Raw genomic sequence first — 72,089 nt, forward strand, 5'->3', positions numbered from 1 at the left:
GGGGCGTCAACACCTCGAATTCAAATTTCTTAAGGAACTATCCGGCTTTAACTCCCAAACCGGGAACCCAATTCGAGCCGTGTCTTCTCCCAAAACTCTATTGTGTTTAGGCGGTCATGTGTGCCAAGTTTCGTGCCAAACTGACGACGTTTGGTATTTCGGGGCGTCCACACCTGGAATTCAATTTTCATAAGGAACTACTTTTGCCTAGAGCGAAATCCGGCTCTAACTCCAAAATCGGGAACCCAATTGGAGTCCTGTCATCTCCTACAAGTTTCTCGTGCTTAGGCGGTCTTGTGCGCCAGGTTTCGGGCGAAACAGACGCCTTTTGGCAATTTCGAGGCGTCAACACCTCGAATTCAAGTTTCTTAAGGAACTAGTTTGCCTAGAGTGAAATCTGTCTCTAACTCCCAAACCGGGAACCCCATTGGAGTACCGTTTTCTCCCACAAGTCTCTCATGCCTAGGTGGTCGTGTGTGTTAACTTTCATGTCAAACCGACGCCGTTTGTTAATTTTGGGGCGTCAACACCTTAAATTCAAATTTCTTAAGGAACTAGCTTGCCTAGACCGAAATCCGGCTGTAACTCCCAAACCGAGAACCCAATTCGAGCCCCGTCTTCTCCCACAAACCGGGAACCCGATTGGAGCCGTGTCTTCTCCCAAAACTCTATCGTGTTTAGGCGGTCATGTGTGCCAAGTTTCATGCCAAACCGACGGCGTTTGGTATTTCGGGGCGTCCACACCTCGAATTCAATTTTCATAAGGAACTCCAAAATCGGGAACCGAATTGGAGTCCTGTCATCTCCTACAAGTTTCTCGTGCTTAGGCAGTCTTGTGCGTCAGGTTTCGGGCGAAACAGACGCCTTGTGGCGATTTCGGGGCGTCAACACCTCAAATTCAAATTTATTAACGAACTAATTTGCCTATAGTGAAATCTAGCTCTAACTCCCAAACCGGGAACCTGATTGGAGCCCCGTCTTCTCCCACAAGTTTCACGTGCCTAGGCGGTCGTGTGTGCCAAGTTTCGTGCGAAACCGACGCCTTTTGGCGATTTTGGGACGTCAACACCTCGAATTTAAGTTTCTTAAGGAAGTAGCTTGCCTAGAGTGAAATCCGTCTCTAACTCCCAAACCGGGAACCCGATTGGAGTACCGTCTTCTCCCACAAGTCTCTCGTGCCTAGGCGGTCTTGTGTGTCAACTTTCGTGTCAAACCGATGCCGTTTGGTAATTTTGGGGCGTCAACACCTCGAATTCAAATTTCTTAAGGAACTAGCTTGCCTAGACCGAAATCCGGCTCTAACTCCCAAACCGAGAACCCAATTCGAGCCCCGTCTAGTCCCACAAGTCTCTCGTGCTTAGGAAGTCGTGTGTGCCAAGTTTTGTGCCAAACCGACGCCGTTTGGCGATTTTGGGGCGTCAACACCTCGTATTTAAATTTTTTAAGGGACCAAATTGTCTAGACTGAAATCTGGCTCTTACTCCCAAACCGGGAACCCGATTCGAGCCCCGTCTTCTCCCATAAGTCTCTCGTTCCTAGGCGGTCGTGTGTGCCAGGTTCGTGCCAATCGAACCCTGTTTGGTGATTTTAAGGTGTCAAAACCTCGAATTCAAATTTCTTAATGACCTAGGTTGCCTAGAGTGAAATCTAGCTCTAACTCCCAAATCGGGAGCCCGACTAGAGCCCCGTCTTCTCCCACAAGTCTCTCGTGTTTAGGCGGTCATGTGTGCCAAGTTTTGTGCCAAACCGATGGCGTTTGGTATTTTGGGGCATCAACACCTCGAATTCAAATTTCTTAAGGAACTACTTTTGCCTAGAGTGAAATCCGGTTTTAACATTTCTCATAGATTAGCTTAGGGCCTTAATTAGGGATCAAGTTAAATAGAGCTTATGACTAATTAATCAAGGCTTAATTTAATTGATTTAATCTAATTAATTTAATCTGAATCAAATTTTAATCAAACTTCTCGTTACGCTCTAAAAAATTATACCATTCATAATAAACTAGCCAATTTCGGTTTCTAACGTCATTAAGGCCTTCAATTTCAAATTATAACAGAAATCACAACAGATATTCCTACGGTTAATAGATATGAACCTAAAAATCATATTAAACACATAATAAGCATTCAAATTCACACAAAGCACTTAAATAACATTCAAAACCAATGATTAACAGGGTTGTCACAGGATCAATATTGCTTACCAACAACAAAATGTTTACTGGATTTTATAAATCAGAATGGGAAAAATGGATAATCAAATTAAGTCACACACAGCTCCATAAAAGACAACTTTGAGGGTAGAACTTAATTTATATGACACAAAATACAACAATTATTTCGTTGCGGTGATAAAAAAACATACACAAGAATGGTAAAGAGAATCAAGTTCTACAGATATAAGTTGAGAATTCAAACAACTAAATTTGGCACAATTAATATGTATATATCTAAATATATAGCACATATTATGTATGTAAAATTACTAACCTTGTCAATTGTGGCGAAAATGGACATGTTCTTGAAATCCCTGGACCCGAGCCGTGACCTCCCAATCCCCAGCCGCCGAATCAGCGCAGACGACATCACTCACATGGTACAATGATGTTGGAACCAACAATAAGGCTCATTAAGGGTGATGACAGCGCCAACACCAAGCTGCTTCAACTGCAGAACATCCTTAGGGAATGGAACCGCCCCCAGCAGAAGATACTGTTTAAAAATCAACATAGAAATAAAAACTCAAATCAATAAATCATGATCCCTTTAATTTAAGCTCACATTCCATCTGTGCACCAAGAACACCAAGAAAATGAAATGTAAAGTAGTTGCATTGGTCAAAGTTTCACGAAGCTCTTCATTTTCTCCAATTCAGATAATCAGAATTCTAAGAATAACAGGCCCCATTATCCCATCTTTTTCCTACATTTTCTCCAGTAACTTAAATGCAAAGGAATTCTATTTTCTCAACAACCAAATGAATCATGAAGAACAATTTTAAAGCTCTACTGAACTACTTCACTTTTCAATTTTTTTTGTTTTGTTTTGTTTTTGTTTTTGTTTTTTTTTTTTTTCCAGCAGCAAACAAATCAAAGAAAAACAACTCCAGATACTATTACATACAGTGACAGTCATACAAGGTCTTTATTTTCTCTAGTAACCGAAATACATAGGAATTCTATTTTCTCAACAACCAAATGGATCAAGAAGAACAATTCCAAAAAGCTACTAAACTACCACCCATTAAAACAACACAAAAAATCCTTCTTTTTCTTTGTAGTCCTCCATTTTCCCAGCAACCAAACAGATCAAACAAAAACAACTCCAGAAATTAAAACATACAGTGATATAAACACAAGACCAAAGAAAACACAAAAAACAGATACAACAACATACACAAATATACATACATATATATATGAAGGAACTTAGAACCAAAACCTGATCAATTTGGTCCCACCATCTGAACTCAGCTTGAATCTTGTTCCGGAAAACATTGTACAGAAGGGTCGGGTAGAACAGGATCCGAGCCCCAGCTCCGACTAGCGCTCTCTTCGCACCGACCCGAACAATCATTCTTCCAGAAACATGGTCGTCACTGTGATTGTAACTCCTTCCATCAGATTCAACCTCATCCAACTCTTCGATCTTCATGTCACCGATCGTAACAGAAATTCAACCAAAACCACAACACTAACTCCGATTCTGATCAAGACAACCGCGAAACCTCTAAAACCTAATGATTCGATAATTGGGGATGGAATTTGAGTGGTCGAAAAACCCTAAATCGAATTGGGTGAAAAATACATTGATCGGAATCGGAAAAAAGTGGATTCGAGTGTGAGGAGACGGAAGAATTGCATGCGGATGTGAGCTTAATCGTAATGAGGAGAGAGGAGGATAGAAAGATGTAAGAGGAACATTTGTCTCCGTTGCAATTTTGTGAGAGAAATGTACCGTTGGGCGGGGGCGGGGGCGGTGGTGAATATAGCCGTTGTTGGGTTGGGAGAATACAAAACAGTAACAATTAGGGCGTTAGGATCCTCCACAGTGATTTCTAGAGTGAATGCGATGATCCGGCACGTGTCTCACTAATGGAATGAAAAGGTGATATTAATTCTCTTCAAAATGACATCGTTTTGGTTGGAAAAAATTATAAAAAAAGAATAATGAAAAAAAAAATGTGAATAGAATGAGAAAGAAGCTTCAAACAGTATCATCATCATGGATTTTGATTTATGAGATCTAAATAAATAAAAAAGAAGATTAAATCGATTCGTTAATAAGATTGTTTCAGATCTGTATCATCACCATCATCTTCAATCTTTGAAGAAAAAATGTGAACAGAATGGGAAAGAGGCTTCAAACTGTATCATTATCATGGATTTTGATTTGTGAAATCTAAATAAATAAAAAAGAAGATTAAATCGATTCAATAATAAAATTGATTCAGATATGTATCATCATCATCAAAAGATTGAAGAAAACCCGTGAAAAAAATAAGAAAGAGGCTTTAAAAGATTAAATTGATTCGTTGATAATAAGATTGATTCAGATTTGTATCATCATCATCATCATCAAATGATTGATCTAGATATGTATTTCTATATGCATATATATATATATATATATATTTACAGACCCCGCGAAGAAGATTAAATCGATTCGATAATAAAATTGATTCAAATCTTAATCATCATCATCATAAAAAGATTGATTCAGATATGTATTTCTAAATGCATATATGTATATTTACAAACCCCATAGTGCAAGCACCAAAGATTGATTCAGATTTGTATCATCATCATCATCAAAATCAAAGTGAGCAACAAAATCAGCAGATCCGATCAAAGGACATGAAGATCGGCGGAGGAAATCGGTGACAGAAGGTCTTCCATAGCTGACTTGAACAAGAGATGTTCATCATCATCATCAAGGGCTGATTTGTGAAGCACTAGTGTATAGATCAAGAATAAGAACCACTCACTATCCACTTGAATCAAAAGATTTCTAAAATGAAGTAGAGTCTCAACTCAAAATCAAAGCTCTGTCCCTTCTCTTGCTCTGGTCCATTCTCTCTCTCTCTCAAACTCTCCCACGAACTAGTGAAAGCGAACCCAGAAAGCTGATTTCTATTTGTTGTTGTTGTTGTTTTTTTTTTTTTTTTAATTACTAAGCAAAACGACGTCGTTTTGGCTAGTTTTATTTTGAACCGTTGGATCACTCACTTCAGGGATCACTTCCAGGAATCTCACTCCACAATTAGGCGCCTTTCATATGTTCGTACTCACTGGCAACTTAATGCTGACTACAACCCAATAAAATAAGGCAGAATTACTTAATCGTAGACTTTGAAAAAAGTTATTAACACTCACTGATTTTTTTCTAACAACGGTAAAGAGTACAAAAATTATACAAGAAAATGACATTTTTTGTATTGATTTCGGTTGCATGTGGTTTACTTTTGGAATTGTGATTCTAATAAATAAGAATAATATTATATGTATTAATTAATATACCAATTGATGATGTGATATAATTTAATTTAAGATATTTTTAGTATTTGTAATGTTATTAATGAGTGGAGGGTCAATAATAATATCATAACTAGTGTTGGTATACTAGTTAGTACACTAATTGGTACATATAACACTACCGAATAAAAAAAAAATTCAAAATTCTTTTCCAAATGTGTAACCAAACATACAAATCACAATTTAATTCAAAATTCTTTTCAAAACTCACAATCAAACTCTTTTCAAAATTTTATTTAAAGAAAAATTTTAAAAGATATTTTTTTTATTTTATTTTTTAAAATCATGATTTGAGTGTAGAGTTGTATTTTTAATTATGAATTTTGAGTTGAGTTTTGAAAAGAGAAAATTTTGTTTGGTTATGAATTTTGAAAAGAGTTTTGAGTTGTATGTTTTTAATGTGCACTGTATTTTTTTAAATATATAATTTTTATTTTTTTATTTCAAATATTTTATTTTATTTAAAAAATATTTTTTTAATATTTTAATATTTTTTAACTTTTTTTAAATATTTAATTTTTTTTTAATTTCAAAAAAAATTCGATCGCCATATATATCTAAACCATAACAAATTATTTGGCCAATACTTTAAAAAATAACAAAAATTATTTTTCAAAAAAAAATAAAAACAATATTTTGATTAAAAAGTTTGTTAATTGAATTTTGAATTATGTGTTTAGTTATGAGTTTTAAAAATAATTTTTGAATTGAATATTGAGTTATGTGTTTGCTTCTAATTTGAGTGTGGAGTTATGTTCTGAATTTAAAATATTTACAAAATGGAAATAAAATATTTAAAATAAAAAATAAAATTTTCTTAAACATTAATTTCAAAATACAACTCAAAATTCAAAAACTTAAAACTCAAAATACAACTTAAAACTCTTTTCAAAACTCAAAATTCTTTTCAAAGCTCATAACCAAACAAATTTTTATTTTTTCAAAACTCAACTCATAACTTCACACTTAAAATCACAATTTCACATTTAAATCATAATTATAAAATTAAACTAAACAGATTTTACCCTTAACTCTTACACTCACTAATACACCTTGCACATACTCACACCTCTTCTCTCTCTCTTTCTCTCTCTCTCTCATACAGAGACGAAATTAAAATTTTATTACTACAGGAGTTAAAAGATAAACAATATTTTTTTACCGTATAGACAAATACACATATATGTACAGCATAATATATAAATTATATATATACACATAAAAAAAATTAAATATCATATAAACAATCTCTAATAGAATGAATAAATTTTTTTTAGAAAAATAACAGAGGATAAAAGATGAGAAAATAATGGGATATATATCTTTTATACTAAGATACTATTTTATTTATAAAATAATATATATATATATATATATATTGCCGATCAAAAATATATATACATATATATATTTAGAAGTACTATGGCAAATAAAATTTTCACAGTGACAGAGAGGTCATGACCCCTCATAATCTTCTTCTAGTTATATCTATCACACATACACTCACCTCATTCTTTTAATAAAAAAAACAAAAATAAAATAAAATTTATCTTTATATTTTTAAATTTATTTTATTTTATTAAAATATATTTAATATTTAATATACAAATTCTATTTTTATAAAATTGATATTGTTCTAAAAATATATTTAAAATTTTAAAATGCAACTAATATTTCACATATTTAATAAAAATTTAAATTAATAATCTAAAATATATAAAAATTTATAGAATTAAAATAATTTGTATGATTTAAGTTAATATAAATAATAAAATTACTTTTCTAATTAATATATATATAGATATATATTGGTAGGAGAAAACTTGGAGAATTTTTTTTAAGGTCCCTAATAATAGTAATTTAGAGGATAAAAGATAAAAAAAAAAAAAAAAAAAAATAGTCATGCATAAGGTCCTTGAACAACATGGCGCGCATTTTTAATTATTTCGTGGACCAAAATACCCTTCACAAAATCAACAAAAAGACTAAATTGATTCCGACGACTGAGTTCCATTCAAAGTATCCAACCATCTTCACGAACAAGAGAACTGCAGAACTAGGGTTTCAATATCGTCTCCACCATCGACATTAGAGATTCGTTATCTTCTGCAAAAATCATTCCCATTCCTTCCTCACAAATTTCTCTGACCCCGTTTTCACTGTTCATCGTCATCTCAGTTCATCTTCGTCACGTCGCATCTTTATCTCAGGATATATCAGCTCGCCATTAAAGTTTCATCCTAACTCTGGTAAGTTTTTCTACAATACAATTAGATTTTCTCTAGAAACACAGTTAATTGCATTTTATATTAACCTTCCATAAATTAGGGTTTCAATTTCGTAATAAAAAGCTACATGAATTTGAAAAAATTTATTTCTGTGTGTTTTGAACTTATTCTTAAACATGTTTGTGTGATTTTATTTGTAAATTTCTCTGGCATTTGAATTTCTCTGATTTTTGCTTGATGTATGTTTCTTCTTTCAATTTTCTCTGGCATGTTTATTTTGAAAAACGCTATTTCTCTCTGTTTTCATCTTATCTTTGAACATGTTTCTGTGATTTTGTCTATAAATTTCTCTGCTTTGTAAATTTCTCTGTAATATGTATTTTTAATTGGAATGTCTATCTTTCTCTGGAATGTCTATTACTCTCTTGTCTCTGTCTAAGTTTCTCTGGTATTTATAATTTCTCTAACCACATCACTTTCCTCCCTTGTGTGTCTCTATCATGTTTAATTTTCTCTGGTTGTGTATGTAAATTTCTCTGACATTTTAATATTATGGACTATGTTTCTTCTTTGAATTTTCTTTGGCATATTTAATTTGAAAAAAAGTTATTTCTTTATTCTTGAACATGTTTATGTGATTTTGTCTATAAATTTCTCTGCTTTGTAAATTTCTTTGGAATATGTATTTGTCTCTGGAATGTTTATTACTCTCTTGCCTGTGTCTAAGTTATAATTTTCTCTGGCCACATCACTTTTCTCCCTTGTGTGTCTCTATCATGTTTAATTTTCTCTACTTGTGTATGTAAATTTCTCTGGCATTTTAATATTATGGACTTAAAATTTTCTCTGGAATGGAAATTTTCTCAAGAATGTGTAATTTTCTCCAGAATGTGTAATTTTCCCTGGTATGTTTATTTTGTTCAATTCTTGGTTTCAATGTGGTATAACTTTTAGTGGCATGTTTACATTACTTTGTTTATTTTATCTTGCTAATTGTGGAATGGAAATTTTCTTTCGCTTGCAATGTTTACTTTTCTTTGTCATTCATTTTATGTGCTTGCTAGATATATGTTTCTTTTTTCAATTTTCTCTAGATATATTTTACTTCTATATGTAATTTTAACAATTATTGAAAATTTTTCTGCCATGTTTATGATGCTTTGTTGATTTTCTCTAACAATGGAAATTTTCTGTGGCTAGATGTATTCCACAGGAAAACAATTAGCCACCTTAGTTTTCTCCCTTATGTGTAATTTTCTCTGACATGTCCAATTTTCTCTGGCATGTTCAATTTTCTCTGGGATTTAATGTTGACATCTTTATGTTTTCATCATTGTCTAGAAATAGCAAAACATAAAAACAGCAAAACAGCAAAACACCAAGCAAGAAACATAAATTCTCTCAGTCTTCTTATGATCTAAGATAAAAAACTAGCAGCAAAACACCGGAAACACCAAGCAAGAAACAGAAACTCTCTCGATCTTCTTATGATCTAAGATCAAAAGCCAGCAGCAAAACACCACACACTCCTTGCTAAAACACACAAGTCCAAGGTGATGAAGCAACTAGCATCAAGATGAGTATCCCAACTTCAACAGACTCAAGCTCAAGGGGGAAAAAACCTGTTAAACTCTAAAGAAAGAGAGCTCACTACAGCATTCAATACCGATCCAACCTCTCATCTGTTGTCTCCTTTTTTCGAACACTTAAATTCAATTCAAACCAAGTTGTAGAGCTTCAAAAGAAACCATTCTGGTATTTGATCCAAGCTCTAACCACTAGAAGGATGGATCTAAGGAAATCTAGGAAATTTGATGATGATGTAGTTGCAATAATCTAATGTTACAATGAAAAAACAAAAGCATTCACAGTTGGTAAAAAGAACTTGACCTTTACAACCAATGACATGACCTTAATTTTTGGTTTGCAAGGACCATGTCATTAAGATACTCTAAAACGCCAAAATCTGCATTCCTAAGGAGAAGATTCCAAAAAGACACCAGGCTCACTGACTTCAATGATGTAGCAATCATTATTACATGTACTTGTGTCTCACCCTATTTTTTTACAACAAGTGGAATTCAATAGGGTGGTTTTTTATAAAGTATGTGGAACCTCTTGAATCAATGAAACAGTATGATTGGCCAGAAGTAATCACATCAACATTGATTGACTCTATCATAGCATTGCACAAAACTCTAGAAGAAGTTATGGGGTGTGTCATTGCACTGCTGGTAAGTATAATATCCATTCAAATTTGCAGTTGTCATACTTATAAATTTGTGTGTTTAGCAAAATTTAATTACTTTAATTTTCATCACAGTATTGGCTATGTGAACATGCAAATATCATTGATTTGGAAGATAATAACACAACTGACTTCCCAAGATGTGCCAAGTGGAACCTGCAAACCTTGACGAAACAGCTGCAGAAGACACCAGTCTACTCTCTTGCACCTCGATAGGTTAGATTTCTATCACCACTGAAATCTCAGTGAAATTCCAAAATTTCTCTGACCACTGGTTTGTTTCCCTCTTTGTGCCTTGATTGATTGAGATCAATTTTCTCTGGACTATCAATTTATGTTTCTTCTTTGGTTACCATTGGTTTATTTCTGCCATGGTAATCAATTTTCTCTGCAATCCAAATTTCTCTGACCACAATTGTAACACATTAACATATATGCCCTGATTGATTTTCTGTGATATTTGAATTATGTTGGTTGTTTCATAATTTTCTCTGGCCCAAAAAATTGTTTCTCCTTGTGTGTAATTTTCTCTGGCCCATAACTTATGTGCCTTGCATCTTTGATTAACACTGTTTATTTCTACCCTTCTAATGAATTTTCTCTGGAATCCAAATTTGTCTGACACAATTATAGTAAAACATTAACTTATATGCCTTGATTGATTTTCTTTGATATCTAAATTATATTGCTTGTTTCATAATTTTCTCTGCCTTATAAAATTAACTCATTGTCTGTAATTTTCTCTAGCCCATACAATTTTCTCTGAAGTTTGTTTCCCATTAGTGTCATTTAGATGAATTTTATTTTCCTTATTTGAATTTTTTCTCTCAGTGAATTTTGTAACATTTCTCTAATAAAAGAGTCTCCTATTACAAATAGATAACAAGGAGCTAGTCAAAAATCCATCAGAGGAGTTCTATCTTAGTAAAAAGACGAAGAAAGAATCAAAAAAGGCAATTGTCAAATTCAAGGAAACATTACAAGATTCATTTGAAGAATGAGGGAATGAAGAAGCAGAAGGCAACATAGAAGAACATGAAGCCATCAATGGACAAGAAGATCAAGCAAGTAGTGGAGAAGCAGAAGCCAGAGAAGAAAGTGAAGAGATAGAAGCAAAAGACAAAGAAGAAAATGAACAGAAAGAAGAAAACAGTGAAGAAGAAGATGAAGAAGGCACTCAATCTAAACAGCATGAAGAAAACAATGAGGAAAGTGATGAAGAAGAACATAATGAGCCAATGGACCAACATCGTGATAGCATTTGTGGCTCAACAATGCATCAGCCTCAAGAATCTGAGGAATCAAAGGATGCCCAAATTGCTGATCTACGTCAAAGACTAAAGGCACTTTCTAAATCTAAAATAGAAGAAGAGAGAAATTGGAATGAATTACTTGCCAAAAAGGATATTGCAATAAGAACCTTGGCATCACTTAACTCAGAACTTCAAGAAAGAGACAGCACAATCCAAATGAAACTAAGAATGTTGGAGGTTCAAAAAGAAGATGATACAAAAACAATCCAACAATTGAGGTATTCAATTTTGGAGCTTGAAAATGAATATGCTAAATTGCATGAACAAGTTCAAAAACTATCTGTCTAACTAGCAACACAACTATACCGAACACCAACACAAGTTCAACCACAAGGTCAGTGAAAATCTTGAGCCACAAAAAGTTATGTCCTTGTGTCAATGGTAATTTTCTCTAAACACATTAGTTTCTGCTGCTTATTTCTATTGATTTCTACTGCTTATTTGATTTTCTCTATCTATTTTCTTATTCGATTTTTGGAGCTTGTTTGATTTTCACTGTGTATAGTTGGAATGCAAGTGGAACAACAAGTTGCAAAGCAAACTGAGCAAACCACGAAAGACAAAGAAGTACTTGATGCTGATGCGTACGTCTTGCCTCAACCAATAAGCATCAGAAAATCTTGCGTTTTTCCACAAACTCTACCGATTTCAAGATTGATAAAAGATCATGTAAAAGACATCTTGTAGCACATATCAAATGTGTTTGGACTTGAGTAAGTACAACAAATAAAATAGAAGATAACAAACAACAATTTACAAACTTATATAGCATTAACAACTATTAAATCCTTTCTTTGTCTTCTTGTAGGGCTTTAATCTGGACAAGTGAGTTGAATCTCATTACCTTCGAAGACATTGGAAACCTAATAAAGCAAAAAGAAATTGCCAACAATGTAAGTCTTTCATCAAAATTTCTCTGTAATGTTCCATCAGCCTTTATAAACCAATATTACAATTATAAATTATATTTTTCAGGCCATTGATGGCTATGGAGAGATCCTTTTTACTGACCAAATGAGAGAAAGACAACAGCCAACTTCATTTTTTTTTCACATCCATGATCTTAGTATGTTATTACTCTTTTATTTGATTTTCTCTGGAATTTACTTACTACTTTCTCTTGTTAAGATACTTCTTGAAGCCAGTTGTGTCATTAGTCTAATTTTCTCTGGCTAGTTGTGTGCATTTAAAATTTCTCTATCTGTATATTTCTTAAATTCCTGCCATTTCAACTTTCTCATAACATAACCATTTTTTGATTTTCTCTGACCACAGAATTTCATCAAAATGATGGAAAATCAAACTTTTCGAGTCTCATTATTTGACAAGCCTATTGAAACAGCATGGAGGAACTACAGATTCCTCTATTTCCCAATAAATATTGGGGTAATAAGAAGTCAACACATGGAAATCACTGGACCTTGCTTTTCCTCGACAAACAAGACAATTTATGAAGGTTCTACAACTCACTAAGGCCAAGGAGGGATGATGCAGAAGACAAATATGTCAAAGATGCAAAACAATCGAGTGCAAATTTCTCTGATCCCATCATAATGTTTATGTGATGATATTTTTCATAGAATCCCATTGCTTTGTCCGTAAATTTCTCTGTTACTTAAAAATTATTTTTTCACAGCAAGATTATGTGGAGAATTTTTTGAAAGCTTGCCTTGAAAGAGAGGCACAATCACAAACCCTTTTTCGAATTGATAAACTCACAAAACACAAATTACAACTTTGAGTATGTCAACAATGCTCCACAACAAGACAGTGATTCGTAAGTTTCATACAACATCTATAAATAAGATAATATGATTTGAATGTTTCTTAAAACTAACTATACCTATAATTTGTATGCAGTATGAATTGTGGCCTCTTTGTGTGCTATATAATGAGACAATATAGCAAGCATGAACCTATCAGCTCGAAATTGTCCACACAAGACATAAGATTGATAAGGGCAGAAATCATAGAGAGATTTGTGACCAAAGTTGGCCGGTCATGGACAGAACCAATTCAAATACCTCCAGAAGAAGAACCAAAAATGTAATAGTGAAACTAGTGCAAGGAAGACAATGTACACAATATAATTAGCATTAACCATTCAATTTATTTTTTCATACATTGAAGGAATAATGATGCTTGACATATATGTATATATCCTTTTTTGACTAATGTAAATCTCATACCTATCAATGGTTAAATATATATATTTTTTTTTGTTGTGATTGTCAACACAATCCACATAGAGAAAATTGTCTGCAGAAATTTCCCTAGTATGATGTTACCAGAAATTCACAGAGAAATTTAACTCGTATTTTCCCAAGGGGATGCCTATGTGATCATATAATCTGTAATGCTTTGTTTTGGTACAAAACAATCATCAAATTCAAAAAACACAAAGCGCACAGTAATTTTCTCTGCTATTAGCAAATTTCACTGCATGAATTTGATGCTTCAAAACACAATGCTCAAATAATTTTTTCTACTAGTGAAAAATTTCTTTGGATGAAATTGACGGGTATTATAAACAGACTACCCATAGTATGTTTCAACAAATACAATTCACACTGTAATTTTCAATGCTATTGGCAAATTTCTCTGGATGAATTGAACCTCACAAAACACAATGCAAATTTCAACAAACATAATGCCCACAGTAAATTTATCTTCTATTGGCAAACTTCTATGGATGAATTTGACTGGTATGAAGTTACCAGAAATTCACAGAGAAATTTAACTCGTACCGTGCCGAAGAGGGTGCCTATATGATCATGCAATCTGTAATGCACTGTGTTAGTACAAAACAATTATCAAATTCAAAAAACACAATGCACACAGTACTTTTCTCTACTATTGGCAAATTTCTCTAGATGAATTTGAAGCTTCAAAAACACAATGCACAAAGAATTTTCTCTACCATAGGCAAATTTCTCTGGATGAATTTAACTGGTATTACAAACCCACTGCATGGACTCCCAGTTTGAAAACTAAGTCAAAAAATGTACTTCCTAAACACCTAAGTTTGAAAAATAGGCCATCGGGGGCCAAAAATCCTGTAACAGTCCCGAGAAGGCCCGTAGAACACCTCCAACACCTCGGGAGAAACCAATGTAAGTTGTGGAAACTTACGGAACAGGCACGGGACTTCCGGTTTGAAAACTAGGTCGAAAAAGACACTTTTTTCACACTTAAGCTTGAAAATAGGCCTCGGCGGGCCGAAATCGTGTAACAATCACGAGAAGGCCCGGGGAACACCTTAAACATCTCAGGAGGGACAGTCGCAAGAAAGGCCGGAAACACCTCAAACATCTTGGGAGTGACCAACGTGAGTTGTGAAAACTTACGGAACTAGCACGGGACTTCCGATTTGAAAACTAAGTTGGAAAAAGACTTTCTTCACACTTAGGCTTGGAAATAGGACATCGGGGGGCCAAAATCGTGTAACAGTCACGAGAATGACCGGGAGATGCCCCAAACACCTCGGGGGGGTCCAAGGTAAGTTGTGAAGACTTACGGAACTAGCACGAGACTCTCGGTTTGGGAATTAAATCGAAAAATGCACTTTTTTCACATTTAAGCTCGAAAATAAGCCTTTGGGGGCCAAAATCGTGTAACAGTCACGAGAAGGCCCGGGGAACACATCAAACACCTCGGGAGGGACCAATGTAAGTTGTGAGAACTTACAGAACTAACACAAGACTCCCGGTTTGAAAACTAAGTCCGAAACGACACTTTTCTCGCACTTAAGCTTGAAAATATTCCATCGGGGGGCCAAACTCATGTAACAGTCAAGAGAAGGTCCGGGGAACACCTCAAACACCTATGGAGGGACCAACGTGAGTTGTGAAAACTTGCGGAACTTGCATGGGACTCCCGGTTTGAAAACTAAGTCAAAAAATACACTTCCTAAACACCTAAGCTTGAAAATAGGCCATCCGGGGCCAAAAATCCTGCAACAGTCCCGAGAAGGCCCATGGAACACCTCCACACCTCGGGAGAAACCAATGTAAGTTGTGGAAACTTACGGAACTAGCGCGGGACTTCCGATTTGAAAACTAGGACGAAAAAGGCACTTTTTTCACACTTAAGCTTGAAAATAGGCCTCGGCGGGCCGAAATCATGTAACAATCACGAGAAGGTCCGAGGAACACCTCAAACATCTCAGGAGGGACCAATTGGAGTTGTGAAAACTTAACAAACAGGCACGGGACTCCCAGTTTGAAAACTAGGGTAAAAAATACACTTTTCTAACACTTAAGCTTGAAAGTACGCCATTGGGGGCCAAAATCATGTAACAGTCGCAAGAAGGGCCGGAAACACCTCAAACACCTCGGGAGTGACCAATGTGAGTTGTGAAAACTTACGGAACTAGCACGGGACTTCCGATTTGAAAACTAAGTTGGAAAAAGACACCTTTTTCACACTTAAGCTTGGAAATAGGACATCGGGGGGCCAAAACTGTGTAACAATCACGAGAAGGACCGGGAGATGCCCCAAACACCTTGGGAGGGTCCAAGGTAAGTTGTGGAGACTTACGGAACTAGCACGGGACCCTCGGTTTGGGAACTAAATCAAAAAATGCACTTTTTTCACACTTAAGCTTGAAAATAAGTCGTCGAGGGCTAAAATCATATAACAGTCACGAGAAGGCCCGGGGAACACATCAAACACCTCGGGAGAGACCAATGTAAGTTGTGAAAACTTACGGAACTAGCACGTGACTCCCAGTTTGAAAACTAAGTCCGAAACGGCACTTTTCTCGCACTTAAGCTTGAAAATAGTCTATCGGGGGGCCAAAATCGTGTAACAGTCAAAAGAAGGCCCGGGGAACACCTCAAACACCTAGGGAGGGACCAACGTGATTTGTGGAAACTTACGGAACTTGCATGGGACTCCCGGTTTGAAAACTAAGTAAAAAAATGCACTTCCTAAACACCTAAGTTTGAAAATAGGCCATCGGGGGCCAAAAATCTTGTAACAGTGCTGTGAAGGCCCATGGAACATCTCCAACACCTCGGGAGAAACCAATGTAAGTTGTGGAAACTTACAGAACTAGCGAGGGACTTCCGGTTTGAAAACTAGGTCGAAAAAGGCACTTTTTTCACACTTAAGCTTGAAAATAGGCCTCGACGGGCCGAAATCATGTAACAATCACGAGAAGGCTCGGGAAACACCTCAAACATCTCAAGAGGGACCAATTTGAGTTGTGAGAGAGAGAGAGAGCATCAACATCAACAACAACACATCATCATCATCATCATCATCTTCCTGTATCTGTTCTTGCTCTGTTTTTTTTTTCTTTTCTTCTTCCATAACTTAGAATAGAGAGAGAGAAAGAGAGAGAGAGAGAGATACAGAGAGAGAGAGAGAGGGGTACACAAATCTATGTATACACACAGATGATGGTGGTGTTGGTGATAGCGGCGCTGGTGATGGGTTCTCTCTCTCTTCTCTTTTCCTCTCTCTTCTCTTTCTTTCTCTTTCTTTTTCTCATCCTCTTCTTCCCTCTTCTCTCTCTTCCTCCCTCTATTTCAGCGATATAAGAGGGAAAGAAAAAGAAAAAAAAAATTGGAGCCCTTTCGGGCCAAGTTTTTTTTGAGCTAGGAAGGATTATTCGTGTGGAAAATTACTGGCTACCCAGCCTACCCTAATAGCCAATATTTTTTTTTTTTGGTTGCTGATTGCACCTGTAGTCCAGAATTTTGTCCTTTTATGTCATTTTAATGCTCACAGTTAGTCCAATTGTATTTTTTTTTTTTGGTTTCTAATTGCGCCCATAGTCCGGAATTCTGTCCCTTTATGTCATTTAATGCTCACAATTAGTCCAATTGACATCACCAGTTTGGGATTTTGATAGAAAATAGTCACTAAATTAATTGAAGTTAGTTTATAGAGTTAATCAAATTTACAATTTTACTCCTAAAAGCATGACACGTCACTCATATGTTCATTTTTTATTTAAAAAAACACCAACAATTGTAAATTATAAATGACTCAAATGACACAATTGTAAATTATAAACCAACCTGAGACAATCATAAATTCATAATTAAAATTGAATCAATTGAATTTTATTTATTTATTTATTATTTTAATTTTATTTGCAGAAATTAATGATTAATTGTTAGAATAACACTTAAAGAGAATTGATCTCATCCCTTCTACTACAGATCACTTTTTAGTCTTACCTCTCCATTTCACTTCCAAGATAACAAGCAAGAGCTAATTGAAATTATAAATGACTCAAACGACAATGGCCAAAATAAAGTCAAAAATTTGGTCAAAACTCTTTTATAATAAAATTTTAATGCATTAAGAACAAATATAAAAAGTTTTCTTTAAAAATTCTAACACATACTACTGTTATCAAAATATTCTTAGCGACTAATTTAGTATTTTAATTTTTAATAAAATTAATATTTTTACTCTATTTCACAATAACATTTTACTGACTATCAAAGTAACACTTTACTGTCTTCTTAAATAGGACAGTAACAAAAAAAAAAAACAGAATATGAAACAACAACCGATCACAGTGATGATGGGAAGAAGGTCACAGCTTCGATAGCAACATCAACTACAGCAAATATGATCTGTTTGCTCAATTTGCTGCTCTCAAGACGTCTCTTCTTCCCTTTTCTTTTTCTTCTGATCCTCGACTGCGTCCCAATAAGTAACGGAACAATTGCAAGTGATGATGGAGTGGATGAAGATGGAGTGCAGAAACTGGTCCAATGGGCCATCGACACTGCTCGACTTGATCCTTCTCCTCCCACTGGTTCTGATAATGATGATAACGACAGCAACAACGATAATGACATTGACATTGATATTGACGATCATCAGAAAGAAAAAGAAGAAGAAGAAGAAGAAGAAGAAGAAGAAGAAGAGATCATGTTTGTTTGTGCAGAAATGTTTACTGAATTCAACTAAAAAGGTAAATTTGTCAATAAAAATGCACCTGTACAATATTGGTGTCTTTGAAAGAAAAATCTATCTTAATGGACTTTACACAATAAAAATTGTTTTAGTGTTCCTTTCAACAAAGAATGGCTCAAGGGAGGGATTTTGGACAATTTTTTCCTAATAAAGCGACTACTGGTGTGCTTTGCACTTTGATTTTTTCTTTATTTAAATTAAGGAATCAAATTCACAAAGCCAAAAAAATCCAACTCACCCGTCCAGCTGGTTCGAAACTGCCATCTTCAACCAACTGCCAAGTTTCAAGATTGGCAGTTTGAGGGCTGCTGAATCAACCTGGCACAATACAACTACTACTAGCCAGCATATCTCACCAACACTACTAGCTTTGCCGCGTTCAAAAGGTAGATGTCTCTTGAACCTTTATGATCAATCTTAGGTGGCAATTTTCTTTGTAATAATGACATATATTGTTATTGTGACTCATTAGTATGTAATACATTATAATAATAAAATAAAATATAAATCTTCGGCAGCCCATGAACCTCCATTATCTTAAAAGGAAAAAGCAGCCTCTGGCAACGAGAATTTGAGTCATCATGGACAAAGATTCAACTACTTAAAAAATCAATCTGAACAATGTTGTTTCAACATAACTTCAGGACCATGTATTTTGAGGGCAAATTGTATACAAGAAGGCGATCGTGAGCAGTACTTGTTCTATGCCAAACCAAAACCCCTTGAATTCTATAAATTATTGTTAGACAGCATTTTGAGAAAAGTAGTCTATGAGATCCGAAAATACTCGCAATTGTCCTCTTTCTATTTCTTACAACATATAAAGCCAATTGGCATTAGTGAATGAAAATAAAACTCACAGCAGACTGGAATAGTCTGTGCAGTTGTATTGGAAACATCTTGGGTAGTTCCTTGGCACAATGCAGATGAAAGCAGAAGAGAGAAACATGACTGAATGGTGTTTCACAACAAACTGTAGGTCAGTAGGCCAACCTGAAATGTCGCGCCAAATTTGGTACATATTCCACTTGTCATTTATTATGTAATTCTGTCTTTGGAAGTATATCAGCTCTTCTCACTCTGAACTTGAACCGTGCTCCTACAACAAGAAGAACAACCATCAAAATATGTCAGTGTATCAAGATGGTTATAATCTTTTGATTATTGTGGACATAGAACACTCAAAGCGGGCATCAGAAATCTCATCCCATGTAAGACAACCTATCCTCCCAAGGGTGAAATTAATATAATCTAATTCCCAATAGAAGTAGCTTGATATGAGGCAAAATATATTTGAACAGGATTAGCTATTAGACTATTATGGCGGGGCTGTCTGTAGGTTATAAATTGTGGTCTGTGATGGTTTGCATGGCAATGGGTTATGGACAGAGATAGACACACACACACACACACAGATGGGTCTACTTTAGAGATGGTTGATTGGGTGGTAGCTAAGAAGTGTTGACACGGACACAGACACGAATGCGGAAACGGACATGGACACAGACACGGGACACGGCAATTTCAAAATTATGAGAACACGGACACGACAGTAAAATATGTTTTCATATATATATGTATTTGTTATCTAGATTAATATTATATTCACAATCAATCAACATTAAGAAAAACAAACACTAACTCTTTTTTTTTTAAAAGCACTTTTAAATTAACATTTACAGTTTATATTTTTTATGGATGATCTATTAAGTATTTAAATCTAAGAAAAAAATAATAAACATTCAATATTCATCACAAGCATTAAATTAAATGGGGAAAAAGACAATTTAGCAAGTCCCCAAAGTATCCCCTAAAAATAAATTAATTAAATAAGGTGACACGCCATGTGGTGTGTCCCATACCTGTCCCCAAAGTGTCTATGTGTCCGACACGGATACGGCACTTATTTTGAAGTGTCGGTGCTTCATAGGGTGGTAGTCATCGGCAATGACTATTAGAGGTGATCACTATTAATGGGGTTAGGATAGAGTAACTTGATGACTCAATGTGAGTTAGGATTGGAATAACATTCCATTTGTTTTGGCAGAGAATATTTTTCGTATTTTCTAGAGTTTGATACTACAGAAAGCGAAAGCAACATAAAATGTTTTGTGGCGGTCAATGGAAAACAAGCTTATTTGGGAAAAAAATATTTTCCAATTTCAAAAGATAGAAAACGTTTTCCGAACTAAAGTCTTACCAACGCAACCACACTATTACCATCATCACCACCTCCAAAAACCCGACCATCATCTCCACTACCACCACCACTATCGCCAACATTACCTTCACCACCTCCGCCGCCAAAACCTCCACCTCACCCTACTACCACCCCACCACCACCAACACCAACTGCCCCACCTCCTCCTACCACTACCACTAACACTAATACAACAACTAATACATTAGTTTCAAAGTCGCAACTAGACATAGGAAAACATTTTATGAAAAAAAAAAAAAATTCATAAAAATATTTTAATTACAAAATGCTTTCCTCAAACAAAGTAAGAATTACTATGAATAATAAAATATGTAAATTTTCTGTTGCAATCGTCATCACAACGGAAAATTGTTTTTTCAGAAACATAAGAGGGTGTTGTGATTGTTAGAAACCTAAGGGGTGTAGTCTATGTTACATGGAATTGGATATGAGTGTCGGGTGCAGGTGTCTGTCCAAAAGTTGGACATTCACAACCATTAATCTTAGGATATCGAGATGTGTCCAAAAGTTACATATGGAGACACATCATGGACACACACACACACACACACACATATATATAACATATCATATAATATAATATACTTAGATAAGATGTTTTAAATTATGTAGAAATGTACATGAAATTAAATATGATTAAGAGACGTGATATTTCTCTCTAACCCATGTGTGAGGTCAGAAATGTGTCTTTAATAGCAAATGTAAGTTTCATTTTTTTTCAAGCATCATAAAAAATTAGAAGATTCAAGTGTCTAAATTTACAGGTGTTGGACATGTTGGACACATGGCACTCTTACCTTTATTATATTCCATGGGCACGGTCGGGGAAAATAAAAGAGTCCATAACACACATGTAAGTACAATTTACACAAAAGCATGTGAATAATAATAATAATAATAAAATTGGAAAAAAAATAATTAAGATGACCTCACCACTTGTATTTCTTGAGAAGAACTTCAGTATCTCGTCAATTATAATAACCTATGCCAGGTTGACAATATCGTAAGTAATGTCAAATAAGAAAGAGATCCAAATATGAAACAGAAAGTGATGCAGTGTATTATATTTAAATCAGAAACAATTAAACAAAATAGTCTACATATAAGATATTACTTGCTACTGTAGGTTTCACTAAGCTATTCAGGAAAAGAAAAGGGGTGAAAATTATCAGTTGAAGACATCATTAAAGCTATTCTGAGTAATGGAAGAGAAGCTACCATGACACGGTGACAACTAGAAAAGAAACAAAGAAAAGTAATTACACAGAATCAAAATGAGATTTTATCCATAAAACAAAGTGTGATTTGAAAATTTAACTAAGCCACCACCATATTTGAGGCCCATTGAAGAAATTCCCTATTTATTAACTCTCACAACCCATTCAGCAAGTAAATAGAATTTGGCGTTAATGTCTGGGTACTAAATGTAAAGATGTTGCTAATTCCAATCATAGAGCAAGGCATCCTTCAATGCCAGTCTTTTAAATGTAAACACTACAATGGAACTATAAACAGAAATTCAACCCAACTATTTGACTTAGAGATTGTTGTTGATGATTTTCATTTTTAAATTTTCTAAGACAAGTGTCGAATGAGTTATTTAGATCCAAAGGCATGTCTAATAAATAAGTAAATAACAAGATTGCTTCTCCATAATAATGTGGTATATACATCCCCTACATTTCAATTATGGATGGGAAAGTAAGATATTAGCTGTCCATCAGTTTTACTACATAGGGGCCGTTTTTAGATTATTAGATTATAGCTTTAAACAGAAGTTGTTTGCTTGTTTGGTGTAGATGTTAGCTTGTTTGGTGTAGTTGTTAGCTTGTTTGGTGTAGCTGTCCATCATTTCATTGTGTAATTATCATTTTGCCCTTCTAAGAAATGCAAAAATTGTGAAAAATATTTTTTTTTTTCAAAATTTCATTTTCAGAACTATTTTCATAATTTTTTTACACACAGGAAGACTGCAATCTGGATATGTGGGTAAGCTATGGAGGAAAGCTTTCCTTCCAAAGAACATGTCTCACAGTAAGATTATATTTTGCCAAATAATGGGATGTTTCTTTACAATTTGTACTGTGATACCCCTGTTCCGTATTATGCTAATTGATCTTCCTTATGCATATGATTATGTGTTTGATATGATTTTGAGTGCCATTTATATGAATATATGTGGTTTTGAATTTCTATCTGTTCACCGTAGGAATATCTGTTTGATTATCTGCTTTGGAATTTAAATTAAAGGCCTTATCGGCCACAGAACCTGAAATTGATTGCGCCATCGCGATTGGCATAATTTTTAGAGCCTACGGTGAAATTTGATTGAAAATTGATTCGGATCAAAATAATTAGATTCAGAACGATTAATTAAGTGCCAAATTATTTAATATTAATAATTTTAACTAGATTAATTAAGTGCGTTGTGCCCATAAGAGGGCACAACGCACTCAATTCCTCTCTTTTATCCATTTGGGCTGAGATTTCTCTAGAGAGGGAGAGAGAGGGCCAGTTCTAGAGAGAGAGGAGGAGGAGTTATGCATTTTGATCCAAGATTGTGAAATTGGAAGTTAAAACTCAAAGAACATTGAGTGTTTGAAGCTCCTAGGTGAGTAATCAATTCTTGATTTATGAATTGAGTATGTAATTTTGTGAAATCAAGTAGTATGGTAGCTCATGGCTAAGATTGAGCTGAATTTGAAGTTAAAATGAACACGCATGTGCATAATTGTTACAATTTTGGGTGTTCTAGCATGTAGCATGTTAAATATGAAGAATGGAGCATCAAACCTTACATGCATGAGTAGTTCTGTGTAGCTTCATGATTTGGAGCATCATTTGTACCATTTGTAACAGAAATGAATTGGTTTTGTTGAATTGAAAGTCATAGAACACATGCATGTAAGGAATTGCTATAAATTTTCATGTTTGAGCACAATGTGTATGATCCATGTTGAATTTTTGGTTTAAGTCCATGTATTTGATCATCTCTTCACCAATTAAGTTGAGAATAATGAGTATCCTCCACATGCAAGTACAAACCATGGAGGTATTGGTCTTGAATGTTTAAAGTTAATGTGTTGGTGATGAGTTTGGGTCAATTTGAGCCATGCATGTGATTAATTTATGAAATTGAGCTCCATTGTGTTGTAATTTGGTGTTGGTACCATGTTAGTATATGATTATGTGAAGTTTGAGCCAAAAGCATGCATCTAGAACCATTGAATGTCAAGTTGGAGCTGAAGAACATGTTCTGGAAAACCCAGAAAATTTGATGTCCGCTCGAGCGGGGAAACCGCCGCTCGAGCGTGAATTTCGTGTTCCTAGTATTTTTGCAGACTTGGATGTCCGCTTGAGCGGGGAAGTTCACGCTCGAGCGAGGAGCTATGTAGACAGACCTTTAGCTCGAGCGCTAGACTTCACGCTCGTGCGTAATTTTGATGCATCCAACACTTTTGCAGACCTCATGGGTCCGCTCGAGCGGGGAAGTCCACGCTCGAGCGGGGACCCTCTTTTTTGAAATTTTGAAAAGACATTCTGAGTTTCGTTTTCCATTCTCTTTCACTTCTAAGTACTCTTAGGCATGCATTGAGCATTGTAATTGAGTTAGAAGAATAAGAATAAAGCCTAGAGAGGAATATGTGAATTAAAGAACGGATTGAATCGGTTGTGACCCATATGTGTTATGTGATGTGTAGGGTCAAGCTCCAGGCCAAATCAACCAGCCGATCACTGTGAGTAATATCTTAACAAAGATATCTGAAATATGTTATTGTCCAATTGCTTACGTCCATGTAAGTTTTATAAGATTCGTTGATTCGATTGGTGGACAATGTTTGCCATACCAAATGAATGGGCCAAAGGCCGTTCTGACAGGAATAAATGGATGGGCCAGAGGCCGTTTGACAAGAACGAATGGATGGGCCAGAGGCCGTTCTGACAAGAATAAATGGATGGGCCAGAGGCCGTTTTGACAAGAGCGAATGGATGGGCCAGAGGCCGTTCTAACAAGAATTAATTGATGGGCTAGAGGCCGTTTTGACAAGAACGAATGGATGGGCCAGAGGCCGTTTTGACAAGAACGAATGGATGGGCCAGAGGCCGTTCTGACAAGAATGAATGAATGGGCCAGAGGCCGTTTCGACATGAATAAATGAACGGGCCAGAGACCGTTTCGACATGAATAAATGAATGGGCCAAAGGCCAGTTTGACACGAATGATAGTTTGACACGAATAACAGTTTGACATGAATGTATGAATGGGCCAAAGGCCAGTTTGACCTGAATGATACTAATGAATTGGGCCCGAGGCCGTATGATGTGTTTGGAACCGCAGTTACCTAACTTACATATGTCTATGTATGTGTGTATTAGTTAGAAATATAAACTGGGCCCAAGGCCGTTTGAGGTATATTATTCCAATGTATATTCTTTATTTGATATTGTTCACTGGGCTTTCGCTCACGCTCATTCATGTGTTTGTAAGTGAGCCAAGAGAGGTCCAGACCCAGCCTCAGTGAAGTCTGTATGGAACAACCAAAGTTTTGAAGAGTCAGCCCTTGCGTCTCACGCACGAGACACGTCTTCGCCCTTTTGCCATTCTGTGTATTTTAGTCATGTTGGCGAGGACTTTGGTATACGTCTGTGTATAGTTTTGGTTGGCTGACTTAGATTTGAATGATGCTGTCTGTACAGAATCTTATGCTACTATACTTTCTATTGTGAGTTATTAACATATGTAAATGTGGAATGTTATGATGTGCATATAAGCACGACTCTATGGATAAAGTTTTAAATTTGCTTCCGTTTGGCACCTTTACTCTGATGAGTTTTGTCTTATTTGGTTTGTGGCCGTAGGTAATCTCGTGATTACTGGCCGGTTATGGCCTTAACCCATAGGGGCGGGTTCGGGTCGTGACATGTATTATACATGTACGCAATGGTTTTTGGGTTTGATTTAACATCGATTGAATTCCCGTTGTTCCATGACTAGAGCATCATGAACTGCACAAAACCCTAATCCGTAAATTGGATTTTTTTCTTCTCAAAATCATTACAAAAACCCTAAATTGTGGATTGGATTCTTCCATAAATTGCTACAGATTAACAACCACCATCGTAGAAAGCAAAGTACAAATCAAAATTGAAATCTATTTGGTGGTTGTGATCCAAAATCATCAAACCCAAATCTGTAGCAAAGGGATCAAAGATAGTAAAGAACTGAACCAAAATCATCAACAAGTTCAGGTGCTTGTCATCTAGGCAACGAGTTGCCTTCGTTACACATATCTGATTGTCGTCACCCATCTTCAGAAGTTGTCGGCCGATCATTACCCATCTTCGGTAGTTGTCAGCAGGTCATGTTGCCAAGTCGAAAGAATCAAAGAAAATGAGTAGAGAGAGAGAGAGAGAGAGAGAGAGAGAGAGAGTCATGAGGGAGAGAAGCAGTGAAATGAATGGTTGGGGTATTCATATAGTGGCATAGCTGTAATTCTTGCAAAATCCAAGGGATGTTTAAATAATTTCACCCATTAACACAGCTTTCTGCATAAACTATAAGCTGAGAAGCACCTCTTTCGGTGGTTGCAATAAACAGCTTATTTGGGGCCAAAATAGGCTGTGTTAAGCCATAAGTCGATCCCATTAAGCTACACCAAATACTCATTTTTAACTTAATATAAGTTAAAAGGTGATAAAAGCAGCTTATAAGCTACACCAATCACCTACATTCCAAGGGAAACTAACCCACAATAGTGAAATGCAATAATCAGGTACACATGTGCAACACATTTGACAGGGGCAGAGAATACCACTCTCTATCAATAACAAGAAAAAAGTAGCAATTCATGTCATTTGTCTATTAATTTTAACAATATCATAAAGAAGCAGAAAATGTACCAACATGGCAAGATAATAAGCGCCGATACTCAAAGAGAGAATATGAACATCAGCAAACAAGGAATGTAATCAAACTACTTACAGGAAATGAAAGATACAAAACAACAATCCACTCAGCCCAAGACAATGGCGTCACCTGCAACACAAAATTCAAATATTTTAATTAACAACCTCATGTAAGGGGGCAAAAAAGTCGAATCATAAAAAAGAAATTGCAGTAAATAGATAGAAGTAGAAGATAAATCACTTACGGAAAAAAGAATAGACAGAGGTCGCACGTACAAGATAAGAATATGAAGGAGCATGGTCAGTACAATTGAACCAACAAGCCACAGATTACTCCAGGGCGGGATAACACTAAAAATAAAGTACAGGTTAGTGGTATTTATTTATTTTCTTTTTCAAACAACATCTACAACTGAGAATGAAAGACAAAAATATGACTTTCACTTATAATAGTAGCTTGAAATTATAAAAGATGGTTAACATAGCTGACTCTGAACCTATCATTGGTCAACAAATACAGCAGGAATTTTAAAGAAAGCCTTGATCTCTGCACCTTCTATCTATAAATATATAGTACAAAGAACAAACAGAATTCCAACAATAAACTTCCCGATTTGAAGAAAATTGTTTACATTTGGAAGGGAGTCTGAGGATTTCAGCATCTCAACTGCATTAAAATAGGCCAATTGAAAGGATGGAAGTTTTGGCATTGTATGTGTGCAGAGTCTTCAGACTTGCAAGTGTGAATGTGCTTGGTTGTGGAAACATTGGGTCAAATGAACAGTTGAGATTTTATTTTATTTTTGTTTATTTAAATATATATATATATATATATATTTAGGAGAAACAGAACAACCAAATTTACAAGTGGTCAATTCTGTTCTTTCAAAGCCTTTAAACTACACTTTGCTTTGCAAACACTATTTTCAATGGTATTCTTCATGCAGTTTAGTTTGCTGCACTTCTGAGAAGCCAAGAAGTAGTATCTTAATGAAAAGCAGTATTCCAAATCTATCACCTTTAAAAGTGTTTCATGGCCACTTGTATTAGTGAAAAATTAAAAATCTTTATTCTTCCCTAATTTGATTTTATACAGTACCTTATGGGAAGAAGATGGAAATCCAAGAAACTAGCTATAACCATGTTTTTACATGTCACACATTCAGCATTCAAATGAATCGATTTGGGGACAGAGACAGTATCAAAGTTGAGATGAAGTTTGAGGTTCAAGTGAATACTTGCAGGAGAGATTGATTTTCACTGAGATTATTCAATGCATTGAACATCTCAACAACAACAAGCACTGTCATTGACACAGTTGATGGGTGCCGATCATTGAATATACTACATGGATAACTTGTATCCCTTGTGAACAAGTGTCAAAATTCATCTGAGATAGTGTAGTACAAAATGTTAGTGTAGAAAAAGGATAATTTAGGGGCATGCACAACTAATAATTTTGTTGAACAGAAAATCAAACCATTGTCAATGCAGATCATGGGATCAACAATAAAATGCCGAATGCTTATTGTTGAAAAAAAGACATATGAAGTGTTAGCAGAGTCCTTTTAAAAATAATAATAATAATAATTAAGTTCAAACCAAATTTAAAATTTCCATTTAATTCCATCATGTAAAAGACTAAATGATACATTCTTTAGAACAAACCATTTTTTAAACTTGCAGAATCGAAAATTCTATTTATATTACTCTGTATCTATGCAACATGGGTATTTCGACAAACATATTGTACATGTACCATGTATCTCTTCAATATATCTTCATAGTTTGGCGAAAATGACGTCGTTTCATGCATTATGTAAACAAAAATAAAAATAGAACTGAATCGTAGTGAATCAAAATGAATCATAGTGAATCGTAAATTGAATCGTACGATTCAATCAATTTCTGATTCAACAGCACAATTCGAATCTTTTTTTTTTTTGAAACTTGTATCTAATCGTATGAATCGAATCGTGAATCATATGATTCTGTCAACCATGGGTATTTGTACTTCGTATGGTACTTCTTCATGCATATTGTACACGAAAAATGTACCAAATTTTTTTTTCTTAGTTTTTGCTGTACCCCAGACACACCTAGTATGTACTGAAGCCATACCATACCTTAATCAAAACAATATTTTGTTCTATATAGAAGTAAAATTAGTTTCATTAGACATTATTTATTTGTTCTTTTTTTAAGCTTAGCATGATTTTAAAACTAAGTTATGACTTGTAAGTTATTTAATATAATGACATGTAATTTTTGTTTATACCTTTACTTTTTGCCATTAAATTGTAAGTTGGTTCTTCTTAACAAACTAAAGCATTAAACTAATTTTTGTATTACATTACTCAAAATCAAAAATAAAAATATGTTTTTACAAACGGACCTAACTGTACTTGTACCCTACCTTTTTTAGATTTTACCATATCGACTCTCACCGGTATCGTACCAATACACATACCCGTACACACGCTTCGTAGCTCTACATAGCTGCTTATTGTATAATTTGGTTCTGAATAGAAACTGAAAGACACACAGCCCAGACGACAGCTAGAATATTTTCACAGCTAGATGTAAAGTCATAGCAATTTGAAAGATCAAATACAAATATATTGACAATTAGAAATGGGCAAATTACATATACCCCCTCGAGGTTTAGCAAAATTATAGATACCCCCTGAGGTTTGAAAAATTACAGATACCCCCCTGAAGGTACTATTTGCATAACAAATTATGGGGTAAATTGTTATGAAAATATAAACCTCAGGGAGCAATTTGTTATGAAAATATAAACCTCAGGGGGGTATCTGTAATTTTTGAAACCTGAGAGGGGTATCTATAATTTAGGTAAACCTCGATGGAGGTATATGTAATTTGCCCATTAGAAATTATATAAAGGGAAGCCAAAAAGAAGAAAGTGAAGCAATTCCATTTACTATTGTCAAGCCAAGTGTGAACATAAACTTGTCCTCAAATTTGTAGACCATCGCTTTAATATGTTATAACCGATAAATCAACTCATAATAGGGACACTGATGCAAGGTTAACCACATTTTTTCAGTCAGCCTGTAACAAATTTGGAGACATCTAGCTCAAAATTAATTAATTATAGGTGAAGAAACCTCTAGGCCACATGAACCAAGCTTGGACGGCTTAGAGAAGCAACGTGGGACAAGTCTCTAACATAGCCAATTTTGAAAATCAATCCTAATCTGATATTTCCTGAATTTCCAACTTCATGGATTAAAGTGGGAATTAAATTCTTAAATATCTAGAGCTGAATTTTCTATTGGATTTAGCCTGAATTTAAATTAGAATAAAATAAAACTCAAGACATTTCTGTCTAAATTCTAAGTCTGGATTTTCTGAAATTTGGTCAAATATTTCACTATTCTTCCAAAATGTATTTCTTTGAATTTGGATCTGTTTATATTAAGACATCTAATGTGCAAGGGTGGAACCAGGATTTATATTGGGAGGGGCCAAATTGACGTACCCTTCAACCCCTTCCCCTTCCTCAACCCAACCATTCAGCCAAACCCTTTGAAACAGAGTAGCATGTGTGTATATATATGTATTGTATTAATAGTTTATATCCATAAAAACATAGAGAAGATAGAGAAAGGCACAAATCATAATTAACCAATGTAGGTAGTTATTAATTAGGAAACCCAATGATAATTTCAAAATTTATCAACACAAAAAATAGAATCAGTGGAGCACCTACAAGATATAAGGGACTGGAAGAGGCCACTAAACAAATTTTGTTAAAAAATTAAAAAACACGAGAGGCCAATAATGGAAAACAACGTATTTCTCATCTTTCATGTATGTACAGAAATATATATGTGGGTGAAATTAGTGAACTCAAGGGTGCCATCGCCTCGTTTTGCCTGTATGTAGTTCTATCCACACTAATCTGAAGTCAAATTTTGTTGAGTTTATAAAGTTGGCGACTTTCAAAAGCATGGTCTGATGTCAGACAAAACCAAAAACAAACGCAGCAAATATCACACAGTAGTCTAATATGAGATACAACTTACCAATTCAACATATGGTAATTTAGGCCCACTATCAGCAAAAACAAACCACCATATGAATCCCGCAATGGTGGCAAGTCCAACATAAGCTACAAAAACCAAATAATTCAGTCATACAACAGTTCAAAAAATTGAACTAAAATCAACCTCCTGCTATTGATCTTTGCAAAACTTGAATAGTGAACATGTGAAATACTCGTCCAAATTTCTCTCATGGGTATGCTGTAAGAAGCATTCTGCAAATTGGACCACAAGGTGAAAAACAAAGAAGTGCTAACAGACTATACCTCCAATAACTAGATAACGAAAGAATAGCCAACCACTGACAACAGCTTCATTAACCTGCACATTCAAACAAACAAAAAAGTAAAATCATAGAAATAAGAAAGTTTTTCCCTTTCTAAGAAAAAAAAAAACACTTGAACGCACTACTAGATTCACAATTCAATGAATTATACAAGAAACAAAGAACCATCATTATGGAATTGTGGAAACTGTAATATTATTTTGAGGGGAGATTAGTGCGTTTAATTATTGTTTCCTAATTAGTATTTAATTCTTGGTATATATATTTAGAGCTTGTAATCGTTGTTTATGGAGATAATACACATATTGTTTGTAAATTCACATGGCATCAGAGCACATACCATACCCTAGCAGCAGTCGCCATGAACCCTACTGCCCAGAAAATGGCCCACTATTAAGAAAAAATTTAACACAAAACTTTTCGTACCCTCACATATCCTTTTAAACAAATGGAGGCTGGGGGTATCAAACCCACCCCACCTCCCACCCCCTCTTCTTTTCTTTTCTTCCTATTTTTGAGGGTTAGAGCAGATCCACCGAGTTCGTATACAGAAGAAGAATGCACCAAGAATAAAAATATAAAAAGATAAATTTCAGAACTTTTTAGTATGCAACAAGTTTTCAACCGTACTAATGCATATATTATACAAAGTGCAACCTCTTGTGTGGCACGAGTTCACATCTTAAATTTGTGGAAGAACTTGATACGAGTATGTATTCCAACACTAATATGCTACAACATATTTCTTAAGACAATCCACTAGAAGGTACCATCAACAAATAAATTTACTCTTCAATTAGATTTTAGTTAATAGAGGTGACTTTACAAGTGTAATTTTTGTAAAAGACATGAAAATAGGATGGTTTTAGACTTTACCAGGAAATAATTTAAGGTATTCAACTTCTCAACTCAAACACTTAGGAACTGCAATCATGTCAAAGCTCTTCCATGCTCAAAACAGAATTGGGAAAATCTTTCACAATTAAAATGCACCCCACCAGCTTCTAGCTGAAACAGCTATAACACATTTCCTTTATTATTATTATTATTATTTTTTTAAAGTTAAGGTGATAGGCTAAATACTTTTAACTCTTATGACCTAAGAGCATGGACACTCGTAATAAAATGATGGACGTCGGACATCAACACTCATTGCATACTCCCCGATACATGTGAGCCACTCATCCAAACCTGTCCTACATATTTTTTATCCAAACCTGTCCAACATATTTTTTTTTTTTTAAACCAAACACACTTCGAACATTTGGGAGACACACATGTCCATTGCTTAGACACACACAAAACACACTGCAAGTTTGAAGAAAATTACTTGGGATCCAATAATAAAATAAAAACAATGTGGATATATAACTTAATCCCCCTCTTTCAAATTTTTTAAATTTTAGGAACAAAGCCTTCCAATTTTTTTGTGAATTGAACATTCTAAAATAGATATTTGAACTTTTTGTTCGCACTTCTTTTCTAATATGTAGAATGTGAAAAGTGGTTTTTATTGTTTAGCTAACAAAAGATATATGTATTTCAGTATAAAAAATGAAAGAAATTTTTATTTTTTTTCAATATATATTTATTTTTTGTTGCGTCCTTGGTAGTGTTGTATGCTATTTCTTGGAAAATTATCATGGTGTTGTCTTTGTATCATGTCATATCTGTGTCTCGCATCCGTATCATATTTCCTACCATATGAAATTTATAAATCATTTCTACAATTCCATGTTGACCTTGATAAAGTCAACCTAGATAAAGAGTTAGTTTCTCCACAAGAAATTTTCAACTTTTTGTAAATTTAACTTCCTCTATTCTCCATGTCAAAAAGAACATTGAGCGCATTTAAGGTTGTTCATCTAAATAGAGGAAAACCAAGTGAGTCATTTCAGCTATTTTACATGTACAAGGATACCTATAGGCATGATTGGTTGTGTTCGTTTGTTGCTATCAGTTTACATTTTCCAAGAAACAAAGAAAAATTGGCAAACTATTTTCCAGGAAAATTTTCTAAAAGCAACCCAGTTTTTAGGAAACAACATGAAAACTGTTTTCACCAAAAAATCAAAACAATATGAAAACGACGTATAAACAATATGGATGTTTTCACAAAACCACAACTAAACACATGTGAGTGCAAATCTAATAGTATAATCTTTCTAATTCAAAAGCTTGGGATACGAGGACAATATTGGGATACAAGGACAAAGTTAAGTGTCAGCCTGTTCAGATTTGGTGTTAGTATTACAGACTCACTTAATGGTGGCTGAGAAGTCATAAGCATATATAATATTAGAGGTTATTTTGCTATATAAACAATAAATTATATTATTTAAAAACATAGAAAACTCGAGCTTTTGTTTGTAAATTTTGCCAATAAATTATTTATAGTTCAAACATTTTCTTATAGCTGCACCTGTATGGAGAAGTCTAGATCACCATCACAACTATGATTGCCTTTGGCAACCTATTCAACCTAGGTTTCCAGCTCCAAAAATGATAAATTCCAACCATGTAATGAAATTTTCTCTTTGACCATGTTTCATTCTGTTCCCCTCTTCTTCCATTGGTAACAGTAGCAGTGTCCACACTTTGGCCTATACTATATCATCTTTCATGGTCCGAACACGGGGGTAATGTGACAAGCCCCTGTAACACAATTCTTGATACCAAACACAATGGAAGGTCCAATACTAGCATTAACCAAAAGTTTTGTTTTGTTTATGATGCATAATAGACAGATGCTTACAGTGTCTATTTTTCACTTTTCAAAAATAAATAAATCAATCACATCTCTTAACATTGCAGGAACAGTTCACAAAAAATAGAAAAATAAAAATAAAAACTTTCCACAAGTGCTATCTAAAATCAAACAATTTCCTTCAAAGACCAACAATCATACAATTCTATAAAATTTTGAATTTTTTAAAAACAATAGATAGCATAAACCATTGAAACATAGGTCTAAATAAAATTATCTATTGTAAAACCCTATTATCATCGGGACATATTCTGCCATCTTGAAGCACCAATGGATTTTACATAATTCGTAAACGAAGAAAAATTAATCAAACTCTAAGAGGCACCGACATGGTGGGTACACACATGTCCATGTGTATGGATTTTACACAATTCGTAAACGAAGAAAAATTAATCAAACTCTAAGAGGCACCGACATGGTGGGTACACACATGTCCATGTGTCTGACACACCATGTAGCGTGTTAATGTTTTTAATTATTACTTTTTCTGTAGGATACGTTGGAGATACTTCATGGACACATGCCCTGTGATTGGATACTCAGAACACCTTTGTAGATTTTTCTTATAATTTTAGAAAGCTGATTTGAGGAGAAAAGTAGAAAAAAAATAAAAATACGCCCACATATACATCGATATCTCTCAAATCTATGTATCCTAAACTTATATTTTTATACATAGTGAATAAAAATGTATAAAAATATCTTTTTCCCATATTTTCTGTGTCCGTATCCTAAATTTTTAGAATCCCTGCATCCTGTCTCCGTATCCATGCTTCTTAGATCAAACTTATGCTTCATCAAGTTACCAAGGAGAGAAAAGCAACAAAGGTTCAGACTCTTACAACATCCTTTTCTAATTCAAATGGTTGTAAGGTTTCAACTCCCTATTTTTTTTTGTGCCTTTTACAAGCACCACACATTAGCAGCCACATAGTGATCAAATTAATTTAACAAAAACAAATATCATAGTTCAGTTGTAAATTGTATTATACGGAATGGTTAAAAGTGACTAAAAGTAATCAAATAGCAGAAGACCACAAAGTTATAAAGGACATAGATTTGATTACCTTACGAGGTTTAGCCTTCATCACATCACAGTCTGGCTTATTAAAACCAATAGCAGAGGCAGGCAATCCGTCAGTAACTAAATTTACCCAGAGCAGCTGGACCTGGAAGAGAAAAATCAATCACTCAACTTTACTTCGCTATGGCATCAAGGAAACATAAAAATATCCAATAAAATAACATATTTGAAAATAGAATGAGGACATAGCTTTTAAGTATATGGATGAATTTATTTTATTTATGTCACAGTTAGTGTTCTAAAAATAGGTCGTAATCGTTACGTAATGCTATTCCCTAACTGTATGGGCAGTTACCACTACTCATTATGGCTGCTATAGAGGTATTATTGAATTTCACGGCCGTTACTATTGTTACATAACAATGGCCAACACATTTTTGCGCATTTTCTCTTCTATCAGCTTCTGTTTTTTATTTATTGAACATTATTTTTGTATGTAGTTCTAACTTGTAAGTTTTATAAGTTGAGGGAAAATAGATTAAGATGGTTAGGTCATATACAACGGAAACCAACAAAGGCAGTAGTAAAGAGTTGCGATACAATGATGGTAGATGGAAGTGTTAGGGGAAGAAGCAGACCGATGGTTTGGTCATATACAACAGCGACCAATAGAGGCAGTAGTAAAGAGATGAGATACAGTGACGGTAGATGGAAGTGCTAGGGGAAGAAGCAGACCTAGATTGACGTGAGCTAGTGTAGTAAATAGAGATATGAATCTCCTTAATTTGACTAACTATATGGCCTTGGATAAAGTCGAATGGAAAAAAAAAATTCATGTAACTGACTCCATTTATTGGAATTTAAGACTTGGTTTGGCTTGGTTTACTTATATAACTTGAAAAATATGAATCATATGATTTTATTAATTGTATTCATATTTATTTATTAAACATATGTAACCTGCAAATTTGAAACACAACATAATATCACTAGTCTAAAACTATTAATAACAAAACAAATAACAGTAAAGTGGTGCATTATAAATGTATCACGGATGAAATCATTAAATGCTGAGTGAAAAATGTGAACTTTCTTCGCAGAGACTCTAAAAAAAAGTACAAAATTCAGTGCATACATTGGATAAAAACTATACTAAAGTCTTGAACACCTAATCAATTAATGGGTGAGGTTAGTGTCCCGTGGATACTTTAATAATATAAACCTCTCATTTTGTTGGTTTTTACGTGTATATTATTGATGGAAAAAAAATAAAAAGATTGATATGATAATTATAGCTATATAATTTTTTTTTATATTTCTCTTAAAAAATGAACAATAAAATAATTGAACCAATTTGTTCATTTTTTTAAGACAAAATAATAAAATTATATTGTTATAATTATCAAATTAATTTGATTTTAGTGTGTGTGTGAATGATTTAGGTATAAAACCCGACAAAATAAACTATTCATATCATCAAAATGAATTCCATTTGAAATTTCATATAACTCAATAACACTCTCCAGTCCACATAGTAAAATGTGTCTCTTCCTTATAGTGTAATGTATATAAATTTAAAAATTAATAAAATATTTAAATAATAAATACATTTATATGGCCGGCCATTCCTTCTTCTTCAAACTCTTCTCTACATTATTGTAAATAAATATATATATATATATATATATATAAAATACTCTTCTCTAAAGCTTTCGAGTGATTCGTAAATTACATGTTAGTATTAATTTTCATCATTTATAATTAATCCCGAGCAGTTAGATTTTTAAATTTTTTTTTATCAAAATAATATTTTATAAAATTTAATTAAATTATGTATGTGTCTTATATAGGATAAATTACATTGATCTCTCTTGAGATTTGACAAAATTGCAAAAACATTCCTTCAGATTTTTGAAAGAGTGAATTACATTAACGGTCATTGTAGTTTGGAACTTATGTCATTTTGATTCCTGACTTTTCAATTGTAATGTATTTAATCTTGAATTTTGAATCCAATTCTAAATAAAGACAATTGAAGATATTGTTGCTCTATTTCAAGGGTAAAGTTATTTGATAAAATATAAACTAGTTTGACAAAAAATAAATGTCAAAAAATTATTTTTAAATTTTAAAAAATTATTTCTATCCACCAAAGATAAAATTATATAAAAATGATAAATTTTTTATATTTTTATATTTTTATCAAATTAATTTTTAATATATATTTGGATGATGATCATTTTTATTGACATTTTTTGATAGTTATCATGCACAACTGGCTATATTTGTTATCAACAGATTTTTTTTTTTTTTTTTTTTTTTTTTTATGGTTATCATGTAATGGATGGTTATTAAGCTGTTAATCTATAATCAATATGTTTAATATATGAAATATTTTAGTTTTGAATTTTTTGATTTAATAAATTGGTTTAATAATGATATCAAAGTTGTCGCCATAGTTGACTTTTGAAAAAATAAAAACTAATTTAACGAAAATAAATATCAAAAATTTATTTTATAAAATTATTTCTACCCTCCCAAAAGATAAAATTATATAAAAATGATTTTTAAATTTTTTTTCACCAATTTAATTTTAATTTCTTAGAAAAAAAATGAAAGTTAGATTTTAAAAACCAAACCAAACAGAATTTTATAACAAAAAAAGTTCTAATATTATTCATTAAAAGAAAGACCATTATATTCCAAACAACATATAAGTTAACTAACACAAAATAAATTGTATAAGAGTAACAATTCAAAATTTAGAATTAAATGTATCACAATTATAAGGTCAGTAAACAAAGTGATACAAATCTCATACTATGTTGGTGTAATTTGCCCTTTTTGAAATGACTTGAACCTCTTTTAAGGTTCAGTTTTCAATTGCACTAGCCTCTCCTAAGGTTTAATGAAATTGTAGAAATCTTTCTTAAAATTTCTAAAGTTACCTTATTTGAGGTTTAGTGTTTTTTATTATAGATTATTTTTTCTATTACTTCATCACAAAAAATGCTGATATCATTAAATAATTTAATTATATTTTTTAATTTATCCTTAAAATTGTGTCCAATTACAAATGAATAAAAATTTTATAAATTTTCTATTTTTCCTTTATTTATTATGCCTGCAATTAATGTTGATTATGTGTGCCTCCTTAAAAATAAAAAAAAATAAAAAAAAGACTCCTTAGCATCGAAAAAAAAAAGAAAAGAAAAGAAACTGTTGACATCATTAAATAATTTAATTACATTTCTAGTTTTACCCTTTAAAATTATGTTCAATTACATAAACAAAATACAATTCATATTTTCTCTCTGTTATGCTTGTAGTTACTGTTGATAATGTATGTCTCTTTTATCCAAAATCCCAATAGGAATTATATATATATATATATATTATTTCTTTGTAATCAGACACAATTTTAAAAGGTAAATTACAAATATAAATTAAATTATTTAATAATGTCAACATTTTCTGTTATTTTTTTTTATCACAAAGTAATAGAAAAAAGAATTTATAATTAAAAAAAAATTGAATCTCAAGGGAGTTTCTGTCATTTTAAAAACTTTAGGGGAGGTTTTACAATTTTATTAAACTTTAGGAAAGGTTAGTATAATTAAAATTAAATCTCAAAAGGGATTTCTGTCGTTTCAGAAACTTTAGGAGAGATTTCTACATTTCATTAAACCCTAGGAGAGGTTAGTGCAATTGAAAATTATACCTCAAGCGAGGTTTAATTCATTTTAGAAACTTCATAAGATGTTTTTGCTATATGTTATGATGTATAAGTTTAATAGATGTTATAATCTATAAGTTTAATAATATGTTATTCTCTATGTTGAAACCCATAATTTTTTGTGTGTTTTCACTTTGTTCAAAATTAGAAACATTTGTTGTGACATAACAACAAACACAGTAAAATTTGATGAATTTTTTTCTTCAGAATTTCATATTATTCATAAATCTTGTTTGAAAGATCTTGTCAATAAAATTCTAAAAATATACATTTTACGAAAAATGAAAATGTAAATCAAAAGTCATGAAATTTTAAAGTTATGAAATAATTTAAACGATGTAAAAGAAAACTAACTGTAGTGGAATATTTTTGTCCAAAATGATTAATCATGTTTGTTGGAAAACTTCAACTACTCCTAGAAAATTGTTTGTTCTTATTCTTCTAAATTAATATTAGTAGGGATCTCAAATCTTTAAAAAAAAAAAAATATTAGTATAAATCTAAAAATAAAAACCCCATGCAATAAACATTCATTTTCATTTTAGAAATAATAGTTAAATTAAAAGAAAAATTAATAACATAAAATTAAAAATAATTCTAATTATTTAATTTTTTTTATTTTTTTTTATTTTTATTCGTTTGGAAACGGAAGAAGCATAAGGAAACAGAAGAAGCATTGACTACTCCAATGAAAAGCAAACGAAAATATAAGCAATACATCAGGTTCTGAATAATGAATGCAGCAATACATCATTTGGTAAAGTTGAACAATGAGCTACAACCATACTTATCAAAATCTTGATCTGAATCTTACTATTTAGACACAATCGATCTGGATCGTGGAAAAAATCTTTTACGGGTAGGATCATTTGATACTGATAATTGGATCCTATAGGATCGTGGAATCCCGATCCGAATTCGATCCTATCCGATCTAATTTGTAAGCCTGTTTTGTATTATATAGCTTATTTTATGGGATACTTATGTATAGGTCATAATAAGTGAAGTTGAACAATGAGCTACAACCATAGTTATCAGAATCTTGATCTGAATCTTACTATTTAGACACAATCGATCTGGATCGTTGAAAAAATCTCTTACGGGTAGGATCATTTGATACTGATAATTGGATCCTATAGGGTCGTGGAATCCCGATCCGAATTCGATCCTATCCGATCTAATTTGTAAGCCTGTTTTGTATTATATGGCTTATTTTATGAGATACTTATGTATAGGTCATAATAAGTGGACTTATTGTCTAATAGGTCTTATGAATTTTTTTTAATATTTGTTGTCTAAATACCAATTTATGTGGTCTAAATGAATATATATATATATATATATAAAGAAAAAAAGAAGTAGAATTGAATCAAATAAATTAAGAAAAACAAACTAGAAAACAAATATTTAAATATTTCAGTAATTTATTTAAGAAAACTAAGTAGTCGAAAAAACAAAGTATGAGGAGGGTAAGATGATTGTAACTTTATTCCAATTTTCGGAGAGACAATTTTCGTGTCTCGAACTTACTAAAGATGCTAATGAGCAATCTTATCATTCGGTTAAACCGCATTTTTGAGTTTTGAATCTATTTTTATATTTAACTTTGTTAAATATGTTTTTCTTCATTGTTTTATACATTATTGTAGATTACAAAGTATTATGTTATAGAATTCTTCTTCTTCTTCACTGTCTTTTTTGATGAAATTTAAAACTTTTGCCATGAGTTTTCTATTGTACAAAATTATATTTACATTTTACATAAAATATTATATTTTTCACAATATCTTCACTTCTTTTTAATAAAATATAGGCTTATTTTGTATATTCTTTTTAAGCAATATTCATTTAAATTAAATTACTACATAATTTATCTTTTTCGGTAGAATCTTACAATCCTTGATCCGGTTCTACGATCCGATCCTGTAAACACCTCCAACGATTTATTGTAAGATCCCAATTTTAATAACAATGGCTACAACTGTGAGGAGGGGAAAATGGTTCACATAGGTAATCCATACGAAAAAAATCCTCACCCATTAAAATTGTCAAGTCTTTAAGTTCTTTTGGTCAATGTAAACAAAAGAAATATAGCAACATAATACAGAAAAACCTAAATCTTTTTCCTATTATTTTTGGTAAATTCCTTTGTTTTGTAAGATGAACAAGATGGGGCAAAAACCAAATATTTTCAAAATTTTCATTTCACTTATAGTTTTTAGAAATATAATTGCTTAAATATAAGCTAGTACTAACGCGTGTCCTGTCTAAACCTGTTAGCCCATCTCCAACGCTTCACCAAAATTCTCATCTAATCTGATTCCAAATTTGAGCAAAAAAATTTATTTGATATGAACTACTCCAATCTTTTCATCAAAATCTTTTTAAAATTTCCTCTCTTATCCCCAATTTCCCTAAATTTTATTTATAAAAAATAAATAAATAAATAAATAAATTCATCTCCAATGCTTATCTTTTTAAATCTTCATCAAATTTGATAAATGATTTGATGAGTTCTCAATTTGATAAAAAAAAAAATTGACTCTCCCTTGATTTGATGAACATTGATGAAAGAAAAAGATGAAGGATTGGAGATGATTAGTATATAAACACACAATCATATTCTCATATGAAACATTCTTATATAGTAATGCATGTATATGACTTCTAGCTAACTAAAACAACATTGCATGTAACAATGAAGAGAATTACTTGACACAAAATGGGTTGAAATCTAAAACAACCTTCAATGGAGGACCAAGGTTTCGAAGTAGAGATCACCGAACAAGTATTTGACACCATCGATCTGGTTGGACCCATTTCTAGTAGGCTTGGAGATTGTTGTACAGGTTACACATGCATATCCGGTAAGGTCTTGACATCATCATCGTGAGGCTTTGATCTCACCGTTATTTAGATCGTCATCTAAATGTATCGTAGAGAGAGAGAGAGAGAGAGAGAGAGAGAGAGACAAGAGGACTTAGAGAGAGGAAGAGAGACGCAAGCATGGAATGAAAGTTGGAGTCAAAAAGTAAAGGCCCTAAGCAAAACATTGTACAAACTTGATGACAAATGGAAGGGTAAATCGCCCCGGATTTACACGGTCCAGCCCACGTAAACAACTCTCATACATTCCTAGATCTAACAATTTAAGTCGAATGGATGTTCTGAACTAAAACATGCAAAGGTGTTATTTATTAAATTGAAATGCCCAAAGGCTTACATTAAATACAAGGGTGTAACCCTTACAAAAATGACACACGGCTAATAAATAACATGAATGGCCCATGGCCTACAAATAAAAGAACCACCCTACATAGTTCCAACACAACTTCATGTCTCACTCCACATCCACACATGTATACTTGAAAAACATTTTCAACTACATAGGATGAGCAAAAAGCCCAGTAGAGAATATTTCAAAAGCTAAATATGCTCCACTAGTATAAATGATCATGATGCAATACATACATACAATAAGCCCAAATGCGTTTTCCAAATCCACTTTCTTTCTCAACAAAATCCTTTCTTTCCAGTTACCAAAACCTTACATTTATTCAAAATGTTTCTCGAGTTTGCAACATCTTTTTGAAACAAAAGAGAAATTTCCAAAAACAAATCCTGGTATCTCAATACCAATGAGCAAATACATTACCAAATCAAATGAGAACACATCTCTAAACAACCACAATTACATTGCTAAAACCATTTCCAAAACATTTCTTTTTAAAATCAAAGCGATAATAAATAAAATGGGTAAATCTCCAGGGCTAGTGTTTATAATAATAACTATACAAGTTACTATGTCATTTTTACCGGTATTAATCGGAAGGCTCGACACCTATCGTGCGGGTTTAAGTCTTACATTAAGGACACACAGGCCAACTTAATTCTGCTTTAACATCCCCTTACAGCTTTTCCATTTTAATTACCATTTTTCGATAACACAATACACAAGATCCAAAGCATAATTTTCAAAATGAAACAAATGTTCTTAATACATGACACGAGAATTTCCAAAATAGCCTTTTACAAAATACATAGTTCCAGTTCCAAAATCCCTTTCAAAATCCATGATATGCACGATTCATAAACAATTTAGTTTGCCTTGTCTACATATAGTTTTAAAACACGACAATGCTATCCTCCACCGACAACCAAAATAGTTATCTCTAATACAATAAATAAAAAGACAACAATCTGAATATACAAATCCAAAAATATTAAAGTCATGATTCCAAAGAATTTCCAAAAGAGTATCCAACTCTCGGTATTTTCCAAATCTCATAACACCTTTTTCCAATCAAGTCATTTTTTCGAAAATCCAATAATTTCCAAAAGATTATCTTTTAAGTTTTTCTCAAATCAAGGCTTTTTACTTCTAAAAACACATATGCATCTTTGTAAATGGAAAATAGATTTTTTTTGTAGACAAACTATAGCTCAACAACCCCATTTGGAACAAACCCTCAATTCATAAAACAAATTTCCAAAATCAACCCCAAAATAATGAAATCTACATATTAAAATACACTACCAAACTCACGTCGAGTTTAAGAAATAAACCCTACCTCTTGAAGCAAGAAGGAAACAAGCTGAAAAAATTGTCGGTGACGAAAATACAATTTGCGCAGATTAAATGGAAGCCCTCACCGAGCTCTACGTTTTGATATCAGGGACTAGGGGTAGAAAGTGACTAGAGGTAGATGAAACCAAGCTTGGAAGCTTGAAAAAGGAAAAAAATGGTGGACTAGAAAAGAGTGAGGGGAAAAAGAGATCAAAAACAGATATTTTTGAGCGCGAACTAAAAGACAGCAGGATCAACTTGCCTAGGTAGCATGGTCACAGGCGTGAGCGGCATGGTTGCGAGTGCGACCTGCCTTACCCAGAAACACTGGGCTATTGCCCAACAACTAACCCGGACCACTCCCAAGGTCCACAACCACCAAACAAGACTGAAAACGCTGGACATCAACGTGTCCCAACCAGAAACTAAATTGGTAGAGGGCTTTCTCAACCCAGGCCACTACAATCTCCCCCATTTAGGACATTTCGTCCTTGAAATGAAATAATGTGGGTGTTTGGGAAGTGGCTATTTTTAGCTTTTTTTGGCTATTTTAGTAGGTTATTTTAGTTTGTGTTTGGGAAGATATGATGGATTTTTATTTGAGTTGTTGTATTGAAAAATGTGTTTGAAATGATGTTTGATGCTGAAACGACAAATTTGTCCTTAACCTCACTTTTTCCAAAATTGGTCTAAAGGGGGCAAAATTGTCATTTCAGCCTGTGGGACTAGGCTGTCACAACACTGTGCCTACATTGTCAACGTGGCAGTGTAGGCTGCCCCACTACCAGTTGTTTTTTTTTTTTTTTAATAATATAAATAATTGCTTTAGGATACTATTTAAGGCTATTTGGCTTCTTTAGTGTTTGAACTTGGGTTCCCAAACACCCCCAATATCATAACACCCTCTCACACAACACAAAATCAACACCAAAACCAAAGCACCACAACCCGCCCAACTATGACCACCTCCTTCTTAATACTAACGCGATAAAATAAAAGGAACTCGAGCCATAACCACGCAAAGGAAGGAAAGAAATGACATGTGTGATACAATAACACGTGACAATGTACAAGTAAAATCTCAAGCAAGGAAATTCTAACACACATCACACGCGGTCACTTTGAATTCAAAATCATATCAACCCACATAACTCGTTGTGGTCTACAAGACAAGAAATCTCCACCATAGCAACAACAACTCTCGAACTCAACAATGCCAGCCACGTTCCAATCACCTACAACACTCAAACCACCACTGAGTGCTCAAATGCTTGGGTGTAGAGAATAAGAAAACTCCTCACATACAAAGCTCTCAGTCAACTTTCTCGTAACCTAAGACATAAATAAAACACAACCAACCAGCAACGTTATGGCACATCAATGCCCAAAAATTCAAAATCCTTGCAAAATAAATACGCAACATGTAATTATCAATTGAGGCTAGATCAAAACACGATTTCCCAATACAAGATACAAGATACCCCATTTAAGTTAAAGAAAATTCTTTATTTTCCCATTTGTTTCAAAACACTTTGCTTTCCTAAAAAGTGTTCAAACCCGCACTGCCACAATCCATATACATTTTCAACCATCCATAACAGAACTCAGAGATTTCCAAATTGTTTTTCCGAAAACCAAAGGTGTTATTTATAACACAAAACCATTTTCATTTTGTTTTTGATTTGTTGGATTTAGCTTTTTATTAAACCAAAAAATTCCAACCCAAAACTGTTTTAGTTCAAGAAAAGTGCCCAAGGCCACAACACCAAAGGATTTTTTTTTTTTTTCCGCAATATCATTCCTTAGCGTTCTTTGGTGAACCACAACACAGCCACCCAACAAAACCCATCACACCCATGGTGATGCCACAATATTAAAACAATATTTCCATGATGAGAATCTCTAGATTTTTCAAAATATTAGCAATGCAATAACATAAGAGAAAGAAATTTCACACCCACCAATCATATAATAACGTAAAAGCGCTTATAAGACCAAACTTCCCAACCGTAACCCCAAACCGTTTACCACAAACTCAACACAACTTCCCAACTGTCCATACAGGACTTACATGCCACACCTTGACACCGTTCAATTACACAACCTTCAATTCCATCCTATTCCCGTGGTGACTATATGTCAACTAACCCAAATACGAACCACCCAACTATCCAATACTACTATCCCACACCAGCCTCCAAACATTGACATACCCCTTAACTCCACCTATCTCAACACTACACCAACTTATTGCCTAACCAAACCAACTCTTAGATAGAGTTCCTTACACAATCTTACATTCTCATTGAATCACACCAGATTTTCCAAGTTAGCCGATACTACTGCAAATCCTTGCCCATCCCCTGCACCTATGCCTACATGGTAACACTTCTTCGCACCACACTTGAGTTTGAGTTGAATTCCTAAAGATCAAAATACACACTCACCCCATCGCGTCAAGTCATACATCAACCAGTGATTCTTAAATACCTCCCCCACACCTAAAGATTGATAAAGTCAATAACAAACTTACACAGCTCACTACCTACTCCACACAACCTTACCATACCACTCGTGTCACGACCCAAACCTGCCCTTAAATGTTTAGTCCATGACCAGCCTGTGATTAGGCCTCAAAACAAAATTTCATAATAATATTTATTCAATTACGGGGCCTTAAGCGGAAGCAAATACCAACATAGATAAAATGCCCATTGAGCTTGTGCATACATGAAGATTTAGATTAACTTAATCAATTAAATACGTTTCCATGTTTACAATAATCATTGAATTATACCAATCTCACACACACACTTACATAAGACTCAATAAATTACATAATTCCCAATACAAAAATTTAGGCCTCAATGCGGAGGCGTAACCCGGTTGGTTTGAAAGAGAGATGGACCTCGATACAATTCTAGTGTTGATCCCTAATGGCTCACCTACATATATAAAATAAAAGGGGTGAGCTAACGTCCAGTGAGTAATACTAAAGTAAAGAGGTTAATGAATGATGTCCTTAACATTAGGATAACATACTTCACAATTTAGAAACGTATCATAAATCTTTTCAAATCAGCCATTTATCGTATCATAAACCATACCCCTTTCAAGCGGAATATATAATGGAACTATTACAAAACATTTTATGTGGTACGTGGCACGTCCACTCATACAAAAGATTAGAAGCACATTTTAAAATAGGACATCCATTCATACAGATAAAGTAACGCATCATAACATGAGTCATATAGCGATGTCAAAACCTTTGTATTCATATCATATGTTCTGAATGACCTCGAGTCCATGAATATAACAAAACAACCTCGGGCCCAATCATATATCAAAACGACCTTCGGGCCAAACGTATCATATCGTATCATTGTATCTGATCATGGAGTAGATGGAACATCGACACGTCTCCACCTCTCCTTGGGCCCAATTCATGCATGTATGGACGCAAGATGTGTCTCGTACGGACTCTAGAGGTAACTCACACTATATCACTTAGTTCCGTACAACACTTTGTTCCATACCAAAATGATTAGGTCTGAAAGGCCGAACAATTCATACCATGCCATAGCATAAGCGAAACAGATAAATAGAACGGCCTTGGGCCCACCATATGATATGATAAACAATGCATAGTTCTTATTCATGGCTCATTTTTCTTTTCTTGGAAACTTGTGTATTTTAACAAAATACGACATTGAGAGAATCATGTCACACATTATCAAAATATGATATTTAGAGAATCCTGTCACACATTAATCAAAATAGATAATGAAAAACATATCTTTACTATACTATTACTCACAGTGCTGGGCTTCTGGTAGCAATGGGATGATGTCCTCGTTGACCTACAAACACAATGCACATAGCATAATATGAGAATATAACCAATCTCTTTCTTGTTCTTTAATCAATTAGCCTTGGTGGTTCTAAACTCATTAGTCCTCAATAGGTCATAATCCATGTCTTGGAAAATAGGAGGAATCGAAAGGAAAATGGTTTAGAAAAAGAAATGGTATAAAATCGGTAGACAGAAAGTGATCAATCGTCGCTAATTTGGGCATATCTATTTGTGTACTTAGAATTTGGGAGTAAGACTGCCACCATTGGAAACTAGACTTCTGGGGCTTGAATTTAGGCTCAAGAATCACTTAAAATGGGGTCTGGATGCAAGAGATATGCTTATTTGAAGTTGGCTAAAACAGAGCTGTCCCACACCTGCGGGAAACAGGGCCGCACGTGCGGGAATTGGGCCGCATGTGCGGGACAACATGCTTTTTTAGCAGAATCAGATTTGGTGCCGGAAATGGGCTGCTGCACATGCGGGAAGCCCCACCGCATGTGCGGCTCTGGGCAAAATTTGCTGTTTGAAAATCTTGGTTGGCTTTAACACTTGTTTTTCCATTTTCTAAGATAGGTTTCAACTTTAATCACCCAAAAACATGTAAAATTACTCTACAACATGATAAACTAACATCATTCAAGTGTAATTTCATCTCAAACAAACCAATCTTTGCCTCAAGTTAGAAATTCAACTCTCATCTTTTCTATATAATCAAACTCCCACAATATATGCCCAAAATCATGTAAATATATCTTACACATGGTTGGTTCTCACACCAAATCTTGTTATTCCATGAATCATTCTTACGATTGAACCCAATTCAAGCAAATTTAAGGAAATCAAGGTTCAATTCTTTGAGTTTAACCCATTTCATTTATAACCCAACACACTTGTTCATTTACATGTTAATTTTCCAAGTCAATCCTTGATTTCATGTAGTAGATGAATTATCTACAAAGATAATAGTTAAAGTCACATACCTTAACTCAATTCCTTGCTTTTTCCCTTAATCTCTTCAATTTTCCCAAGCTTCATGGTTGATCTTCTTCCCCTCTCTTCAATTCTCTTCAATTATCTTCAAACCCCCATGAATGGTGAGCTTCTCTTAGAGAATCTTTGTCTCTCCTTCTCTCTCTCTCTTTCACGGTTCTCTCCCTCTTCCTTAGATATTTTTGGCTCAAATGTTGAGTTCAACTCATATATCTCATATATATCTATACATTTAACTATATATAAGCCTATCACAATTTGGGAGAGCCAAACGCACCCTTACGAATCATACGAAATCAAATTTCAATTAAACTCCTCAGATGACTCTAAAAATTATACTGATCATAACTATGTACTCTGTTCTGGTTTCTGAAGCCTCTAAGGCCTTCAATTTGCAGTGCAAAGTTAACCACCCGAACAAACCTTAACGAATCTAACGAAATAAATTTCTAATTAATTTCCCTAAATAGCTCCAAAATTCCCATTAACATATCTATGTACTCAGTTTCGATTTCTGAACCCATAAAGGTCGTCAATTCCAGTTTTAAAGTCATAACTCAATAGATAATTCTTCAATTTGAACAGATATAATTAAATTTAAGTACATTAACCTATAGGTAAATAAAGATAATTCCTTATACGCATATTGGGGTCGTTACAACTCGAAGTTCCACTCTCAAACCAAAACTGCAACAGAAAATCACCCCAACACTAGGGATCCTACATGAGGTTCATAAACAATCTCTACCTACCACGAAAGTAATTCAATTTTAGCACAAATTAATCCACACAAAAATATATTAAGTATAATATTACCACACCAAGGCAACCTCCTAGAATAGTCCCCATGATCAATCTCCTTCTATGCACTCCCTAACCACACACCTCTACATACCACCAATTCAAAACAAAAGTGAATCTATAATTAAAAGCAACTACCATAAACAAAACTAACCACCCTTAGTAGACTAAAGATAATTGCCCCATAAAAGAAACTCAAGTCACCCTCACGCTAGCCACTCTTAACTAATTCACATACCAATACTATCAACTCCCAAGGACCTGATAAGCATTTTTAAAGATGCTCTAAGGACATCGATTCATCTAACCCACTTCTTGGTATGAACAACAACACTTTACCCTTATAAGACTCCCGCTTAATGTGCCCAACTAGTCTTTTCACTTAGTACCAAAACAACAATAATCCAACGCCAAACACCCCTATAATGGGTTCTATATACGTGCAGACTGCTCAAGCAACCCGCACACCATGCTCCCAGAAATTTTGCAAAATGACTAACCACTCAAGCGTAACAAATATCGTTCGAGCCAAGACTGCTCAAGCGTAAGAAAACTCGCTCGAGCGAAGAACACTACCCTCTCAGTATCTCTGTAGACCTGCAAAAGTACTGGAAGTTTTCAAAGACCGCTCGAGCGCAAGAAACACCGCTCGAGCGAACTGGCCAATATTGGGGTAGAAATTTTATTGAAAAATAAACCCCCAACCTATTCCAAACGCAACCACAATACTCAAATAACCCAACTCAAATGAGGAATAAGATAAACAAGAATACGAACAACCATTAAAGACAAGGAAACCTAAATCCAAAACATCAAACGGGTCGGGTCTAAATCAGAATCATTATGCCTTTAACATAAACCAATAACCAACATCAACCAAGCTGAGCATACTGACTGGTATAACTCTACTCTTACAATATCCCAATGAGTCACAATGATTCTCAAAACACTCACCGTCCACAACCAACTCTACTGTGCACCCATCCTAAATCAATTTCATTAAACACAATTTATTTAGCATAACAGACAATTCCTAGTCAAAACAAGGCTCTCTAGCCATCACATTCTGAAGTCAAAATGCAATAGTTCATACATGTCAATATGAAGATTTCCAAATTCCACAATAACTCATAAAATAACAACCAATTGTAACATGCCCGGAGGGTACCCGCGCGCATTAAACAGTTCGGACCCTCGAGATCTCTTTGATCTGGTCTCACGAGTGCAATGTGAAACATAGATGAGAGTCCAGATTTGGAAACTTTTATTGAAAATCCATTTTATTGCAATTTTGTCAAAAATGGACTGCGTCATCAGATCTCAGAGTCGCCACCTAATATTTTGGGAAATTAGGAAACCCATGACTCGTGCCAAGGCCACTGTTCGTTGTAACCAAGGATGCTTGGCTCGGAACCTTAGGTATGAGAGAGGAAGGTCAATAATGAGCACCCCCGCTCACCCGATCAAAAGATTGGCCTCTACTAAACCATGATATGAATTTTATTTTCTTTATATGTTCATGTTCTATTATTTAGTAAATCCTAAAATTTACTATGTGAAGCATACAAGTATAGACTAGTTTGCTCAAATTGGAATAATTCAACTTCATGTTTGTTTTTCGAAAAGGAGTATGAATTTTCCACTTGACAAAGTCGGCTTAAAGTTTGTGAATTTGCCACTACAAAGTGGGCTTAAAACGTGCAATCTTTGAATCATTCTAATTTAAGCAACAAGCCTTCATCCACAGGCATTCAAACAGTTTATCACTTAAGCAAATAGCCTCATGGTAGAATGCTAGACATAGTAAGAAAAACACACACAAACGGGATGCTAAAGCATAAAAACTTACATGTTTGACGTCCCACGAACAAGCTACAAAACAAAGTTAGTAAAATATGCATGATCTTATATACAAAATCCTAATGCAATTCACTCATGAGATGCAACTAAAGATTTGGCTTCTAAAATATGATATGTGAATCATCTCAAGAACATGAAGTAGTGCACATAATCACATAGGAATTGATTAAATCCACAAATGTAAACTGAGCCGAATCAAGAAGCATGAAACATGGATGCAAAGCATAACTATGATGAAAAATAAATATGATGTTTATGTACAAATAAAGAAAGCAAGTTAAAGAACGGGATAAAAAGAAGCGGGGCGGGGAATTATTACAACATTTTAAAAAATAATTACAAACCAAATTAGAGAGGGATGAGGAGAATATTACAACAAAATAAAAACTCACAATACACTCAAAATAAAAAATAAATAAAATAAAAGCTTCATGTTCTTTGGAACTGCCGGCGGAAATTGGTCAATATTGGGAGATTACGCTATCTTGTTCGGAAGAAGCTAACCGACCGGCCAACTAGGCCAAGCAAAACCTGTCTTGTTACGAAACTAAGAAAAGGAACAAACAAAAAATATGTAGGTGGCTCAACTAACCACTACCGGTTAGATTAAAAAAAAAAACAAGAAAACATATATAAAATAAAATAAAAAGTGCAAACTCACAACATAAACCTAAAGTAATAAAATAAATATAAGATAGAACATGCAAGATTACAACAAAACTAATATGAGACTAATACAAAAAAAAAAATAAATATGAGATAGAACATGTAAGATTACAACAAAACTAATATGAAATTAAATCATGCGAATAGAAATAAATAAATAAATAATTATGAGCTAAACAAACCACTAGGATTATAACAACACACTATGAAATATAAAGTAAGAAAATAAATATGAGATAAACAAACCACTTAGATTATAACAAAACACTATGAAATAAGAAGCAAGAAAATAAATATGAGATATAAAATATAAGAAAATGAAAGACTAAAAATTCACCTTCCAAAGAAAGATTGAACTTCTTGATTTCCAAACTTCCTCTTGATAACCCTCAAGTGTAAGAAGTGTGTTCTCAAATCTTCAATTCGAAATTATGGAGTTTATGGAGTTTGTGGTATGGAAAGTGGCTAACTCTCTAGTTTTTCTCACTTTCAATCACTAAACACTCTTCCTTATGATCAAGGCAATTGATCTTTGGCTATATCAGAATTTTTGGAGTGGCTTTGGTGTATGGAAATGAGGAATTTCAGTAGCTATGGAAGGTATGGGGTGTATATGGAAGATAGGAATATTTTTGGCTCAAAAACTCAATTTTTCTCTCTTTTTTCACTCTTTTCTCACTCCTTTCTCTTCAATTTCGTGGTCCTCCTTCTCTTTTACAATACAATCATTCTATATAGGCAATGAGGGAGAGCAAAGGTCAAAAAGAAGGTGGGAGACAAGGTGGGAGACAAGAATGTGATAGGAGGGCAAATTTTCAAGGTGGTTGCATGGGATACTCCTTTTATGAATACAAACAAAACCTCTTTTTGACAATGGGGGATGATTAGGTATAATGGAGGATGAGTGTATGCACTTGAATGGCTCAGAAAATAGGTAAATGGGTTGTCCCAACCGAACCAAAACCAAGAAAAAATGGGCTATTGTTGTTTTGGGCCGAGTCAACAAAATCTGCTTTTAAGCCCAACTTCAAATGGGCATATCTCCCCCATATGGACTTGGTTTTAGGCGGTTCTTGGGTCCAAATTGAAGCCCCCAAAGTCTACTTTCCAATGGTGGTGGCCTCAAATTTAAATTCCAAGTGTACAAAGAGATATATTTAATTTAGTGAAGGCTATCTTGGGCTGGGTCAACAAAATCTGCTCTTAAGTCCAACTTCAAATGGGCATATCTCCCTTATTTGGACTTGGTCTAAGGTGGTTCTTGGGTCTAAATTGAAGCCCCAGAAGTCTACTTTCCAATGGTGGTGGTCTCACATTTAAAGTCCAAGTGTACAAAGAGAAATGCCTAATTTAGTGAAAGCTGCTCATTTCATTCTTAATGATTTGATACTCATTCTTTTCCTAAACCAGTTTTCTTTCATCCCCTCCTATTTCCTTCAACTCCAAACCTATAAAGAAGATGTTTTTAAATATTTTTCAAAAAAGTTCACCTCCCTTCCATTTATTTCCACTTTGTCCTTACTCGGTTTACTGAAAAGTGCAATATTTTAATCGAAATGGGAGTCTCAGGACATTGTAGCAACATTTAAAAAAAACATATTTTGAAAAGAGGGTTTTAAGGTCTAGAATAGTTTGGACAAAAAATGGGTGAAGGTTGGGATTAAAACTTAAATTTCATCTTTCTTATTGAGAATTTTGTGAGAAACACATTCTAATTGTCATCATCGGGTAATCAAAAGAAAGAGCCCAAGTCTTAGGGCCGGTCAAAATGGGGTGTCTACACCAATCATACACACATATATAAACAAAGTCATAATATTTCAATGGTCCACATCGTATTGGTTACAAAACAAAACGACAACATAATAATTACCACCGTTTATCCTCTAGTCACAAACAAGATAACCAAAACTAATTACCCAAAACAGCTATCTCTCCACCAATACCACTATCACATTCCTAACCAGAGTGTTGAGACGGGTTATTCTCAACCCCTGGAACACTCCCAAAACTATGACGCCGAGGACAAGAGCTACAGACGTGACCTAGCTGGCTACACTTGAAACAAACACGCATCTCTCCACTCTGAGGGTAAAAGTTCGACCCTCCTATAGCCCTCGAAGTCTGGCCTACTTGGTTCTGGTATTAGTATCGCCCCTGGTCGGACAAATAAGGCTGAACCTGACTAGATTGCAAATTACCCAAATAAGTTCCCGATTGCGTACAAAAATGCCTAATATGACCCGGTTGGTTACATGCATAACAAATAGGTGGCCCTTGAAGATGTGACTAGTTTGAAGCCTGAACTGGTAGGATCCCAATAACTACTCCTCCTATGAGCACTCACTTACCTCAAGTCCCCGATTGGCTAGATGATCTAGTTGGTGCAACTATTGGTTGAGGCAATAACCTTGCCCTTCTCTTTTGGCTCTTACTAGGTCTACCACGACCCCAAGCTGTAGGAGTTGCTGAAGTGGCCTCATCCCCACTCTGTCCCATGACTAATACTCTGGCCTCTATGTAAGCCGCCGCTTCCACAAGCGCACGATAATTCCTATGCCAAGGCCCAATAATCCTTCCCCGAACATCATCACATAACTTATTCTCAAACTCTGCACAACGAAGCTCCTTGGTTTCCACCAAATCCGGAGCGAACTTTTACAGATTGGTAAACCACACCTCAAATTGTGCCAATGGTGTAGTACCTTGGTGCAACTTTAGAAATTGCCTCCTCAATTCTTCTTGTGTGGAAGGAGGAAAGTCGTCACTTCCTCGCCTAGACATCCTAACCAAAACAAGCACAACAAATTTAGTATATATCTAAATGCACCCCTACAAAATCTCATACATTTTAGCATTAAACACACAATACATTCCACATAAGCACTTAGTCACATAGTCACACACGAATTACATTCTTCAGATAAAATTTGTTCTACAAAACCCCAAGAATTCCTATTAGAACAAACATTGATCAAGTGTCCTTTTAATAAGACCTCTAAGTGTTTAACAGACACAAATCATATCCTAAGGATCCAATTCCATACCTACTTAGCCACATAAACATGTTATCATTTAGCATACTAAGCATACAAATGTCCTTACTGAGCATTGTAAACCCATTATGGCCAACCACTTCCCGCGAGCCCAAGCCTTTCAAACGTGGTTAGCTTTGATACCAAGTTGTCATGTCCTGGATTTACATGGTCCAACCCACGTGAATTAACCACCCAATGATAAACAATATATAACAACTCTCATGCAGATTGATATAAAACAGTCACACAATACATGTGTTTGTTCAATTTCATACATTCCCAAATATAACAATCTAAATCGAATGGATGTTCTAAACTAAAACATGCAAAGGTTTTATAAATTAAATTGAAATGCCCAAAGGCTTACAGGAATGGCATACGGCCAATAAATAACATGAATGGCCCATGGTTTACAAAAAGAACCACACTACACAATTCCAACACAACTTCATGTCTCGGTAGAGAATATTTCAAAAAGCTAAATATGCTTCGCTAATGTAAATGATCATGATGCAATACATACATGCAATATACCCAAATGCATTTTCTAAATCCGCTTGCTTTCTCAACAAAATCTATTCTTTCCAGTTACCAAAACCTTACGTTTATTCAAATATTTCCCGAGTTTACAACATCTTTTTGAAACAAAAGAAAAATCCATTTCCAAAAACAAATCCTGGTATCTCAATACCAATGAGCAAATACATTGCCAAATCAATGTGAACACATCTCTAAACAACCGCAATTACATTGCTAAAACCGTTTTCAAAACATTCCTTTTCAAAACCAAAGAGATAATAAATAAAATAGGTAAATTTCTAGGGTTAGTGTTCAAAATGATAACTATACAAGTCACTATGTCATTTTTATCGATAGTAATCAGAAGGCTCGACACCTGCTGCTCGGGTTAGGTCTTACACCAAGGACACACATGCCAACTTAATTTTGCTTTAACACCCCCTTTACTGCTTTACCATTTTAATTACCATTTTACAATAACACAATACACAAGATCCAAAGTATAATTTTCAAAATGAAACGAATGTTCTTAATACATAACATGAGAATTTCCAAAATAGCCTTTTACAAAATACACAGTTCCAGTTCCAAAATCCCTTTCAAAATCCATGATATGCATGATTCATAAATAGTTCAGTTTGCCTAGTCCACATACATTTTCCAACTGTGGACTCGTTTTTTTCTCGCGCCCCGCCTTTTGGAAAGGCTTGAAAAGAAAGGCCTTACAGTTGGAACTCCCGTGGTTCTAAATCTAGTCTCACAAGTGCAATATGAAATTGATAAACACCAAAGAGTCCAATCCGGCAAATCTTTTTAGAAAATCAATTTTAAATCAAATAATGCCAAAATTGGACTGCTTTTCTAAATACAGAGTCGCCACCTAAATATTTTATTTTTGGAAAAATTTAGGAAACCCTGACTCGTGTCAAAGGCCACGTGTCCATCATCACCAAAGTTGCCTCGGCTCGGGAACTTGGGTATGAGGGGGGAAGGTCATGAATTAAACACCCCCGCTTGTCCGATCAAAGATTGGCCTCTACTAATCATGATATGATTTTTTATAAACATTATTGTTCTTATTCCGGTTATTAAACTAGTTTTACTATGTGATGCGCACAAGCAAGTATAGACTAATTTGCTCAATTTGGAACAATTCAACTTATGTTTGTTTTTGCGAAAATGGTTTGAAATTGCCACCTCAAGTGGGCTTAAAACACACATTTGTTGAATCGTTCCAATTCAAACAACAAGTCTTCATCCACAGGCATTCATGCAATTTAGCATTTAAGCATATAGCCTCATGGCAAGCACGCTAGATATGGAAATCACTTACACTCATGTAAGTATGCTAAAGCATAAAAACTCACCTAGTACTCTAAGCTAAAACAAAAACTAGTTAGAAAGATGCATGATCCTAACTATACAGGATGCCTAATGCAACGCATGCAATATGCAATTAATAGGCTCAACTACTAATATGGCATATGAATCGGTTTGAACAACATGTGATTAAACACGTATTCAAATAAGATATTGAAATGACAATTCAGTTTGAATGATGCGCTAAGCCTCGGTATATGTAAGACAAATGAATGGATGCAAGCATGCGATATGCTAATTGAAAAAGTCCCTAATCTAACCATCGAAAGTGATTAAATAAAAGGGAGAAAGACGTGGGGTTGGAAAATATACATACACACACGCACACTTATTACAACATTACACACTCGTGAAGGAGGGTCCGAATGAATAAGCGCTAACTAGCTACGCTAATTAAGCTAACTATTACAACACTTGAAATGAATTAACTAACTATTCTAAGCTAACTAAAGCAATTAAATAATTAACTATCTAAGCTAAGCTAATTAAATAGTTACAACACTTGCATGAATTAGCTACCCCTAATCAGCTAAGCAAAGCAACTAAATGGCCTCGGTGGGTGAGGTACATATGCATGCTCGGTTGGTTTCCACCTGAAAATGCCACTGCCTCACTGTTGTAAGACTCTGTTTGCACACTTGAACACCAAAGAAGCTACCAACTTCCAGAACACCTCTGCTCCCCCTTTCCATCACACTGAGCAATTTCTTCATTGATGGCCGGTTGGCTACCATTGGTGGCCGGTCAGCCACCCCTGTCCAGAACTTCCCCTTTTGCTGCAACAGAGAGCAAACAGAGGCACTATTAGCCACCCCTGTCCAGAACTTCCCCTTTTGCTACAACAGAGAGCAAACAGAGGCAAAATAGTGTATTCTCAAGGGTTATTTGTACTGCTACCCTCCTTATCATCAAACAAGCTCAAAGGAGTGTAACTCTTGACCCTCAAACCATCAATCAAGCACTTTCCATGCATGATGGCTAAGGAACCAAGTTTATACAAGTTCAATTAATGCAAAACAAGACCAAAAAGTCCATCACCCTATCATGCATGATCAAGGGTGATGGTGACCAAGGAAAGTGGCACATTTCATCACTTTTGAGTATGAAATGTCCCATTTTCCTTATGTTCGAATTAACGTCCGATTCAAACACATGCAATGCAACACAAAAGATGCTTATCTTACCTCTTTTACTTGTCCAATTTTGTTTACCCATTTTACATTACCAAATCATTCTTTAATTGATTAAACCTAAGGAAAGAAGGCTTTGGACATGAAAGAGACCTCATGCCGTTGGTAATGAACCCTCAAAGGGATTAAACCATTAAGCATAAATGTCTCAATTTCACACTTAAGCAAACAAGGGGTTTAAAACCACTTTCAAAGAAAACAAAAGGGTGAAGACTTGAGGGAGATTGCAGAGGTTAAAGCGTTGAAATTAAGTGCAAAACAACACTAAAGCATGCTTTCAACTCAAAACAATGATGAATAAAGCACTAAAACATCAAGCTAGTGAAGGAAATTGCACTACAACCATGCCATACAAGGCTCAAATGACTTAACCAGTCTAAAATAGAGCTAAAACAGGTCAAAATAAAAGCAAAAATATGTTGTACTAGAGCTAGGTTAAGCTAGAAAAACATGATAACATGTGAAGCTAACTAGACATGCAAACAAGACACAAGAAGGGGAGGCTAACCCCTCCAATTTTGGACTTCAAAAGTTGATTTTTACCACTAAAAAACCTCTGAGATTTAGTGGTTAAAAGGTCCAAAAAAGTTGATTTGAAAGTGATGAAAAGTAGCACAAAAAGCATAACAAGCTAAGGAGCCAAAAGGGTGGACAACCCCCTAACTCAAAAACGCTCAAACCACCATTTTTAGGTCACAAAAACAAAGTTTTTTACACTTCAAAATAGCCTTAAAATAGTTGAAAAAGATAGGAAAATAAGTATGCACAATAAGCTTAAATAACGTAAGTGCTCTACCTTTGAAGCAAAACACAATTTAGGCACAAATCCAAGCTCAAACCTCCTTCCAAAGCTCAAACAAGACTCCAAGGGACCTCAGCTCAATGGTGGTCAAGTTTGATTAGGGTTGGTGTGCAAAAGTATGGAGGAACTAGGCAATGAAGCACAAAATATCAAGTGAGAGAGAGAAAGCTAGAGAGAGAGATATTTTTGGTCCAAAATCTTCTAACCCTCAAAAATGGGAGAGGAACCCCTCTATTTATAGAAAAACAAGTCTTGAACTTGGATACATCCTACCATACACGTGTATGAAGATGCAGCTCAGTGAGCAACAGCTGGCACAATTGTCAACAAATATCTAGAAAAAGAGACCAATGGCCGTCGACTACCACTGGTGGCCATCGGCCACCACTAGTAGCCAACAAGCACAAGCCATGGCTAACAGATTCTAGGGCTGTTTGACAGGTCACCCTCTTTTCCAGGCTAGAGGCAACAAGCTCTTAGTCCAAAAATATGCACTAAACAGATAAGGTTTAGCGGCTCAAAGACAAGGCGTTCCGCCGAGGACTTTGGCCACTCAAAACGAACACAAACAAGCACAATTATCGAGTGCACAAACGATGACGTCTAAGTCTTGACGACGGTAAAAAATGGAGTGTCTACACTAACACACGGCAATGCTAACCTCCACCAATAGCCAAAACAGTTATCTTTAATACAATAAATAAAAAGATAACAATCCGAATATACAAATCCAAAAATATTAAAGTCATGATTCCAAAGAATTTCCAAAAGAGTATCTAACACTCGGTATTTTCCATATCTCATAATACTTTTCTCCAATCAAGTCCTTTTTTTGAAAATCCAATAATTCCCAAAAGATTATCTTTTAGGGCTTTTCTCAAATCAGAGCTTTTTACTTCTAAAAACTCATATGCATCTTTGTAAATGGAAAATAGAATTTTTGTGGATAAACCATAGCTTAGCAACCCCATTTGGAATAAACCCTCAACTTATAAAACAAATTTCCAAAATCAACCCAAAAATAACAAAATCTACATATTAAAATACACCACAAATACACTATCGAACTCACATCGAGTTTAAGAAATAGATCCTACCTCTTGAAGCAAGAAGGAAACAAGTCGAAAAAACAGCCGGTGATGAAAAAACAATCTGCTCAAATTAGATGGAAGTTCTCATTGAGTTCTACATTTTGGTATGAGAGACTAGGGGTAGAAAGTGACTAGAGGTAGATGAAACCAAGCTTGGAAGCTTGAAAGAGGAAAAAATGGTGGACTGGAATAGAGAGATGGGAAAAAGAGATCAAAAATAGATAGTTCGACTATCCACGAGCTTTTATATAAAACCCATCATGGGTGTGAACTAAAAGACCGTGGGCGCGACCTACCTAGGTGGCATGGTCGCGAGCGCCTTTACCCAGAAACACTGGGCTATTGCCCAACAACCATCTCAGACCACTCCCAAGGTCCACAACCACCAAACAAGACAAAAACGCTGGACATCAACGTGTCCCAGCTAGAAACTAAATTAGTAGAGGGCTTTCCCGACCCAGGCCACTACAGCAAAAACTTCCACTAAAAATGAGAACCTTTTTTACTGTAGCTTTCTTAACTCCCTCTTCTATAATACTAGATGCGCGGGCTATGTGCATTGCATGATAACTCTTGCCTATGATGAGTTGATGTAATATGTAATTTGAAATAATGTGATTGTAAATTTTGTGAAATTCATAATATAGATGAAAATATATAAATAAAACAAGAACTATACTTAGAACATAGTCTAAACAGAGATGAAGAACAAAAACAATTAAAGGGAATATAGAATTAGTTGTTGCTGAATAAATAAATGATTGGCTGAAGTTCAAATACAAATCAAACCAAGACCAAACTAAGAAACAAAATTAAAGAAATCAAAAGTGCAAAGAAAAAATTGATTCAAAAACACACACACACACACACACAAAAGAAAAAAAAGAAAGAAAAAAAAAAAGAAAAATAAACTGTGAAACCATAACTAAGGTTAGTTGTGAAACATTTAGTGATATTATGAAAGCTGAATGCATCTTTCTATGCATTCAGAAGAGTTTAACAAATTTACAATGAGAACCAAGAAATCAGTAAATATCCATATAGAAGCTTGAATATAAACCAAACCAAGAGAACTGAAAAAGCAAAACATCTATAAGAATAATGTTTTTTTCTTTTTTTTTTTTTGTCCTAAAAATATACTTCATATAGTACACATCTTTAACCAATAATAACTTTGCGCTGCAGATCCCATAATGCCAAAATCAGTAAATGTCCATACAAAATGACGAAGCTCAAACTTTGTAATATCACCACCTAAAATCCAACAAAAAGTTTCATCCTTTATGTGATAACCCTAGTCCGTATTATGCTAATTAATCTTAATTATGATTGTGATTATGTGTTTGACATGATTTGGTGTGCCATTTATATGAATATATGTGATTTTGAATTTCTATCTATTCACCGTAGGAAAATTTGTTTGATTATTTGCTTTCGAATTTAAATTGAAGGCCTTATCGGCCACTATAGACACCCCATTTTTTACCGTCCTCAAGACTTGGACGTCATCGTTTGAACACTCGATGATCATCCATGCTCGTGTTCATTTTGAGTTCTTGGGGGTCTCGGTCGCGCGACTTGCCTTAAGATCTCTTAACTTGTCTATTTTGTGCTTGGTTGTGGACCAAGCACTTGTGTTTTTGCTTTTGAGGGAAGAGGGGTGGCTTGTTGGCCATCCCCTCAACCCATCGGCCAAGGCATGAAGCCATCGGCCTTGTTTTCATGCCATCGGCCAAAATTGTTGGCCGATCGGTACTCTTTTTAGTCGATCGGCCCTTGTGTTGGTCGATCGGCCATGTTTTCTAGTTGAGCCCTGTTCATATGTTTTATGCAGATATTTTATGCCAGCTGTCACAGATGGCATGCACAATTCACATTCTCCATACATGTGTATGGAGGGATTTGAACCTTGTTTTAGCTTGCTTAGGAAGCTTTGGAATTGGATTTCTATAAAAAGGGAGCTCCTCCTTCCTTCTCAGGGGTTCTAAAAATCTGATATAGGAGTGATATATATCTCTCTCTCCATATATCTCTCTCTCTCTCTCTCTATATTTGTGTGTGTGTTTGTGCTCTAAAGTGTATTTTGTTCTTACTTTTGCACTAGAGCACCTAGTAGAACACCATCCTTAGTTGCTGAGGTGCTAGGGAGTTGGTGTTAGAGTTCTTGAGTTGGTTTAAGCCTGGAAAACCTACTGGAGCTTTGTTCTTGAAGGTGTTCTTCAAGGGTAAGCAAACTTGCTTTTAAACCCCCACTCTTGCTTAAGCTTTTAGACCTTCTTGCTTATTGTTTAAAGCTTAATTCTTAACTGATAGAAGTTCTATTTTTTCATGCTTTAAATCTTTGGTTAAGGTCACTTTTGGGTTTGGGGTTGTCTACCCCCTTTTAGGCCTTGTTAAGCCTTGTTTAAGGTCATCCATTTTGGCCCTTGTTCTTGGCTTTGCATGACCTTTCTACCACTGAAATTCAAAGGATTTTCAGTGGTGGAAAGGTAGTTTTGGGGTCTTAAATAGGAGAGGGTCATCCCCTCTCCTTGTTGTCTTGTATGCTTGCATAAATGGCTTATGGTGGTAGCATGTTTGCTTAGCTTGTTTTAGCTTCATTTCATTATGTATTAGGCTTTGTTTTGCCATGATATAATACTGTTTTTGCTTGGTTTTGTCACTCCATGCATGCCTAATACACTTGTAGTGTAAATCACACAAACTAGCCTTGTATGCTTCATGAAGTAGCATGTCATTCTAGCCTATGTTGTGTCCATTTCAGCATGTTCTTGGGCTTGTTTTACCATGTCATACCTCTATTAAGGTTTGTTTTAGTAGCTCCTTGCATGCTCCATGTACTTGTAATGCATTTTCATGAAATAGCCTAACATGCATCATGCTTTGACATGTCATTTTAGCATGCTTTTGGCTTAACTCTGAGAAGACTTTGTTGATGTTTCAGCATGTTTAAGGTCTGATTTAGGTTGTTTTAGTCATGCATGACTTGCTTTGTGTAGCTATGGTTCAATCTAGCTTGTTAGCTTTGGGTATTGAGTCCACTAGCATGCATTACTTGGCTCATTTCAATGATTTAGCGTCATTTTTTATGTTATTTCAGTCCATGTTTCATGCTCATACACTTACAATTATCACTCCTTTAATGCTTTAAAGAGTTGATGTCTTATGCCTCATGAATGGACCATTGTGTATGCCTCCATGCTTAGGTCTTTGGGATGCCATCTAAGTGGGTTTTTGAGCTTATTTTGATATGCCATAACTATGATTTTATTGGTTTAAGTCATGCCATGTTTGGTTTTGATAGGTGTAGTGTAACACCCCTTTGTAGCCTTGCATGCCTCATGCCTTTTGGAGTTGTATTCTATCTTGTGTTGGCTAGTTTCGAGCATGTTTTTGGTTTTGTCTTGACCTGCCTTGGGACTATTTTGAGTGCCCTTGGCCCTTTGGGGCTTGCCTTGCATGGCCATGGTTTGAGTCCCTTGGCTAGCCTTAAGCTTTGGACTTTCTTGTATGCTTTGCTTGCTTTGTTTGGTTGGTTTGACACCTTTCCATGCATGATTTTAGAGCTTACAATGTTTGTCACATGTCCATATTTGTCCCCTTTTAAGTGCTCTTGAAAGTTAGCCTCCTATGCCTAGGTGTTGGACCATTTACATGTGCATGATTGTTTTGTATTTTCATGCTTCCAATTCTTAACTTTGGCCACTGATTTTGGACATGGCTGAGGTCTGTCCATCTTTAGTTTAAGCCCATTTATCATGTTGTTCAAAGTTGCTACTTTACATCATGCTTACATGCTTGTCATATTGTATGTTGTCACATGCTTGCTAATTGACATGTGGTTGCATACTCATCCATCTTGTATACTTGTTAGATCACATCTTGTCACATGCTAGTTATTGGTATTGTTGTCACATATCTATGCTATGCATCTTCACATGTTTAGGTTGTATACCTATAGCATATTATTTGCATTGCATAATATTGTTCATACTTGAGTTGTTTGCATGTTGTTGCATGCTTAGGTTGCATTGCATTGTGTGTGCATTGCCTTGCCTCTTGATCACATATGATAGAGGTTAAGGTCCCTTATGTGTTTTGTGCATTTCATTTGATATTGAACTGCACACTTGGCTCCTTTGGCCATCATGCATTGAAATGCGTGATTGGTGGTCCGAGGGTCGAGAACTACACTCCTTTGAGTCTCAAACATGATAAGGAGTGTAGCTGCAAACATTGTCTTGTAAATGCATTGCCATGCTCTGTTTGTCCTCTGCTGCAGCAAAAGAGCATTTTACAGGAAGAGATGGCCGATCGGCTATCTTTAGTGCCGATCAGCTACAAGTGTTTGGCCGATGGCTTCATATGTGGTCGATGACCCCTATTTCTTGGCCGATGATCATGATTTTTGGCCGATGGCCTCCCACAGTGCCCATGGGGTGAATCAGAAGTGAGTTGGGGATTTTCACACTTTGCAGAGGTATAGAACAGTGCAAACAGAGGCAACATAAGGCATGGCAACGAATTTCCGAGCAAAGCTGACCGAGCATGCATTTGTCCCTCTTCTCAAGGCCTCTTTATTATTTTTCGTAGCTTAATTAATTTGTTAATTATTTAAGTGTTGTAATAATTAGTTGTAGCTAGTTATTTATTTGATTGTGTAATAATTAATTAGTTTGTTAGTTAGTTAATTAGATGGTTTGTATTATTCTTTCGGCCTCTCCCTCGAGAAAGCCAATTGGTGTAATAAGCGTGCGTGTGTGTGATGCATGTCTTCCAACCCCCATTTCTTTCTCTCATTCACTTAATTGTTTACGATGGTTAGTTTTAGGGCGTATTTCATTTAGCATACCTTATGCTCACATGTGCGCATCCATCCATTTGTATTGCATGCACCGAGCTCGGCGCATCATACTAACTGCATTGTATTTCAATCTCTACTTGAATACATGTATCGAATTGTCGCATCTCATATGCCATCTTAAAATAGCCGAGCCTACTCTAGTTGCATTTTGCCTGTGTTGCATTACCCATCTTGACATGAACTAGGATCATGCATTGATTACTAACTAGTTCTTTGTTTTGGCTCGGAGTACACCGTAAGTGTTTATGCTTTAGCATCTTGCATGTGTGTGAGTGTTAACATGATAGCATGCTTACCATGAGGCTAATTGCTTATGTGATATAACTGCCTGAATGCCTATGGGTGAAGGTTGGATTACTTGAATTGGAACGATTCATTGAAATCCGTGTTTTAGCCTACTTGCGAGTAGCAAACTTCAAACTATTTCTAAACAAACGGATATGCGATGATTTGTTCTAAATTAGGCGATCTAGTCTACACTTGTGTGTTGTGCGCATCACATAGTAATTCTAGCTAATTAACCGCAATAAGAACGCATGTGTTTTCAAAAACAAGATATCATGCTTAGTACAAGCCAATCTTTGATCGGGCGAGCGAGGGTGCTCATTGCATGACCTTCCCCTCTCGTACCCAAGTTCCCGAGCCGAGGCAACTTTGGTGATGACGGACACGTGGCCTTAGGCACGAGTCAGGGTTTCCTAAATTCTCCCAAAATAAAATATTTAGGTGGTGACTCTGTATCTAGCAAAGTAATTCAAGTTTGGAAATTCTTTCTTAAAAAATCAGTTTTCCAAAACGATTTGCCGGATTTGGACTCTTTGGTGATTTATCAATCTTGCATCGCACTTTGCGAAATTAGATTCAGAACCGTGACATTGAGTCTGAACTGTAGTAGCTAGAGAACAAAATGAGATTTTCTCAGGAGTTCTCTGGGCGGTCCATAGCCATAGAAACCGAAATTGACTACGCCATTATGATTAGCGTAATTTTTAGAGCCTACGGTGAAATTTAATTGAAAATTATTCGGATCAAATTAAATAGATTAAATTGATGAAATAATGCTCAATTAATTAGTATTAATTAATTGTGATTATGGGAGCTCATATAAAGGGGGCATTATACACTTACATCCATTGTTTTTGAGCTCGAAAATCAGATTTACACTTTAGTGAGAGAGAGGGTCGGCTCTAGAGAGAGAAGAGGGAGAATTGTGCAATTTTTTTGGCTCAAAGCTTGAGAATTGGAAGTTGAACTCAAGAATTGGCTAGAATTTGGGTGTTTGAAGCTCCTAGGTGAGTAAATTCATGGATTTTAGTTTGTAACTTTGTGAATTCAAAGTTAAATAATGATTAAGAACAAGAATTGTGCTATAATTGATGAATTTGAAGTTAACATGCACATGCATGTGTAGAATTACCATGATTTGGCATAATCAAGCATGTATTAAGTTGGATATGGGAATATGAGCATTGAAGCATACATGCAAGCATAGTTTTGTTGATTTTTGAAATGGAATTAGGGTTAAAGACTAACATGCATGTTTGATTATTGAAGATATGGAACTTATATGAAGTTTGAATGCATGAGTTTCGACTACACAATCGAAATGTTGAATAATTTGAGAATGTGACCATGATTCTAAGCAATTGGCTTCATATTTCTTGTATACTCATGATATATAATGTATTTGCATATTTTGAACCAAAATTATGAGTTTTGAGCCTTTGAATGTCGAATTTAAGCCTCAAGAATAGTTCTAGAAAACCCAGAATTCATGAAGTCCGCTCGAGCGGGGGAACCGCCGCTCGAGCGTGAAATGCGTGCTCCCAGAAGTTTTGCAGACATGGGTGTCCGCTCGAGCGGGGAGATTCATGCTCGAGCGGGGAGCCATGTAGAGAGAGACTTTCAGCTCGAGTGCCTAACTTCACGCTCGAGCGTAAAAATGAGGCAACTAGTACTTTTGCAGACCTAATGGGTCCGCTCGAGCGGGAAACTCCATGCTCGAGCGGGGACCCCTGTTTCGAGAAATTTGTAAAGGTGTTCTGTGTTTCATTTTTCGTTCTCTTTCGTTTCTAAGTACTCTTAGGCATGCATTGAGCATTATGAATGAATTAAAAGAATAAGAAAGAAGCCTAAGAGGGATGCTTGAATTAAGAACAGATTGAATCGTTTGTGACCCATATGTGTTATGTAATGTGTAGGGTCGAGCTCAAGGATGAATCCACCAGCAAAACACTGTGAGTAATATCTTAAACAGATATCTGAAGTATGTTATTTGTCCAACTGCTTACTTCTATATAAGTCTTATAAGTTTGTTACATTGAATTGAGGGACAAATATCTGTATGACAAGAATGAATAGGCCAGGGGCCGTATGACACGAATGAATGGGCCAGAGGCCGTATGACATGAATGAATGAGCTGGAGGCCGTATGACACGAATGAATGGGCCAAAGGCTGTATGACACGAATGAATGGGCCAGAGGCCGTATGACACGAATGAATGGGCCAGAGGCCGTATGACATGAATAAATAGGCCAGAGGCCGTACGACATGAACGAATGGGCCAAAGGTCGTTTGACATAAATGAATTGGGCCCGAGGCCGTTTGATGCGTTTGGAACCGTACTCACTTGACCTATATATATGTACACTAGATAGAAATATGAATTGGGCCCAAGGCCGTCTGATGTATACCGTTCGTGTATCTTCTTTATTTGATATTATTCACTGGGCTTTCTCTCACGCTCATTTATATGTCTGTAGGTGAGCCAATGGAGGTCCAAACCCAGCCTCAGTGAAGTATGAGAGAAACCATCGAGGTTTTGAAGAGTCAGCCCAAACGTATCACGCACGAGACTTGTCTTCGCCTCTTTTGTTCTTTTGACATGGTTTGGTCATATTGGCGAAAACGTTGGATCGCTCTTGTACATAAACTTTGGGTTTGACTGACTTAGTCTTGAATGATTCTGTTTGTACAGAACTTTGTGGTATTACATATTTTGATGTGAGTTATTAATGTATGTTTGAGAAATGTTATGACGTGCCATGTAAGCACAGCTCTATGGACAAAAGTTTGAAATTGCTTCCGTTTGGCCCCTTAACTCTGTTAAAACATGTCTGATTTGGTTAAAGGCCGTAGGTAATCTCGTGATTACTAGCCGGTTATGTCCCTAACCCATGGGGGTAGGTTCGGGTCATGACAGAGTGGTATCAGAGCACGAGTTAATAACTCACACACTTATCCAAATGAGCAATAAGCGTCTAGAAAAGATCTAGGATGCATTCATGTGATAAGTATGAATCTGAAAGCATCGAGAATACGCTTAAACGTTTTTATAAGTTATAAGTTTGTGATTTGCTTGCATTGCAATTATTTGAATATGTATGCTCTTTAGTATATGCATACTTGTGAATCTTTTGTATAAAGTATAATGCAAGTCTAATCAGATGGTGAAAACAAGAGGTGATGAGATAGAGGAGTCCTCTACTGCCAGAATGGGTAGAATGGAAAAATTGATTCAGGAAATGACAGAAACATTGAGGCAACAACAGCAGTGGCAACAACCACCCCCTCCGCCTCCTCCTCCAGTGCCACCTATGTAAGATAATCGGAATGATGACTGAATAATAGCTCTCACCAAAGAGTTTAAGAAAATGAAACCGCCACAGTTCCATGGTGGATTAGATCCGTTGAAAGCTGAAGCATGGGTCCTCGGCATCGAAAAGTTATTTGAAGTGTTCCCTTGTTCAGAGACACAGAAAATACTTCTAGCCACCTTTATGCTAGAAGATGAAGCACGAAGATGGTGAATGTTAATGCGTGAGAATCATAAGGATGTTGACTGGACCAAATTTCTGGAAATTTTCTATGATAAGTACTTCCCACAATGTGTCTGGGACAGGAAAGTATTGGAGTTCATGGAGCTAAAGCAAGACAACATGACAGTGGCTGAGTATGAGGCCAAATTCACTGAATTGGCCAGGTTTTCACCACATGTGATTGATACTGACTATAAGAAAGCGAGGCATTTTGAAGGAGGGCTTCGAAGCGACATTTTAGAAAGGGTGAATGTCTTGAAGCTGGAAACCTATATTGGGGTGCTAGACCGGGCCATAATATCAGAAGCTAACATAGCTAGACAGGCTAAATCAATAACAGACTGGAAAGATAATAAGAGACAAGGCTTCTTTTCGAAGAAGAAATTTTTGAAGAAGCAGAATACGGGCTCCTCGAGTACTTCAAATTCTTCCCGAGATACATCCCTAATGTGTAATATTTGTAGTAAAAGGCATCGTGGGATTTGTTACCGTGTGTCAGGGGCCTGTTTTAAATGTGGTAAACAAGGACATATGGCCAGAGATTATAATCAGAACAGTAGGAAGCTAGCTGCTAGCTCAACTGCATCGATCCCAAAACCGGGAAATACTATGAGATCTACTACCACCGGAGATACCATGAGGCAAGGAAGAGTTTTTGCGCTTGTTCTGGGCGATACACAGAATGCTAACGCAGTTGTCTTAGGTACTATCTCTATATGTGATCAGGATGCTTTTGTGTTAATTGACTCCAGATCAACACACTCTTTCGTAACATGTGCATTTGTATCTAGACTGAGTAGACCTCTAGAATTATTGCCATATCTGCTATGTGTATCTGCTCCATCTGAGGAATCTGTATTGTGTGAATCTATATACCGATTTTGTGACATGCGTATTGAGGATGCTATCCTATATGTAGATTTGTTGCCCTTGAACTTTAGACATTTCGATGTAATTTTGGGCATGGATTGATTAACCAAATATTGTGCCACTATTGATTGTGTGACAAAACGGGTTATATTTAAACCACTAGAACATAAAGAAATTGTGTTTGTGGGTAATGGGGTAGTGCCTCCACCTTACTTAATATCTGCAATGAAGACATGCAAATTAATCAGGAAAGGGTGCCAGGGTCATTTGTGTTATGTGCTATCTAAATAATCTGTGAATATTGAATTGAACAGTATCCCTATTGTTAGAGAATTCCCAGATGTGTTTCCAAATGAATTACCAGGGGAATTGGTGGACAGGGAGATAGAGTTTACTATTAAAATTATGCCAGGCACCCAGCCCATCTCTAAAACTCTCTATAGAATGGCTACTACTGAAATGAAAGAATTGAAAGAATAGTTACAGGATCTGCTTGACAAAGGGTTTATTCGACCTAGCACTTCACCATGGGGTGCCCCGGTGTTATTTGTGAAAAAGAAAGATGGAACTTTATGCTTGTGTATTGACTACCGAGAACTGAACAAGGTAACAATAAAGAATAAATATCCCTTACCCCGTATTGATGACCTGTTTGACTAGTTGCAGGGATCACAAGTGTTTTCCAAAATTGATTTGAGATCCGGGTATCATCAGTTAAAAGTGAAAGCAAAAGATGTTGAGAAAATCGCGTTTCGAACAAGGTATGGCCATTATGAATTTCTTGTTATGCCATTTGGGGTAACTAATGCTCCGGCAGTGTTTATGGACTTAATGAACCAAATTTTTAAAACCTACCTTGATGAGTTTGTTGTGGTTTTTATTGATGACGTTTTGATATACTCCAAGAATAGACTTGAACATGAACATCATCTGAGGACTGTCCTGCAAGCACTTAGAGAAAAGAAATTATTTGCCAAACTAAAGAAATATGAATTTTGGTTGGATGAAGTTATCTTTTTAGGGCATGTTATCAACAAGGAGGGAATTTCAGTGGACCCATAAAAAATAGAGGCAATTGTGAATTGGTCTACACCGACTAACGTGATAGAAGTCCACAGTTTCATGGGCTTCACCGGGTACTACAGGAGATTTATGAAGGATTTCTCAAAAATAGTTATACCTCTTACCCAACTGACACGCAAAGGGCAACAGTTTGAATGGGATAACGAAAGGGAAACTGCCTTTCATGAACTGAAAAAAAGATTGACCACTGCACCAGTTTTGACACTACCATCAGGTACGGAAAATTTTGTGATTTTTAGTGATGCATCTTATAAAGGTTTGGGTTGTGTGTTAATGCAGAATGGGCAAGTAATTGCTTATGCCTCCTGACAATTGAGGCCACATGAGAAAAACTACCCAACATATGACTTAGAATTGGCCGCAGTTGTGTTTGCTCTAAAAATTTGGCGGTATTACTTGTATGGGCAAAATGTGAAGTCTACACAGATCACAAAAGTCTGAAATACTTCTTTACGCAGAAGGAGTTGAACATGTGACAAAGGAGATGGCTTTAATTGATAAAGGATTATGATCTCGAAATCCAGTATCACCCTGGGAAAGCTAATACAGTTGCTGATGCCTTGAGCAGAAAATCAATGGGGAGTGTAGTTTGTTTGCTTACTGAACGGAAAGAGATCTTACAAGATTTTGAGAAGTCTGAAATTGAAGTGGTATGGTGTGAACAAAGCGGATTGATAGCCGTTATTTCAGTTGAACCGGCAATCATTGTTGAGGCAAGTTCGAAAGCAGAATTCAATATTGAAAGCGAAGTGTTGAGGTTTCGAAACCGAATGTGTGTCCTAGATATTCCGGAGCTTAAGAAAAAAGTTCTGGATGAAGCTCACAAGTCAGTATTTGTTATGCATCCAGGCAATAACAAAATGTATCGGGATTTGAAACAAAGCTATTGGTGGCCCAAAATAAAGAAAGAAATTGCGGAATATGTGTCTAAATGCCTTTAGTGTCAGCAAGTAAAAGCTGAACATCAGAAACCAAGTGGTCTACTTCAACTCCTCCCTATTCCTGAATAAAAGTTGTCATGTATCGAACCCGCCCTTGTGGGTTAAGGACATAACCGGCCAGTAATCCTGAGATTACCTACGGCCTCAAACCAAAACAAACATAACTCATCAGAGTAAAGGGGCCAAACGGAAGAAAAATTTAAAACTTTGTCCATGGAGATGTGCTTACATGGCGCATCAAAATAAACCATACATAAGTACATTAATAACTCACAACAGAAAGCAGTACCATAAGGTTCTGTATAGACAGGATCATCCAAAACTAAGTCAACCCATGAAAACTATATACAGACATGTTCAAAGACTTCGCCAACATGACAACATAAGACAAAACGACAAAAAGGCGAAGACAAGTCTCGTGCATGAGACGTACGGGCTGACTCCCCAAAACTTGGGTTGTTCCACACAGGCTTCACTGAGGCTGGGACTGGACCTCTCTTGGCTCACCTACAAATACATGAATGAGCGTGAGCGATAGCCCAGTGAATAATATCAAATGCAGAAGTTAGACAAATGTTATGTAGAACAATAAGCTTCAAACGGCCTTGGGCCCAATTCATATTTTATTTACCATATATACACATTTTAAGTTATGTGACTGCGATTCCTACAAACTGGCCTTTGGCCCAATCAAACTTTCATTCGTTCATGTTGAAACGGCCTTCGGCCCATTCATTTATGTCAAAACGGCCTTCGACCCATTCACTCATGTCAAAACAGCCTTCGGCCCATTTATTTATGTCAAAACGGCCTTCGGCCCATTCATTCATGTCAAAACAGCCTTCGGTCCATTCATTCATGTCAAAACGGCTTTCGGCCCATTCATTCGTGTCAAAACGGCCTTCGGCCCGTTCATTCAAATCAAAACGGCCTTCAGCCCATTCATTCATTCATATCAAACATTTGTCCGTAATTCAAACTAGCAAACTTGTAAGGCTTATAAGGAAATAAGCAATTGGACAAATGGCAAGCTTTAAATATTGATATTACTCACAGTGATCGGTTGGTTGGATTGCCCTTGAGCTCGACCCTACATATTCCACAAACACAAAAGGGTCACAAACAATTCGATCCGTTCTAAATTCACATTTTCCTCTTTAGGCTTCATTCTTATCTTTTTAACTCATTTATAATGCTCAATGTATGCCTAAGAGTGCTTAAAAGTGAAAGAGAACAGAAAACGAAACACAGAATGTCTTTTCAAAATTTCAGAAAACAGGGTCCTCGTTCGAGCGTGGACTTCCCCGCTCGAACGGACCCTCGAGGCCTGAAAAAGTACTGGTTAGGTCGAATTTACGCTCAATCGTGCACTTCGGCGCTCGAGCAGAAGGCCTTTCTACATGACTCCCCGCTCGAGCGTGAACTTTCCCGCTCGAGCGGACATCATGTTTGTAAAAAGTGTTGGATGCA

The 72,089-nt window shown here is 35.3% G+C and overlaps 3 protein-coding genes and 1 long non-coding RNA gene across 4 annotated transcripts; all 4 read right to left on the reverse strand.

The window, feature by feature from the left end:
- Window positions 1–2,492: 2,492 nt before the first annotated feature.
- Window positions 2,493–4,069, reverse strand: LOC145813899 (phosphatidylglycerophosphate phosphatase PTPMT2-like). The gene is made up of 2 exons (XM_082910196.1): window positions 3,444–4,069; window positions 2,493–2,714 (listed from the first exon to the last, which is right to left on the reverse strand). Exons 1-2 carry the CDS (start codon window positions 3,654–3,656, stop codon window positions 2,592–2,594), a joined length of 336 nt encoding a protein of 111 aa, XP_082766322.1. The 5' UTR covers window positions 3,657–4,069; the 3' UTR covers window positions 2,493–2,591.
- Window positions 4,070–18,846: 14,777 nt separating this feature from the next.
- On the reverse strand, window positions 18,847–27,116 carry LOC145812704 (calcium-transporting ATPase 3, endoplasmic reticulum-type-like). The gene is made up of 5 exons (XM_082907737.1): window positions 27,028–27,116; window positions 26,641–26,746; window positions 26,472–26,525; window positions 21,422–21,470; window positions 18,847–19,366 (listed from the first exon to the last, which is right to left on the reverse strand). Exons 2-5 carry the CDS (start codon window positions 26,692–26,694, stop codon window positions 19,299–19,301), a joined length of 225 nt encoding a protein of 74 aa, XP_082763863.1. The 5' UTR covers window positions 26,695–26,746; window positions 27,028–27,116; the 3' UTR covers window positions 18,847–19,298.
- Window positions 27,117–27,648: 532 nt separating this feature from the next.
- Window positions 27,649–34,734, reverse strand: LOC145812703 (calcium-transporting ATPase 3, endoplasmic reticulum-type-like). Its single transcript, XM_082907736.1, has 4 exons — window positions 34,586–34,734; window positions 30,732–30,786; window positions 30,448–30,533; window positions 27,649–27,785 (listed from the first exon to the last, which is right to left on the reverse strand). Exons 1-4 carry the CDS (start codon window positions 34,604–34,606, stop codon window positions 27,702–27,704), a joined length of 246 nt encoding a protein of 81 aa, XP_082763862.1. The 5' UTR covers window positions 34,607–34,734; the 3' UTR covers window positions 27,649–27,701.
- A 10,841-nt stretch (window positions 34,735–45,575) lies between these two features.
- Window positions 45,576–51,821, reverse strand: LOC145812705 (uncharacterized). Its single transcript, XR_014356167.1, has 3 exons — window positions 51,359–51,821; window positions 46,666–46,708; window positions 45,576–45,790 (listed from the first exon to the last, which is right to left on the reverse strand). It is a non-coding gene; the product is annotated as an uncharacterized LOC145812705 (long non-coding RNA).
- Window positions 51,822–72,089: the final 20,268 nt, after the last annotated feature.

The sequence above is a fragment of the Camellia sinensis genome, chromosome 15 (genome assembly GCF_055761805.1).
Source record: "Camellia sinensis isolate YWXY chromosome 15, ASM5576180v1, whole genome shotgun sequence".
NCBI classification, from domain to species: Eukaryota; Viridiplantae; Streptophyta; class Magnoliopsida; order Ericales; family Theaceae; genus Camellia; species Camellia sinensis.

Coding starts and splice junctions, on each gene's coding strand:
- LOC145813899 (XM_082910196.1), bottom strand. CDS start 3,656: ATGAAGATCGAAGAGTTGGATGAGGTTGAATCTGATGGAAGGAGTTAC. Junction 2,715..3,443: donor GGTGGGACCAAATTGATCAG/GTTTTGGTTCTA, acceptor ATTTTTAAACAG/TATCTTCTGCTGGGGGCGGT.
- LOC145812703 (XM_082907736.1), bottom strand. CDS start 34,606: ATGAAGGCTAAACCTCGTAAG. Junction 30,787..34,585: donor TGAAGGCTAAACCTCGTAAG/GTAATCAAATCT, acceptor TTGAATGTGCAG/GTTAATGAAGCTGTTGTCAG. Junction 27,786..30,447: donor AATTACCATATGTTGAATTG/GTAAGTTGTATC, acceptor ACACTATCTCAG/ATGAATTTTGACACTTGTTC.
- LOC145812704 (XM_082907737.1), bottom strand. CDS start 26,694: ATGCTCCTTCATATTCTTATCTTGTACGTGCGACCTCTGTCTATTCTT. Junction 26,526..26,640: donor CTCTGTCTATTCTTTTTTCC/GTAAGTGATTTA, acceptor TTTGTGTTGCAG/GTGACGCCATTGTCTTGGGC. Junction 21,471..26,471: donor TTTTGTATCTTTCATTTCCT/GTAAGTAGTTTG, acceptor AACCTGGCATAG/GTTATTATAATTGACGAGAT.